Source organism: Eschscholzia californica, unplaced genomic scaffold, assembly GCF_041429995.1.
Source record: "Eschscholzia californica isolate CP2 unplaced genomic scaffold, dmEscCali1.0.p SCAF_5, whole genome shotgun sequence".
NCBI lineage: Eukaryota > Viridiplantae > Streptophyta > Magnoliopsida > Ranunculales > Papaveraceae > Eschscholzia > Eschscholzia californica.
Genome location: NW_028238472.1, coordinates 23,068,794 through 23,129,741, shown reverse-complemented (window position 1 = coordinate 23,129,741; position 60,948 = coordinate 23,068,794). Strand labels below are relative to the sequence as shown.

At 39.0% G+C, this 60,948-nt stretch overlaps 1 protein-coding gene and 1 pseudogene across 1 annotated transcript; one reads left to right on the top strand and one right to left on the bottom strand.

Annotated features, from left to right (window-relative positions):
* Window positions 1-3,266: 3,266 nt before the first annotated feature.
* On the bottom strand, window positions 3,267-25,050 carry LOC147537864 (phosphatidylserine decarboxylase proenzyme 3-like). The gene is made up of 22 exons (XM_086644469.1): window positions 25,021-25,050; window positions 23,221-23,615; window positions 23,047-23,126; window positions 22,116-22,140; window positions 21,071-21,130; window positions 20,304-20,372; window positions 18,601-18,693; window positions 18,444-18,494; window positions 18,204-18,287; window positions 17,995-18,086; window positions 14,073-14,228; window positions 13,884-13,968; window positions 13,105-13,216; window positions 10,176-10,276; window positions 9,060-9,107; window positions 6,682-6,828; window positions 5,779-5,874; window positions 5,617-5,691; window positions 5,430-5,522; window positions 4,830-4,916; window positions 4,687-4,737; window positions 3,267-3,739 (listed from the first exon to the last, which is right to left on the bottom strand). The coding sequence occupies exons 2-22, from the start codon at window positions 23,434-23,436 to the stop codon at window positions 3,632-3,634; spliced, it is 1,929 nt and encodes a 642-aa protein (XP_086500595.1). The 5' UTR covers window positions 23,437-23,615; window positions 25,021-25,050; the 3' UTR covers window positions 3,267-3,631.
* LOC147537865 (GDSL esterase/lipase At4g10955 pseudogene) lies at window positions 23,845-24,360 on the top strand (annotated as a pseudogene).
* Window positions 25,051-60,948: the final 35,898 nt, after the last annotated feature.

Sequence of the window (60,948 nt, the reverse complement as noted above, 5' to 3'; positions counted from 1 at the left end):
AGTACTGGCTCGCGAACTGCTAGAATGAGGTTTCCCTAGTGGATTCACCAGTCTTGCAGACTCCCTTCAGCTTACTTACGATCGAAACCACTATTTAGCTTTCTGAGCTATACGAAAGAACTAGATCACGATCTCGCGGAGCCGTCTTGCGTAAGGAGTCTATAGGTTGGTGTGGACTTGAGCATTACGAATATAGGCCAAAAGCAAGCCACCTATAGAGATTTCGTCTTTCCTTCATTCGAAACTAGAGAAGGCAGGAACTTCTTTAAAAAAAACTTATAGGACGGACATAATCAAAGAGCGCAAAAACTACTTCTTTTAGCACAAATCATAGTGCAAATTTCTGTTAGGTTTTCTTATTTTCCATTTCTTTGGCCTTCTCCGTCTCTCTATCTAAATTGTTCAACTTTGAGATTGCAAAATCTACAAACTGAGTTTGTAAGATCTAATATTCCAGTTTGCAACAAAAAAAAATCATTCTAGAATTTTTTCAGAAAAGAATATTGAAAGTAGATCGTGTTAAAATGATAATAAAAATATCTTCTCTAAATGCGTAAACGGCTTCTTCTTCTTTGGGCGAGCTTCTTTTTCTGCCCCTTTTTTTCTCTCTCTAACCTTTCTTAGTCTCGCTCTATTTGCAGAAGACTAGTAAAAAAATCCACTAGATGTCTCTCTATTTGTAGAAAATCCCATAGATGTGTCTCAGATCAGTGGCGAGGTCAGAAAATTTTATGAGTGGGGGCACTATTTTATTATAGTTAGTGAAAGAATTCCATAGTATCCGATCAGGCTAGAATCAAAAAACAAATTTTCTACAAAATTTTATTTATAGTTTAGATATTCCATGGTAATTTTAATGTACAACAAATAATCTCTAATTTTCTCATCAATATGGTTTGGGGATCTTTCCTCCAACTGCATTCCCAAAAAATACTAAAATAAAAACAAAGGAAAGGATGAAGAGATAGTGGTGAAGATTAAGAAAATGATGGTGGAGATGACGAGGAGCAAGTGATCGTAATAGAAAAAAAATAAAAATAAACTTTTCTTTCTAGTAATATGGTTACTATAACAATCGTGTAAAAAAAACAATTTTGAAGTCCAAAATACAAGTCACTGAAAAATCAGACATAATTAAAATTAAGAGAGTTATTTACAAAATTCATAATCTCTACGAAGTCGTTTTATTAAGTTGGTCACTTTGAGGTTGACAAAATTGAATTAGTTCAATTAATAAGAACCAATTTTAGACCAAACATGCACTTTATAAAGTTTTTTTAATAAGCAGTCATAAGGTGTTGTGTGTGGGTTGATCCCAAGACCTCCCCAATGTAATCCAAGCATTCCACACTTGAGCTAGAGAAGAGTTCTGTTTTTTTTTTTTTTTTTTGTTGAAGTGAGAAGAATTCTGTTTAAAAAGTGGAACTATAGATACATAATATAGTGACAAGTGCAATTTAACACGAGTCACATTAGGATCGTGGGGGCACGCGCCCCCACGACCCCTACGTGGGCTCGCCCCTGCCTAAGATCAAAAGAAAACAATACAATTTGTCACCCTCAATAGATCTGGGAGAAAGCCCAGATCTACAAATAAAGAGCGAAAGAAGTTAACCGTAAGGAGGAAGAGACGAGGAAGGTTGTCAGAGCGCGAACTATCATCCTCTATGATGGATACGAGAAAGCAAGAGAAAATGTTTTTTAAATAAAAGGTAATAAGGGAATAAAATGGTGAATTGCTAAAGTTGACTAGCCATTTAAAAAAGACATGCTATTTTTCAACTTACTTAGGTTAAGACGCCAAAAAATAAGAAACTAGCATCCGGAGAAAAAAATATAATCCATATATAAATTTGGTCCAAGTCTAACATCTACTCAAAATACTGTATAAACTTATAATTTAAAGAGGAAATAAAAGAATTAATTACATGAAATAATCCTATACTCTGACCAATAACTACGAAATATTTATTGTTTTTTCCCACTTGTCTCCTATTTGGAATCAAAGTATACTATAAATCAATCTATGATTCTTTGATATTTTAATTTTCTGAAATAATCTAAATATAATGTGGGTAAGGTGCTGTTTGTTTTTTTACTTTTTCAGATCTGAAATCTGAATTGGGATGTTTGTTTTAGAATTCAAGGAAATCTGAAAACCAATCTGAATTCGCCCAAGATCTGAATTTGACTGAAAAATACCCCACAAATTTCAGACTTCAAAACAAGTCTGAAATAAGGGTTCAACTTCTGAAAAGTGTCGAATGACGTTTATACCCCTTAAATTTAGAAAAGTCTTTCTCATTAAAATATTTCACCCACCACCACCACCATACCAAACAAGACCACCACCACCACTGCCACCACTGCCACCACTGCCACCACAAAACCACCGGCGAACCACCACCATCATTGCCTGCGAACCACCACCATCATTACCGGCGAACCACCACCATCATCACTGGCGAACCACCACCACCACAAATGATAAACAACAAGAATCTTTTTAACTTCTTTGCCAAAAAAATTTTCAAACTTTGATTCATAAATAAACCCTAGATTCAAGAGAAAAGATCCAGAAATTAATGAATAAAGAAAAACTAAACCCTAAACGAAATGATTAAAGGAGAAACCTTGACAGATCCGACTAGGATTTAAACAAAACTAAACCCTAAAAATCTTCAAGTAGATCTGCTTCGAATCTGTTTAGCTTTGACTTTGAACAAGTAAATCATTGTAATGTTTAGCTTCGAATCTGTTTAGCTTTTGATCTTCTTCAAGAGATAGTCCCCTTCTGATCTTCTAAAGAGAGAGAGAGATACAGAAATTCGTTGGGGATGGTGAGGGAAACGGCAGCCATTGAAAGAGAGAGAGAGAGAGAGCAGGAAAGAAAGAGAAAAAGTGAACCAAATAGTTATTAGGGTTGTTCAAAAAAAAATAATTAATTAGGGTTTTCTTTGGTTAAAAGATAATGGTAAGGGTTGTTTGGTTAGAAAGATTATTAAGGGTATAACAGTCAAAAATCAAATTCAGATTTAATGATTCAGATATACAAAACAAACATCTAACTGGTAAAATAATTCAGCCAATTCAGATTCAACTAATTCACTTCAGCCAATTCAGATTCAGCTAATTCAGATTCAGACCCTTTTAAAAAAACAAACAGCACCTAACTTTAGTAGTTCTGGATGCTTGTCCTTCAGGATTATCTTAAAACATGTCTATGTATCAAATGGATGTGTTTTCAACTAAAACAGAAATCAACATCCGAGAACACAACTTCATTTATGCTGGTTTTCTAGAGATGTGAGTGCAAACAATAACTTCCATAATTATTTGAAGCCACCAGTTCCTATTCTTCTACACCAATCACAAAGACATACATAAACAATACATAATTATTTTGAGAAGGACAGAAAACGTTTCTGTCAGAAGAAAAACAGTACATGATACCGCCCTAAAAACAAAGAAAGGTTTCTGAACTTGTACCATTGTCGAACAAGCATTTCATAATTCACATCTCCTTCACATGGGCGAATGAATATTCTTTTTTACATTGTCGTTGCTGCTGTTGATGATTTGTTGTATTGGATATTACCAACCTTCAGTCCTCAATCCTCATCTAGCGAGTTCATTCCATCTTCTTTGTGGAGACCCCCAATTTCATTCCGACAGAGACTAGAGTTTCAAGTGATCTCTCGCTGTTGGCAACGAGGTCATCATCTAGCTTTATTGCGTCCTGCATACCGTTTCGGGTGCACGCCACAATTTTAAGAGTATAGTTCATTAATAATAATCGTTCAAGCCCACTCGTTAAGGACTGCTACTAGTATAAGTTCTAATATAAAGGTATTCAATAATGAACTCAGTTTATATTTCGGTTGTTATGGAAATATATATATATATATATATATATATATATATATATATATATATATATATATATATATATATACTTCGTGTATATATTTTGGTCAGTGTGGAAATACAACAAATTCATAAAAATGATGAGAAGTTCATGCTAATGATGAGAATATGATGTAATTCGTTGAGACAGGAAGAAGAATTAGAACGCACAAAATGTACGTTACTTCTGACCATGACTGATGAAGGTAATAAGAAAATTTAGTAGCACTTCGCTAAAACACTGCTGTGAAATATTGGAAGCTGTTATAGTAACATTTTTTCCTTCGTATTTAAATGTTTACACACATATGTGTACTACAAAGGGTATTATCAGAAACACCAACTGAAATTAGTGAAATATTCTCATTCCCATCCTAACCGAACAAAATTTTTAGGTTTTTTGTGCATTATTTCAACCGAAATAACGAAGTATCTCTGATGTGTCAATATTTTCTTACACATTTTTCTCCAACTTTAGGGCGCAAAATATTGTCCATCTTCGGTCAGTTCGGTGGAAATAATGCGAAGAGAACATGCAAGTAAGATTTTGTTAGGTTGGCTCGGAAATGGAAATATTTCGGTTATTTGGGTGGAAATTTTGGGAAATTTAATATCACGAAAGAAATAAAATAGAAAGGGGTTGACTTAAATTTGTCAACAACTTGACTCATGAATAGCATCCGCATATCCGAACAGGTTAGAAATAGCAGTTTATCCAAAATATGAGGGTGCATTAGTTATATACAAGGAATTGAATTATTGCAAGTGGAGGATACCAACCTTTTCGAAAACGCAGATAACAGTACTCCCTCCGAACGAAAAGTATCCAAACTAAAAAATAAATTGGTGGTCAAATGTAATTGAAATTCCACAATTTCTTAAAACATGAAAAGGTATTAATTAAAAGAAATTAAGGTTAATACCTCGTCTCCTTTCTTTACATCGTCACCCTCCTCCTTGGAGAATGTTATACTACCTACCATTGTTGCTCCAATTGCAACAAATGCTACCTGCAAGGATTCCTCAATTGAGTTATTGGGCTAAATATAGTCTTACACGTACTCATCCATGTAAACTATAAACAATAAAGTATTTTTAAATTAAACATTTCAAGCTAAAGTTAACAAATTACAACCAAAATATTCTGTGTACCATGAATCTAGGGTTTATGAGATGTTTAATTTCGTTCATTGTTAGTTTGCCTTGATTAAGATTCTAAATGCATTTTGCTCAGCTATACAAGCTCTATTATAATGATTATTAATATAGAGTAGGTTGTCTGTTTTCTTTGCAGAAGGACTAGTAATCTAGTATGCATGACGAGATATAAAATGTGCCATCCGGTATTAGTGCACATTCATAAAGTAATTTCCTTAGTGTCAAAACGAAGATACAAGGATGAAGCCAGTACAGATTTTTAAGCCACCTGTAAATAACCACCATGCTTGAGTCTATCACAACTGTGGATAGCAAATGTAACAAAATGTGCTCTAAAACGTTTGGTGTATGGAGGAATCACAAACCTTTCCGAAGTCCTTAGTCGAAATAACGCTTACAACTCTCTTATTCTCGGTGAAGACATTACAGTACTTACTATTCACAGCTATTGGATTTACCTACAACATGTAAAACAAGGAATTGGAAGTCAAATGGAAACGAGAAAATGAAGAAAGGCCATTTAACATAATAAAAACATCCATTTTCACATACAGTATACAGGCATCCAGGAATATGAACGAATTTTTGAACTCTTCCAGAGACCGGAAAATGAAAGCGATGATAATCCTGAAAAAGTATTGGAGAGATAAAATTTCTCAATTATGAAATTGTCCTTCAAAGCATACTCCAAGAAGTAATTAATTCTAATAATACCTGTGGTGCTAGTCGAAAAATCACTAATGAACCGTTGATAAATTCACTAGAGGAAACCTCTGCTCCCAAGAGGCCTTGAATTGAAAATTTACGACCCTGAGAAAAAATAAAAAGGTAAAGAACTAACTCACGCTCACTAAACCACAACGTAGACTTGAAAGCTTTTCAACGTAACATATACATCAGAAAGTTTGTCTTGCTTTGAGCTCAAATGCTGTGTAGAACTCCTCAATAAACTATGTGATATATTAAACTTAGGCTCCAGAAAGAATTCCATGAATATCTTAAGATACTCAGAATCTCTAAGTTCTTTTTTTTTGAAAATTTGAATTAATATTGAAAGGGAAAAGAAATTTGAATTAATATCTTAAGATACTCAGAATCTCTAAGTTAGCTTTTTTTAAGCTCAAAAATGTGATCAATTGTAGTTAGTCCACATGAGCTTGGCGAGTGCTCATGCTTGTAAGCCTTGTTTAAAACTGCATAGTTTACCTCCCATTTCCTCGAATTCGTCGGCGAACTATAAATTGGATCATGGACTTGAATAAGCACCACTGAGAGATAAATGGGCTGTGATCAATATTATATGCAAAATCTTACAGCCAAGGGGGAGTAACAAAAGGTCTAGACAGGTTCATTTTTCAAAAGTCAAAACTACGTTCACATTAGTCTAACACTTTAACTCATAGAAAGTAACTTCACCTAGAAGATGCTTACGAATAACAAAAGTTTCATAGACATAAGGAATAGTAATATATAATGTTGAAGCACATACAGTACAATTTCTGGAAAAAACCATAGCTACATCTTAACAACCGGAGTACTGGTTTCTAAGAAATATTACTGGAAAGAGGACAACATCTTAGGCAAATCACTAGAAAACAGACTGACAAGTAGGATTACCTTAATCCAAAATCGCAAACTATCCTCAGCTGATTTAAATGCCATTAGACGGCAATCAGCAGCACAAACAGCAATGTCATCACATTCAGGGAAGGCAATTGGTCTTGCACCAGGTTTCAACTCCCTTACAAAGAACTCGTTGAATGTCTGCAAAAAATACAGTTTAAATTCTTTACTCTCGAGAAAGAATGAGCATATTCTAAGGAATATTTAAGAGAATGTCGTTCTCATGCAGTTACATCCTTGGATACACCAGCCACATAGCAACCGAATACCGCACAGGCAATAGCTAGCCAAGGCGCCTAGTCGAGATTAGGTGCTCGACCAATGTCTTACCTGGTACGCAGATTGCTCTGGTACGTGGTACGGGTACCGGTCGCTACCATGTGAGAATTGGGTACACTAAGGGTATACCTCTTCAGTATTTTATGAACTATTTTCCTAAATAATATAAACTTGTATGATGCATGCCTAATAGATACACCTAGACTCAAATATTCCATCTCCATAAAACTCAAAATCTTGACTAGTTGAATAAAAAATCTTGTAATTAACTACCATATTCATGGAGCTAATAGGTTTTTACAAAGAAATTGGCTTAATTAAGACTGAAGAATCCGGTACGCCCAATTTCGGGTACTAGATTTCAAATCCACCCAAAAAGGGTACTCAGTACGCGAAGGGGATTAGAGTATCTAGTAACGTTGCGTTCAACTAGTCCCGCCCGTTCGACGCCTGGGGAAATAATGGAAGATCGGCCTGATATAAGTCCCTAGATGAAACACTATGAATAAATATAAACCAACCAAAGTAATCTAAAATCATACTAGATGAAACACTATGAAATCATTCAACAATCACAGATATATTCAAACCCTAATAACTATATTCACATTGTAAACATGCTTCCAACGTTAAAAGATTAAGAAACCAGTCAAAAAAAGGACGGTATGGTTTCAAATCAACCAAAAAAGCAACAAAATCAGCTCATTATATGGAATATAAAACATCAATGATCAAAATAGACTTACTTATTTGTGTTAGTAGAGAAGAGTCACCAAAATTAGTATAAAAATGATAAAATCAGTTCATAATGAAGTATAATCAACTCTAACAAGCCAATCTAATCATCAACAAGTTCTACAACATTAATAAGGAGTATAAAACACTAAGATTTAACATTAATTTGTGTTTTTATAGAAAAAACAACATATGGTCGCCAAAGAGAGAACGAGTAGTTAAAAGGAAAGTGAAGAAGGTAGAGAGAGAAACTTGCTTGAAATCTAGTTTAAAGAGGAAGATAACTTCAAAATCTACTTCAAAATCTCGGGTCTCGTCTCGGTCTCGGCCCTCTCCCGAGACTCGGCGGAGATTCTGAGTTAGGGTTTGGCCGAGTTTCTCGGCTATCTCGGCCGAGACAAACCAAGACTGAGACCGAGACTCGAGACAAAAATTCTAATTTTTTTGGAAACTTTAAATCGTAATGTTATACTACTTATTTTATTGAACTACTCTTCATTATGGAAAGTGAAGACGATGACTATAGTACTACTAGTTATAACTATTAGTTATTGAATACTTATGAAGTATGAACTTCGTTACTTATTTTATTGAACTATTGAAGTGAACAATAATAGGATTTCGTTTATGATGAATGACTCGAGTAATTTTATGTTCATAGTCCGGAAAATTATGAAGTAATGAAGAGCCAGGGAGTTATACTTATTACTTAGTACATATTACTTATGATTAACTATACATGTTGTCTCGACCGAGAATCTCGGTCCGTCTCGGCCTCGGCCTTCAGCCGGACCGAGACCGAGATCAACTATATGGACTTTAATATCCTTAACACTAAACAAAATTACAATTGAAGAGAGAAATCAGAGGATTGAGGTTAGGCAAGATTTCGTGAAAAAAAATGGACATATTGTTGTGTAAATTTGAAGATAAGTTTGGGAAGTGTAATCTTAATCATTCTATAGTAGGATATATTCTAAAAAAGATACCATCCTCCCTTATTATATAGATATTATTAGGGAAAGGATATTAACTTATTAGTTAATATCCTTTCCCTATTTATTCTCCCTTATCTTCTTTATTTTCTTTTCAAAATCGATATCATCTTTACTACCAATTGATCTCTATTTTTACCAACTCCAGAGCGTTCTTCTTAGAGATTTTGATTTAAATGTCATCTCCGGCGTTAGCCAAGAGGGATCTGTCGCGTCCGGAGGCGGCAGAAACCTAGAAGATGTACATGTATATACAGTTTAAGGAAGCATAATCATATTTCATCGAAACTCTAGGAATAAGTTCCGCAAAATCTACTCAAACTGCACCCAATTCTTTATTTAAGCATGAAACTCAGAGAATACCTTAAAATGCTCCAGAGGATATTTAACGTCATCCATATTGAGTTGATCCTGCAAACCTCCGTTGAGTTCATTAACATTAATATAAAATAGAAAGAAATTTCATATAAATTTAGTTTTTATAATCAGAAGGGGCAGGCTCATGAAAAAAATAACTGCCGAAGTACATGAAAATACTAGTAATTTAAGTTTGTCTGAGGAGGGATATTTAAGAAAGCCATACGCCTTGTAACCAGGTATTAACCGTACAACTGAAAACCAAACCCCGCAGACTACATAGAAACTAAAATACCAAGTTTTTCTACGATAATCTACAGACAACTTCTTGTACAAGATTTTACATGTATAATAATTGTATTCATTTTCAACCTGTTATTGTCATGTTGCCTACAAATACCGATGGTAACTCCAACAGGTATATTGTGAGATTTTGAATTTATATGTTATTTGTATTTTAATCAATCGTTTTATCTCCCTAAAATACCAATCTGGGTTGAGATCATATCTGATCCCAAATACCAATCGGTACCTATAGCACTATTTGTGTTACATGGGCCTTACCTACAGTAACTTTAATGGCTTACACTAGCAATACATGAAAATTTTAGTCCGCAAAATTAAGGAACTAAATACTTAAACCTCAGACTCTGGGTAAACCCTAAATTAAAAAATACAAAATACAAAATGATATTTGATAACGCCTAACAACATACATTAATTAATCAATATCACTGTATGAAATAACAATCTATGTATGGACTCATTGCTCGTGATAAACCAAATGACTAAACTACCATTAAAAATTCCAATGACTTTTATTAGTATCTCTGCTAACTAGGACTACGATATATAGCAACCTGATTTCTCAAACGATCAAGGATACCAGGTTGTGTACAAAATCTGCAAAGTTTGCAGATCACCACATTTGAGTTTCATGCCTGATAGTGATCTCTCTCCAAGAGAAATTAATGGCATCTAAACAGATATATTACAAAAAGTAACTAAAGATCAAAATTTCCACCAAGTAAGCCCAAAAACCTTACTAAGCCAATATTATGAGTTGATTAAAAATAATTAGTCACAAAAGTACTTGTTTTTTGACTAAAATGGTGACAATACCTTAAAAAATTCAATGAATTTGGGTATGTCTTTTGCAGATTCAACATCATTCATACGCTTCCCTTGCTTCTCGGAGAGATTATTCAGTAATTCTTTTGCTCCTGCATCAAACAAGCAAGAGCAACGTCAAATTCATCTCAAAATGTCATTAATTAGTTATGAATTAGAATCCGCAGAAAGAAATCAATATTAAACTCAAATACTCGTGTATTGTTCAGTTACCAATCAATAAGATATGGAAAAGGAAAAGAGAGGAAGCGATAAAACCCGGTAAATCTTGATGAAACCTCGTTGTTTTTGTACACTTCCTCTTCTTTTTCTTCATAACATGTTCTTCTAGTTCTATATCACACTTAAAACTCCCAAAAATTGCACACCAAAATAACCCCAAAATATTACGAAATTGGTTCCCAAATATATGTAAAACGGCTACCGAAAAGTAATCCTTGATGCCCAGCCAGATGATATCTTTATTTGCGTACTTGGCCCCCTTTTATAGCACAATGGGCCGGTGCCTTCTTAATTTCAAATCCAATAACTTTCCAGAATTTAAAAGCCAGCTTTCTTTCCTTCCGATCTCATTTGATCTTCCATCGCCAATCCTCATGAAATTGAAGTTCAAAATATGATTTTGGGAAAATTTTATTTTTTTCAACGAATTCGGAGATATTAATTGAGGAGACCCACCAGATGCATTAGTTTACCCAAAATCCTCTCCATTCAAACCGACACAGTAACACGAATGTCACTCATAAAAGTCTTCAGTTCAGGTTATGTCCCTAGAAATCTAGTTATTTTACTAACGCCCACTATAATGTTGGTTGCAAAATACACCCCGAATCAACTGCTGAACTCAATCACTTGCTGCCGTTACTCTTCAATTTTCTGTTGAGGTCTATCCCGTAGAGGTACTCAAATTGGATCAGTGATCGATTTCTAGGTTTCGTCGTAAACCTAATTGGTTACTTCCAATTACGTATATCAATGGTTCAAACCGCACTCAAAGGTAAGGCATTTCCCATTGAGATAGGAACTTCTATACCAGAAACAATGGTATCTCCAATTATAGCCCCTCTGGGATGTAAAATATATCTCTTCTCACCATCCCCTTAGTGTATGAGACAAATGTATGCATTTCGATTAGGGTAGCATTCTATGGTTACGATTCTACCAGATATGTCTTTTTCATTACGCCGAAAATCGATTTTACGGTATAGACGCTCATGACCTCCTCCTCTATGCCTTGCGGTAATGATACCTCTGGCATTACGACCTTTACCACAACGGCGCTGTCCATAGATCAAATTTTTTCGTGAATTGAATTTCACTTGACTGTCTACGGCCCCATTGCGTGTGCTCGGGGTAGAAGTTTTGTATAAATGTATCGCCGTGTTATTAAGTATTTTTATTTAAGTTCTTTTCTTTCTAAGAGGTGGAATAGAATAACCCGGTTGAAGCGTAATTATCATACGTCTGTAATGCATTGTATGTCCCATAAGTCCCATTCTTCTTTCTACCCTTTCCCGGGAGTCGATGACTACTCATAGCTATTACCTTGACACGAAAGAAGAGTTCGACCCAATGTTTTATTTCTGTCCTAGTTGATTCTGATTCGACATTAGAAGTATATTGTACCTTATTCTATCTCAAGTGCCAGAACAGGACGCCATCGTCTATAAAGATATCTGGAACAACACTAGCCAACACAGAATCAGTTTTTTATTATGGGCAGCAAGTCTGGAGAAGATTCCCACCGATATGCTGAGAAGAAGAGGATCAACTACCCCGAACCGATGCCCTCTTTGTAAAAAAAGGAGTCAGTTTCCCAAAATTTTACTCACTGTGAAGTCATTTACATATGGAAATCCTTTCTAAGAAGCTGTAATGTGGTCTGGTATACCCCTTCCTCTCTCACCGATCTTCTAGAGGCTTGGTCTGGCATTAAAGGCAACAAAGATAAGAAGCAGCTCCTTAATCTGTTTCCAAAAGCTTCAATTTGAACGCCATGGAAGGGAAGAAATGATGACACATTCTCCGGAAATGGTCAACAAGTGATTCCATCCTTTTCAATTCGAAGTCACATTTATCGCTGTAGTAGAAAATATCATTGGGCGACACACAAAACCTTCACGGACATGATGGAGCATTGGGATAGTTTTGTCTATCTTTTGTAATTTTGTATTTTTGTATTCATATCTTAGGGGCCCTTCCACATCCTCCTTTTTTCAATTAAATCAAATTATTCAAAAAAAACATTGCCTTTGGCCCTTCCAGTATAATTTTGCTTTTTTCAGAAAAACAAAAAAAAGAACTTAGTCATAATCCTCGTTTGGAGAAATATTATAACCCATAGGGAACATCTTACAAAACCTCACACTACTTAGACAATTGACATATGTTCCAAAATTAGACAACAAATAATCAATACCTGCACAGTACCATGTAAATAATTCTATTACCAAACCTCTCGAACATGAATTGGTCCGAGGACGTCTTTGAGGGCCCAAAGGTGGCAGATGGATGCCCGCCGAGTGACCAATAGGTGTTATTAGGTTATAAGATTAGTTATTTCAATATTATAACAGGCTTAACAAATATTATCAGCGCTCAAAATTATGTTTTTGAGGGTTTAAGGGTATTAGGGCTCTCTTTACCCAGCCAAGCTATAAGGGCAGCTGTGGGCTATATTAGGCCCTTTTTGTACCTTCAATAATCAACCAGAAAAGCTTAGTTGTTGTTATGTTTTTCTCTTTATGGTTATTCATGTTTTCTTATGTTCTTTATCATGCTTTAGAGGTCAAAAAGTTAGTTTAGAATTACTTCCATACTGAAACATTAGGTGGTACTAGTCTTGAATAAGAGAAGAGAGATCACAAAGTAAAACAAATGAAGGAAACAACAATTCACTTCTCATGCATCAGGCACATACCTTTATCAATAAGACCAAGCCCTATCTTGGATTGATAAATGGCTCTCATAGACAAAACAATTTTTCCATCAATGGATTCTTCCACTAGTCGCATTGTCCTTCGATCGAAGACCTAACGCATTATTTTATCAAATGATATTAGTTTTTTAATATGAAAGACCCAATCCTAAATATTTTGATCAAGAAGAAGAAGCAAACATGCTACCAACAACTAACCAACTACAAGACAAAAATCAGAAGCAATACGGTGAACTAGACAGATATTGATAATGTTTTGTCACATGTTTGCGTATATGAGTGTTGCAGCCGGAACTACAATAGGTCCTAAGTTAGGCCAGTTGATATTTAGGCTTTTCCCACTTGTAAATGAACGTGATAGACTGACCGTTTCTCCTATTCTAAATGCTTTTAAGCTGACATAACTTAGTGTATGGGGGAGTAGAAAAAAATCTACACTGAGGGGAATTTGGTCATCAGAAAATCTCAAGAGAAATCCTGAATTTCTCCTTTGGTGGAGAGCATATTTGTTGAAGTTAAGCGCATTATCTGCAATGCAAAATCTGAAAAAAAATCGTGATCTCTTCTCCCATAAGGGTAATTTCGCATATTCTGACAACAGAACAGTCCACTGCCGAGTATGACTAGGTTAAAGAAAAGTTACCAACAAAATACAGATTAAGAAAAGAACCAAGAGAAGTAACACAATTAAAGGAATCAAGTTACTAAAAATGAAAACGACGCGAAGAATTAACATGACGCGAATTATGTGAACTCTTTACCAGAATATTTGAAGCACTAGAACCCAAATTCAAACCATAGTCGTATGACGAACAATGGGACCATTCACTTAGCTTGAAGAGCCACCTAAGGAAAGAGATGGTTAGAGTTTGATACAAATATCATGGAGAAGCTAGTAGCTATGAATTAGAAGTACAAGCTACGGAGATGTAGATTATTAATGAATTCACCCATATGAAGCTTGTTTTTCTGTGAGGAACCCTCCAGTCATAACCTGATTTCCTGTCCCCTCATCAAAACATAAAGTCATATGAATCATATCATTTAGTTGATTAGAATTCCCAAGGGTTTCACCACATACAGGGCAGCTACTGATAAGCGGTTCCCTGCAGAACATGAAATCATGGATTATTAACTGTAATATAATTTAACCAGAAAATAACATTTATGATGCGAGATTAATGGATTATTAAGTTGGCCAAAACACGATTAGAGATGGCCAAATCATACGGAATTATATATATATATATATATATATATATATATATATATATATATATATATATATATATATTGATGCATAATATATATTGATGTAGCATGTTTGCTACTAGGGAAAACTCAAGACTGGCTGAACTAGGGGTACAATGAGTAGTAACAAATAGTTTTAAAATTAAGATCAGCAGCTAATGCTTAGTTTATCCATCTTGTAGGTTCTGAGCTTGTTAAGTGACGAACAACTTGCTACACAGGGTAGTTGTAGTAGATTGTATTACAGGAGTTTAAGTTCTAGAGTGCCCGTTAAAAACCTGATTTGGTTCACCAGATCAGGGTACTTGTGATGTGCTAATTGCAACAATTAGCACCTTTCAGCGTTTCTTTATGCAGCGCCTGGTCAATGGCAAGCCATGTTGCTGAATACATTATCGGTACATACACCTAGTAAGTTACAGCACAATGGTTACGCCAAACCAAACTCTAGAAATCAATAACAAGATTTAGGACACTGCTGAAAGCCTGAAATTTTGATCCCTAATGACATTCACAGCAACGTTTTTTTTAGCTAGAAAAGAACTTATAATTTTATATTAACAGGTATAAAATGCACTAGTATTTGAACCAAAGCTGAATCGGGAACCAAACAAAGATGAAGCCCAAATTACATCGTTGTGCAGATAGCCTCCCACTTAGATGTAAAATGGTTAAAAGAGATTGTCCAACTCCAATGATATTCCTGGTATCTAATGGTTAAAACTTACACCTACAAAAGTTGGGCAAAGGAAGTGCTTAATCTGTTATTGAAGGCCAGGACAGCACTAGGACTTGTATGGTAAATCCAGCAAGGGTGACAAGTGAAACTTCACATCAGCAAAGACAACTTCAAGGGCATGCTCAGAATACATAAAAAGCTGCTAAAGCAACAAGGAAGTCCAACCCTGTGGAAGTCTGTGGAATGCAAAATGTTTGGTTCTTGACCTTACACTACTAACCACCGATAAAACAACATAGTACCTTGTACGGAGCATGAAAGCAACGGAACTAAAGATATCAATAAGCCACTCTACAGCCACAGAAATTACAAAGGGAGCTGCAGCGATGAACCAACAACAGCAATTATTCTTTTCTGGGCCAAACTGATGAGTGTAAAGAGGAACCAGGAGTTGCTACCATTTTGTTCAGTAAGTGTATGACATAACCTACGCCAAGAGTAGCAAGTTGAAAGGCATCGAGATGGGAGAGTGTAGGAGATGGCCCAGTGCCGAAGAGCCAAAGATAAACTACATATTTGATGCATGCACAACTCAGGAATGACACGTGCCTACATGTTGTAGACAACGGGAGATGGTAAATACATAGAAAATTACGAAAGACAGGGACACTCGTCACTAAGGCACACTTGGTTCGTCCAAAGAAATTACGTTTCCTTAAGGTAACAGCCTAAACAATTGCGCTCTTCAGATAGGGGTGAGGATGTTGTGGACCTTCGTTATGCACTCCTGCATCAATACTCATGAGCGCTACGCGTGCAGATTACTCTAGTGGGTATGGAGCAAGCATAGTCTTCTTGGTTGAGATTCACATTGTCATGAAAAATGTGCATGGTTTCCCTTGTTATAGGAAATGACTTGGGACTACAATAGAGTTAATGAACTACGACCCCTTGTGACGAAGCTTACTATCTTGTGCACTATCAACAGACATCACATAGCTTCTTTTATTTTGAAAATTTAGAATTAATTTTATTCAAAAAATTGAGGTACAATGTGGCTCAATGGGTCTAGACTATTACAACAGTATTCACGATATCCAAGCCTCCCAATTAATAACATTGTATACTGTTGTAAATTTCTAGTCCAACGAAACAGGATCCTTTAACATCCTCCGCTGCGACTCTGCTATATAGGTCTTCCTCTTTGAAAATCTCGTTATTTCTATCTTTCCGTATGCTCCATATGATTGCTTTCCGCACCATGTTCCAGAGTTCTCTGTTTTTCTTCTTATTTAACCCCATTGCTCAAGGTTCTGTCCAATCGGTCTTGCTCTACACCAGCTGGTCTTGAGTGATCCTATGTAGTAAAGCCATAACTTTTCTGCCACTGAGCAATATACGAAGATGTGATCAACTGATTCTGAATCCTTCCGGCACATAATACATCTGTTCACCATGCTATATCCTCTCTTATTCAGTTGATCTATAGTTGGTAGCTTTTGAAGGCAGGCTCCCATATGGTGAAGCTGACTTTTGGTGGGATTGGTTTCCTCCATATTGCTTAAAGCAATTCAGCACTAGATCTTGGCTCCTTTGGGAAACCCTGGTATATAGATTTTTCACACTTAGCTTTTCGTCCTCTCTATCTTTCCATACTCTTGTGTCTGGTGTATCTGTGAGCCTAATACCTTGCAATGATCCTAGCAAGTCCACTAGGATCGGGATCTCCCAATCATTGAGGTTTCTCCTAATTTGAATGTTCCCCAGCCCATGTTATTGATCATATATGATATACTTGATCTATTGTTTTCCTTTTGGAGTTTGCCAAATGATAAATTGCAGGGAATCTGTCCCTTAGACTAATGGGTGGAGCCCATATGACTTCCCAGAAGAGTATTTTCTGACCATTTCTCACTTCCCATTTCGTCAGCTCTGTGTATTTATCTACACTGTTTTGTACTCCCTTCCAAACTCCGCAGCCATATGGGTTCTAGTCCTTGTCTTGTTCCATTCCTTCACTACATCGCCATACTTTTCTGCTACTGTGCTGCGCCACAAAGCTGATTCCTCTTCCTCAAACCTCCAAAGCCATTTGGATAGCAAAGCCTGGTTCATGCATTTCAATTGCTTAATTCCTAGCCCTCCTTGCTGTATATCGTTACATATCACATGGCTTCTTCATTTGGCGGGCATTAAGCTAGACGAAGAAAAACCTCATTATGTCCTTCTGTGGAGCCTGAAGTGAATAGCATACTCAAGAGGCAAAGAGAATAGGGACGGAGAAAGAGTTGATTTGACCGAAGTCAACTTACCTTCTCTATTTCGACAATTCGACATGTCACGTGCCTCATTGTCATTGAACATGAAAATATGATGAATATAGAATAACTGAAGGTGGTTTATAAGTTGCTTCTTTTATAGGTTGCTTTGTTTGTAGTTTTGGAATTGAGACATACACAACTTAGAAGGAAGACCATGTTAACATCCATTCTATACTAAAAGGGAATATGTGCAGGTTAAGGGTAGGTTATGGAGATATCATCATAAGATGACTAAACAAACTCCAATGAGGACTCATTCAAGCGGCTAGCTAGACTAAAGAAGAGGGTCGACTCAGAGTCAGAACTAAATTCAAGCAGAGGATTAAAGAAGGCCGAACTCGACCTGTGATGTGAACTAAAATCTTGTTTATGTATATGTTACCTTCAATAGCACAATGAAGAAAACAATAACTAGTTCTCTTACCACTAACAATAGAGGGAATAAACTAAAATACCGAGATCTCTTTCTGGGCATAGAAGGAAAAAGCAATCAGTGATATAGATCCTAAACAAATCACTAAACAAATATAAGCATGTAAACAATTTGGAACAGATGATACAAGGAAAAGAAAAATAAGTAGATCAGGTTATCAGGATTATTATTTGAACTAAACATAATACTTCTCTTGTTGAACAGCAAGCAGGTCTGCCAATTCATCTATGCTGACGCACCCATCCCCATCAACATCAGCTGCTTTGAAAAGCTCCTCTTTCTAATAAAAAGATGTAAACAACTAATAGAGTTTTACCACAATTGTAATAATAAGAACATTCGTGCAGCAGGCAGTGGAAACAAATAACTGTACTACAGAAGTGAGTAAAACCTATACTTCTCTAGCTGCCACTTGGTTTCCAAACGCATCGATCAAGTCAGAAAACTCAGAAAGAGAGAGTCTCCCATCTTCATTATAGTCCTGTATCCAGAAGATATATAGAAAGTATAACATCTTTCAACAAGTTTCAAAAAAATATTTGAAGGTAATGCACTTGTCTGAATGCAAAAGTAAATAATACATGATTCTTGACGAATAAAGGGTCTATACTCTAGCTCATTGATTAGTTAGCCTTACCATTATAGATAAGATACGTTTTGCAAAACTTTTTTCAGTATCAACTGGATCCTGCAAATTTGAAACCATATGTGCAGCTATAGTCAGGAGGCTCAGAACACATCAGTACAATGATTAAAATCAACCAAACACTCAATGTTCAGATAGGATTACAGACCTCAACATAACATGAAAGACTGATGCTACCCACGACTACTTGCGCTGATGAAGGATCTAACAGGTTGAGTACCTCAAATTCAGAAGTCGAGTCCTAGTGGAACATAAAACTGTTATGCATAAAACATAAAAAAGACAACTGGAAAAATGTTGAGTACATAACAGCAAGAAAGATGTAAAGTCTTGCAAGCAATACTAGAGGAACTAACTGAAGTGGAGATAAAAGTTTTTACTACTCAGTCACGTCTCTTTTATAAACATCTATAAAGCAACAATTGCTACTCATGCATGTTTTTCTGTTTAAAGTCTAGTTTTTCTGATAAGTTTTAGACACGGGACACACAAATAAGCTTATCAGCAGGATAGTTAGGACAACTTTTAGAAAGGGCTCCAGATTGTGGCACAAGTCAATGGTTATTCACTCGAACACCTTCAGTATAATCCTGGTGGTGTACCCATGCCACCGCATATGTTGCAATATCCAACATTAGAACAACATACGAAACCAAAGAGAAAAATGTTTTGAAAAGATATATATTTTTTCAATAAAATGAAGGGGTAACTGAAAAGGGTGAAGGACCCAAAGACTATAAATTTCAGCCCCTCTTAGTTATTTTTCTTATTGTAGTAGTAATCAACATGTGGCTAGGAATTAGTACTTTATTGCTTCTCTAGTCCCTCATATACTACTCGAGTTTAATCTATCTGGAGCATTCTGATGATCACAGTTTAGTTTAGACTTGGTCACATACTACAACAAATGCTCTTTCATGTCTGAAACATGCTAATGTAGCACAAGTGGAAGCTTCAAGAACACCTAAACTAGAATATATTAGAAAATATGATTAATGAGTAGCCTTGGGACCAGTTCGCTAAAGGAAATAAAACTACTCAAACATTTATGAAACACTACAGATCCTAGAAACATTTACAGGCATAGCTACTGCTTTCTTTCCCAGGGATGAAACTGGGTGGAAGATCCAAATGCTCTATACACTTACGGTTGATTTGCAGGAATATTCATATATCAATGTAAAAGTGAAAAGTTTACACAATGTCTTTTCTCCTTCTAATTTGGATCTCGGTCCAAAAGAATTGTACAAGTTCAGTTATATTCTTGTGGGCATATAGATGGTAATAATTTGAGCTAATCGACGTAGTTTACAAAGGAGTCAAATAATCAAATTCCTTTGTCGCATAAAGTGATATAAATTTGGTCGACTGCATTTGCTGATCTTTTGTTAAAACAATAACCAGTGTGGTTTAACACCTATCCATGCAAACAGGGAAGTGCAATTTAGTGTTGAGGCTATCTTTTGGTGAGACAAAGAGTTGGTAATAGTTAGGGAACTCCTTAGAATAACTATCTGACATAACACAAATTACATTACTACATCGTAAATTTTTCCCTTCCTCCACGATTTTGTGATGCATAAAGTGCTTTACGGAATCGTTCGTGCCGCAAGCACGGGGCATGCCTAGTTAATTAACACAACATGTAAACAGAGCATAATCTACAAAAGAGGCATATAAAAAGCAAAGCACGACCTTAGCCAGAGAACGGTCAGTGTCATCAGCTGTACTTTTGGTTTAATCAGACGAAAAGCATGCAGGTAGAGGATGCGACATAGCCTATGCTACTTCTATGATCCTATGAAGAAATTGTTTTTTGGATGATAATCCTCAAAAATGACAAGAACATACCCGAGTAAGAAACTCAAACAGATCAAGCTCACAATAGCCAATTAGATTGTTCTTGGTCAGTCTATTCGTCTGCAAGTACAAGTAAAAGGTTTGTTAAGGTGTTAGAGCCTACAGAATTATTGATAAATCATAGCAAGTTTGAAAAGAAATGGCATTTAAGCAATTCTACAAGCTATTTAGCCAGAGTTTCCATTTTAAACCATGTATGCTATGGCAATGTAAAATGAGATTTTTCTTTGGTTAGTTTGAGGCGGGGTTGGAGGGTATGATAAAAGAACCCAAATCATTACTTTTAGGTTTTAGTAAACTATACATCTATACCTACTCCTTGAGCATTATTTTTTAATTTCTATTAGTTATTCTTGAATTGAAATGATTAAAAACGTATCTATATCTAGTTATGCACTATTATTGTCCACATGTTGTATGTCAAGTAGTAATGATTAATGTGTAGAGGGACATAGTTAGAACATCATCATAGAATTGTCCGGAATTCTTTATATATTCGTTTGCCATTTCAAAATTAAAAATAATAAGCTGGATATTAAGCTTAGGTGCTCCCACATTAAACAGCTTAACCTTTAATCCATATGATGTACGGATATATGTCTCTTTTGTACTGGATGTGATTCAGTCAGTGGAATTTAATGAAAGGGACCAATAAGAACAGTATATTGAAATAAAGTCCTATAACTAGATAATAGATAATAGATACTAGATAAAACAACGTAAAATGAGAACCTTGAAAAATGCTACGCAGTACATACCTCAAAGACAGATACCCTTGCAATATGAGGACCATTCCTTTCCAACAGAAGTTTTTTTTCCTAAAAAGAATATAACAAAACTTCTTAGTTACGGGCAAAATGCTAATATTCTCAGAGTATCTAAATAAAATTTGCAAGAGTCAGAATGAAGGGTTACAAGGTAAATCATCATGTTTTTATTTTAAGGCGCAAAATTATGTCTTGTGGTTTCTTCCATATGTGATGCTAATGTTGAAAGTGTCTTGAATATGGGTTGATATCTAACCCGGTTTAGTTGGTGATTTAGACCTGAAGCAGGAGGTGACAGAGGTCTACTGCGACAACCAGAGTGTGATACATTTGACCAGAAATCAAATGTATCACGAGCGAACTACACACGTTGATGTCAGGCATCACTTTATCAAGGACATGATTAAAGAAGGGAAGATCACGATGAAAAAGGTGTCCACGGAAGAGAATCCAGCGGATATGTTGACCAAGGCAGTGACAACTTTTGAGGTTAAGCATTGCTTAGACTTGATTGGGATTTCTAGATGTTGAGACCTTTGGAGAGCAATCCCTGAAAGGGTTAGAGCGACGATGGCTCAGAGGCGTTGATCTATGATGATGGAAGATTCAATTGAAGGAAGCATATTCAAGTCAAGGTAGAGAATTGTTGAAAGTGTCTTGAACATGGGTTGATATCTAACCGGATTTACGACCTGCTTACAAGGCAATGTTAATTGCCTACTGAGACCTTCGGTTTCGGCACAGAATTTTGAACCCGTTAGCAAGCCTGGTCACAGAGGCAGAGCTAATTGGCGGGTCGTAAACTGGATATCAACCCATATTCAAGACACTTTCAACAGTTTGGCCCAAAAACCAATTGGTCTGGATCGACTTGGTTTGGTTCGGTTTTTGTCACCACTATTTGTATTAATTCAAATTTTCAAAAAAGAAAAAGTTTAGGGAGAAATGGATGGATATACATATATATAACCTGGTTAAATTAAAGGAGAGGGTCTAAATATTCTATACCAATAACATATTTAATGGGTTTACTTACAGATTTCCAAACGGGCTTCTCTGTGCTGCATATCAATTGCATTGTCCCGCGGAAATAAAGATGTCAGTGATTTTTTGTCAAAAAGGAAACAGTTATTGACATTACAAGAACTAAGTAAACATGTTAAAATATAGATCCTAGTCATCTTCAAACAATCTCCAAAAGACCAAATGCATAGTACATGTGAACTTTTTGAGACATTTACATCAAAATTCAAATGCGAGACAAGAAATGAGAAATAGTAACATATGTATTTACTGTATGGTCAAAGGATCTAAAATAATCAATGAACAGTAAATCTAGAATGATATCTAGGCAACACACAGAATAGTATTTTAGTGGAAGAAGAAGCACAAAGATAGGATTGATTAAAGATCGGAAAAGTATAAAACCAAACAAAATTAGAAAATTTAAGATGTACTAAGGATGCAATACTGTAAACAATGCAGTCTCTCATAAAGAAAATGAATTTGAAAGTCAACGTAATAATCAGGAATCATAAGTTAAAATGCAAATAGATGTTTCAGCAAATCGAAGTGTATTCTACTTTAGTGCCTGAATATCAGCCTAACAGAGACAATGACTGCATAATATTTACAACTACACTGACTGATCCAATCACATTATTAAAGAGAAATTTGTGGGCCTAGCTCTGCTACCATGTTAAGTTTGTGGTCATCTAACTCAAAACCAAAGAGTGGAGAGGACCTAGACATTGTATTCTTGGTTGCTTGATCACCCTTCTCCCATGTGTGACTATTCTCTTGGGCAAAAATGATTGGGAAATAAAGAAGTGAATCTCCTCTAGGGCTTGTTAAAATAAATTATATGCAAACAAAGTGGAAAGTAGTGTGACTCAGACAAAAAAACTCACTATTCACAAGGAAAATTGAAGAAATATAAAACCTAAAGAGTTTGTGATAGACTTAACTGATCGGAAGTTGCAGTTCGAAAAGTTCTTTCCCCCAAAGAAACGCAAGCAAACCATTTATCCTTGAACTTCATCTCAGCCTAAAACAGATTATTCTTGACTTTTTAGAGAGAGAGAGAGAGAGAGGGAAAGAGAGATATGAACGAATTTATTTGGAGAGTAAGAATTACTAACGCTGATGAGTTCGAGGAGAGCAATTCCAGCAAAGTCATCGGAGGTAAGGAGCTTGAGATTTGAACTTGAATCTGAACTGGAGCTGCGTTTGCATCGTTGACGAATATGGTGCTCAAATTTACGACGTATTCGGGAACGCATAGAGGGCTTCGAACCTTCAAGGCCTTCTGAGGATTCTATTTCTGGGGGGTTTGATTTTGAGCTTCCATGACCCATCTCTCTCTCTCTCTACTTTCTCTCTCTCTACTTTCTCTCACTACTCTCTTCAATTCAGTTCCCAGCGTTGAAGCAGTTGGTAGAGGAAGAGGTAGGAGCCAAAGAACGAATCAAAACGCACTTACGAAATTAGGTGACTTCAAAAAAAAAAATTTAAAATATTGACATTGACCCATATTCTCACGGAGGGTGCTTCTAAAGGCACCTGACCAAACAGCTGTTAGCATCCATCTCTGTTAGCACCAGGCCCAACCGCTCTATTCTCTGTTGGCACCAATCAAGTATGTAGGCACCGGTCAACCCTAACCCCTCCATCCATCTCTCTTTCCTAAATTTATATTCTCTCTCTCTCTCCTCTGATCCTCTCCCTACGTAAGTAGCTATCTTTGTTTTAGTTGCACAATCTGAAAGAATGCTTTTCTCTTGAAGCTTGCGGGAAAAGACATGGCTAAAAAGGGTACTTTTCTTGAAGCTTTTCTCTTCAATCCACCATTTGTTTCGCCTCCAATCGAAAGAATCAGAGATAAGAAAGTAAAACATGGGATTCGTATCGCTAGTAGCTTGATCACAGCAGGACTGGCAGTAGCCACAAAGTGTCGTCAAGAGAGGTCACAAGTCGAAGATTCGTTTGTTGTTTTATCTTCTTATATTCCATCTCTATTTGTTAACCCAAGTGATCATATATGTTCAGAGTATATTGGATATTTTGAACACAGGGAAAAAATGGAAAACTTCGGTGCAGGGGCTATTGAGAGATTAGCAACACAAAACTCAATGGTAGGACTTCTAATGAATGCGATTGGGAGCGAATCAGCAGAGCCGTTTCACTTGCTTCCGTCTGCACATTTAACGATTAACCAGAGCCCATCACCGACTTTTAAATGGGCTCATGGGATTCATCAATGGTGGAGACTTGATTCGTAGTTGGACAACAATAATGCCCTATAATAGACGGACTGGACCAGTCCGTTTGTATTCATTACATCACGGATTAGCCAATCCGTTTCTCTTCACATGATCACGGATTGGCTAATCCGTGACTTAATGAATACAAACGGACTGGTCTAGTCCGCCTATTATAGGATGATGATGATCAGAAGCAAAGCTACTGAGGTGGAGCTGCCTGAGGCGATGGGTGGTGGGATCGAGTTGATCCTCCTCCTCTTTCTCCTTCCTGTAATAAGGATAATGATAATAGTTAGACTGTTCTTCTTCTTTTTCTTCCCTCATCTGCATCTTCTCTCTCTAGGTTTTGAAATGAAATTGGGGGAGAGATGGTTAGGAGTATTGGTACTCTGTTTTAATGCCAGGACAACATTCCGATGAGTTTGGGATGGTGCACTATATCTAGGTTTTTTTTTTGATAAACCATAATGTCAATCACATCATGGAAATGAGAAAATTAATCCAATACATTACATGGCTAAGTGTGTTTTGGAAGAAGATAGAAGAAGCAGGCGAAGGTGAACATCACCCACATTAAAAACCGGTGCTTATAGAGAATTTGGGTCAATGACCATTGACCGGAAGTCAATAAAATTTCCGGTTGCTAACAGCCTTTTGGCCAGGTGCCTTTAGAAGCACCCTCTCACGGAACAAGCTGAAATAGACCCCTGAAATACGGGTGGGAATGGGGCGGGAGAGTAAGCTATCCGATCGAGATATCGGGCGGGTTCTGGCGGGTAAACTTGAGCCTCTTGGAGCCCGCGGCCTAATTATGCCCGAGTGCCCGATCGGGCTCGGGCGGGTCGGGTTTCAAGTTTCTCCCATAAAAATATTATATTTTTTCGATAAAAAATAATATTTATACAAAAACATAATTAAACTTAAATGACGAAACAAAATATTCATCAATAATTTTCACCAAACCCTAATCTCACCAAACCAACACCTCCATCAATACTCTCACCTCCATGAAGAAATCAACCTTAATTGGTTCCATGAACAAATCCTTTGTATAACTAATGAACCATCACTAGTACGAGTGTATGACTCATTAACCTAACCATGTATGCATACAAAAGCAATTATAGTATGAAATCCAACATAAGATCTAAACAAGGGGAAGAAGTTTCTGTTGTAGTGGTTGGAATTTAGGTAGTTAGTCGGTTGAAATACCAACTGAAACAATTTAAATCTTTTCATTGCTTCCTAGAAACGACAAGTAACTTGAGCTACGTGGTGGTGAATCATTGGTTGAGTATTTCTTCTACCTACGTCATTAACCTTCTCTCTCTCACAAAGAGAAGGATTAGAAGAAGAAGAGGAAAAAAGAAACAGAACTTTAAACTCACTCAAACTCACTTTCTCTCTTTACTCGGTTTTTTACTTCAATGGCCGAGATACCCTTCTTCTCTCCGTTTCTTCTCTTTTTAATGGAGGATTGAGTCGGTCTCCCTCTCCTTCTTTCCTTTTTTCCTTCATCTTCGAGTCGGTTTTTCTTTTAATCAGTCGGTCTCGGTTTTAGTTTAGGTAATTTTCGTTTTTAGAAACAGAGAAGAGGAAGAAGAAGATGATGGCGGTTTAAAGCTCGGTGAACTCCTGACCGTGACCGAATGTGGCCCGCTTCATTTCTGGATCATCCGATTATTTCCTGAATGCGCGCCACGTGTCCCTCTTGACTCTTGGTCCATTGAAATTGACCCGAACTTTGACTCGCTCTATCTTACTCATCCGAACTCCGATTCGACTTCCGTTTTCGCCTACGGGTTTGTCTTGGACTCTACTTTCCATCCGAGCACAAATCTTGACCATGAAATCAGAATCAACAAATGACCAAAGTACCCCTAGTCTGCATTTTCTCTGACTTTTATCCGTTTTGCACACATAACTATGAAAAAGGTACCTGAGTAGAAAAAAGAGTAATTCATGAGAGTAACTGCCCTAGATAGACTAACTTGTCCAAATTAAGAGACTCAGATGGGACATTTTCATGTCTCATCAATAAAATATAAGGGAAACCCTAACCACGAATAGTGGGAAACTTCTCAAACGGAGGATCCCAACTGCCTCATCTACACAGTCTATCACAGTCGGTCTAATTCAGCCTATAAAAGGGCCCCCCATCGTCTTCCACAAGACATGTTCAATTCACTGGGTAACTCATACTCGCCCCCAAAAGGTTCAATCAATATGCAATCTTTTACTACAAAGAGAAATCTGGCTGTCTTGAGCGTCGGAGTGGTTTCCGAACCCTTTCCAAGTTTTCCCCTAGGTTTCAAGGAGCAAGGAACAAGAACCGGGAGCAGGAGCCGGAGCAGAAGAAAGGAATCTTGATCAACCTAACAGAATATTCAATCATAACAGATGTTGTCATGCAACAAGTCCCTATTTCTTGATTGATTAACGGGAAGCCATTTCTCACATCAGTAATTGGCGCTAGAAGGAGGGGATCTCTCCAGCAATATCATCAATTCGGTAACCCGAATCTTTACCCGTTCTACAGATTAATCACTTTCATCTTTTTAGAACAATCATGTCTTCAGAAGATCGTACTCCTCATGCTTCTCAGGGCAGACTTCCCCCCACGGAAGAACCTATGACTAAAGCTGAATAACCCAAAGCCAAAAAGGCATAGAAAGAAAAGGAGATAAAGAAAACAACAGATATTACAGTACCTGTACAGATCGGAGACATCCCCAGCAAAGTCACATACGTCGGCAATACCTTATCAGAGGCAGAAAAAGAAGAGCTAAGCATGTTCCTAAGGGAACACCTAGGGGTGGGAATCGGGCAGGGTCGGACAGGCTCGGGCAATATATAGTTGGACTCAGGCGGATCGGCCTCTAGTATATGGAGCCCGCTACCAATCCTCGGGTAGATCGGGCCGGGTAAATTTCAATTCTCTTGTGCCCGCGGCTCGTTATTGCCCGCCAGCCTGATCGGGTTTTGGCGGGTGCAGGCGGTCAGCTTACGGGCCCAGTAGTTGAATATTTTTATTAGTTTAATATATATTAAATTTAAAGGGGAGAAACTCTTATTGTAGCTTCAACTCTCAAGTATCTAATCCCATGGGTGGGACTTGGGAGGAGAATGAGAGATATACTTAAGCAACTTAGGAAGAAAGGATACAAATAGATCCTTCCCCTAGTTCTTTATCTTTTGCCCCAACAACGTGGGACTAAAGATGATACATGAAGCATTTGGTTAAGTAGGATATAAGTAATCTTCACTTGAACTACTTTCTTTTGTGTCTCAATGATGTGGACTAAGGAATGACAACATTACACAACAAACCAACTCCCACTATTTAGTCCCACATCTTTTGGGATAAAGGAAATGAATCAAGGGAAGAAGTTATTGCAAAAATACAGGTGTATGCTCGATGTCTACAACCACCATGAATGCATATATGGAACATAAATATCATCTCCAGCTGATATTCTTCCATGGCAGCTTTTGTTTTCTCATTACCTTCTTGGTTGGGCACATAAAAATACGAAATATGCACGGTAACCATGCCAACTAAACTGTATTAAGTATTTATAATGTCCTACAGAATTTTGTTAGAAAAATATATCAAAGTATTTTTTGTGTTGAAAATAAAATACATCAAAGTGAGGAGAAAAAACATGGTCATAGAGACATTTGATATGGTCAACTACTATTGACCATGTCCCATAGTTAGTCAAGGTCACAAGAAGGCCAACATCACACAACAAACAAGTGAATATCACTTCTTTTGCTTCACAATGTTAGTCCCACACCTTTGGGTTAGAGATAAAAGAAGCGAAGTGAGAGGTTATATATAACCTTTTCCTTTGCTTTTCAAGACATAGCTCTTTTTGTTTCACAAAATAAGGCTTGTCAAAAGTCAAAAATTTAGCTATCTCCAACTTTGATAATACCACATTGATGGTCTTAAAAATAAAGAAGCAAGGAAAGAGGTATAAGTTCTCCCTCAAGGGTTTCAAATCCAAAAGTTTTCAATCTTTAGTACCACATTAATGGTCTTAAAGATAGAGAAGCAAGAAAAGAGGTTAAAAATAACCCCTTCCTTTGCTTCTCAAAATAAGGCATTTAAAGGCCAAAATTATTTACTCATAACCGTTGGATCATATAAACCTAAGCGAGTGATCAGGCGGTTGAGAGTCAGGTAACATACGGTCGGGCATATCGGGCGGGCGGGTCTCGGTCATATTTCGGGCAGGTCCTACCTGAGTACCGCCCGCGCCCGCCCGAAATAACGGGTCAGGTACGCCTGAGTCGGGTGCTCTTCGGATTCCAGGTCGCCATGGATCGGGCGGTTAGGGTCGGGTTTCGGATGTTCGGACCGTTTTCCCACCCCTAAGCACACCGATACGGGTTTGCCTTTGGAACCTATGAGGTTCCCTGGATAGATCCTTCTGTTATTACCCATAGACTGAATATAGTAGAAGGAAGCAGGTCTGTCAAGCAAAAGAAGAGAAACTTCGCACTAGAAAAATAAGCGAAGATTGCAAAACATGTCGACAAACTACTAGCTTCAGGAGTAATACGGGAGACATGATACCCAGATTGGCTGGCCAATGTGGTACTTGTGCCAAAAAAGAATGACACTTGGAGGATGTGCGTGGACTACACCAACCTGAACAAAGTTTGTCCAAAAGACAGCTTCCCCCTGCCATCCATTTATCAGCTAGTAGATTCCACTCCAGGGCACGAGGTGCTCTGTTTCATTGACGCCTTCGCAGGTTATCACGAAATAGCCATGCACGGGGCTAATCAGGAGCACACGACATTCTTGACAGACCGAAGCTTATATTGTTCTTAGCAAATGTCGTTCGGTCTCAAGAACACCGGGGCAACCTACCAGCAACTAGTTAATAAGGTATTCGAAGACCAACTTGGAAAAGCGGTCGAGTGTTACGTGGACGATATGATTGTGAAGAGCAAAATTCGCAAAAATCTCATACCGAACCTCAAGATAGCCTTTGACAGGCTCCAGGCCTACAACATGAAGTTGAACCCTGAGAAGTGTGCGTTCGGGGTAACCTCGAGAAAATTCCTCGGATTTATGGTAAGTCACAGAGGGATAGAGGTTAATCCAGCTAAACTCATAGCTCTGATGGATATGCCCAGCCTGGAGAAACGGAAAGAGGTTCAAAGACTAACAGGAAGGTTAGCATCCCTCTCAAGGTTCTTAAGCAAAATGGGAGATAAAGCCCTCCTATTCTTCAAAATACTCAGAAGCATACCGGAGTTTGAGTGGACGCCTGAAGCCGAGCAAGCCTTTCAAAACCTAAAGGCACACTTGATGAGTCTGCCCCTATTAGTAAGTCTGAACCCAAGAGGCGAGTTAAACGTCTATTTAGCAGCATCAAAAGAAATGATGTCTGCGGTTGTAATAATAATAATCGATGGAATAATGCACCCGCCGTATTTTGTCATCAAAGTACTAAGCGGGGTAGAGATGAACTACCCAACGGTGGAAAAACTAACTTATGCACTTGTCCTGCCAGCTCGAAAAATATTTCCAAGCACACACTATGAGTGTGCAGACAGACCAACCTCTCAAGAACGTGTTGCAGAAGATGGATCTATCAGGACAATTAACAAAATGGGCAGTGGAGATCAGCGAGTTCGATATTACGTATATACCACGAAGCGCGATCAGAGGTCAAGCACTGTCAGACTTCATGACAGAATGCTCAGTCCCAATGACAGAAATCAGACTAGAGTTGATCTGGACCACTTTCGTTGACGGGGCTTTAAGTGAGGTTATGAGAGGAGCCGGAGTTGTCTTGGACAGCCCAAAAGGAGAGAAAACCTTCCAAACCACCATGGTCGGGTTCGTCGTCACAAATAACGAAGTTGAATACGAAGGCTTGATCGCTGGGTTGTGGATGGCTCAAAAAGCCAGGGCCACAAATATCCAGGTATACAGTGATTCTCAGGTCATCGTCAACCAGATCAATGCAGACTATGAGGTCAGAGGGGTCGACATCTCGAAGTACGTGGAAAAAGTGTGAGAACTCATACAACAAATTAAGAAATTTATAATTACAAGATGTTAGGTTATGATACATACTAGTGTTCTAAGCGGAATCTCAGACATCTCATGTCTAACACTAGCATTCCCAGGATCATCATGCATAAGCTAATATTTAACTAAGAGTGTAGGATTACCTTAATCGCTAGTTTTTCTCTCGAACCTTTCCAATCGAATGCGAAGACCAAGAGCTCCATGTGTTGCTCCTCTACTCAAGACACCCAAATGATCTATTGATCTCCCACCTTGTGGCTAGCTAGAACTCCAATAGTGGTTTGATACGAAGAACACCTTCTTCTATATTGACTAGTTAGATAGCTTGGGAATTAGCTCACTTTCTCTTCTCTACTTGATGTGGTAGAGTAGGAAAGCTTAATGAGAAATTCCACACCTTATTCAGAACCCTAAGGTCATGTTTGGCGCGCGGGAATGGAATGTGATTCCTGGGAATCACATTCCCGTAACGTGATCCCTGGGAATCATATTACTGTAGTTTGATGTTTGGTTTGACCAGAATTTGATTCCTGACATATTCCTAATTAGGTGTTTGGTTCGTATAGGAATAGGAATGTAAATATTTGTAAAAGTTCACTTTTACCCTAACTTAAACTACATAAAATACACATCAACTTTTTTTTGCATAAAATATACAGATCAACTTTGTTATATATTAAAATCAGTATTATTTTTTCAAATTCGTAGATATGAAATAATAACACGATACATCAAAGGGTTAGAATTTAAAGATAATAAATAAATGTCTCAATAAAAATTTATCTAAAATTAAATTTTGTTCGTAAACCTAAATAGAAATTTATCTAAAATTAAATTTTGTTCATAAACATAAATAGTACTTATTACTACCAAATCCTACAAAAAAAATCAAATTGGTAATTCAATATTTTGTTAAGGATATATTTGTCAATAAATATTAATATATGTGATTCCGGGGGAATGGGAATCACAAACCCACCTCCCCCCGGGTTTGCTATTACCTCTTTCATAGGGAATCACATTCCCAGGCCTACACCATTCCCGCAAGCCAAACAATGATCCGGAATGTGATTCCCGGGAATCACATTCCATTCCCACGCCATTCCCGCGCGCCAAACATGGCCTTAGAGACATTATATAGAACCCTTAATTAGAGTCCCACTCAAATTAGGTTCCCTAAAAGTCCCTTTTGAATAAGATTAAGGAAATACCTGAAAATAGAAACTAGTTTCTATTTTCTAATTCCTCTGAGTTGTGGCCGTCCCATACACATGAGAATGTCCAGATTTGGTCGGCCCTTTATGGGCAGCCCATTGATCATGGTCGACCATCTTTTGGGCCCAAAACACCCTTTTGGTGCCCCGACTGCCTAAACTTCTTTTAGGCCTCTGAGACATGTTTATGGGACTCTCCCATGATTATATGTCTCATTTCCACTAGTCATATCATCTAATCAAATAGACATTCTTATGTGTAACCTGATGTAGGATCCAATCGAAGTTAGCCGCGAATTACTTCGTAATTTGACGTTCGTAGTTGGTTTCTAGCTAAACACTACGACCCCAACATCAACTGGACTTGATGATCTTCTTCAAAAATTTTCCTATCCGGCAAATTGCTCGCATTGCATCTTTGGTCGAAAGACATCTTCTTTACAAAGGAATATCCTTCACAAGAATCCTGCTGGAAGAGAACTCGCTAGCAGACGCCTTATCCAAGATGATCAAAGGACAGGCAAACATACTAGGGGTGATCTTTCAAACCATGGGAAAGAAGAGCATAGACAAAGCAGCCGAGATGTTGGCCATTAGAACGACCCAGACACATGGATGAAGCCGTACATAGAATATCTACAGACGGACAAACTCCCTACGTACGCCAGCAAAGCAAGAAAGATCCGAAGAAATGCGGAAGATACACCATGCTCGGAGAGATCCTCTACCGAAAATCTCTGGCTCATCCCCTACAACGCTGTCTGGGGTAAGACGAGGAAAAGTACGTGATGATGGAGATGCATGAAGGCACAACTTGAAACCGCGCGGGCCCAAGAATGTTGCAGAGGCAACTGATCTTGACAAGATACTATTGGCCATGGATGTTAATAAGATTGTATAGGATTCACTAAATATAGTGAATCCTTTCAAAAGTACGCCAACGACCACAAGATGCATCTCAACAAGCTGACAACGATCTTGAGTCCTTGTCCCTTTGTACAGTGGGTGATCGACTTAGTAGGACTCTTCCCAAAAGGACCGGGACGAAAGAAGATGATATTGGTCATCATATATTACATCACCAAGTGGGTCGACGCAGCAGTGCTGTCAAAAACCCGAATGAAGGACATCATAAAGGTATTGTAGAACAAGGTGATTGCTGATGTCGAAAAATGGCCTTTCCGTTATCAACATGAAAATAAGGGACTTGAATGCCTGACACCGTCCGTTAAGGTTATTATTCTGTTAAGTGGGTTGTGCTTCCGGATTTCTGCTCTGCTTTCTCGCTCCTGTTCCTGCTTCGTGGGGGAAAACCTGCAAAGGGTTCGAAAATCGCTCCGACGCTAAAGACAGTCTGGCTGCTCTTTGCAGTAAAATAATAAATGAGGATTGATCTTTTTGGAGGTGAGTTATGGAACTCTGTATTGATAAGGGGATCCCCCTATTTTAGGGATCTTGAGTTGAGTTAAGTTTAGTCAGTTGAGTCAAAGCTCGTGTCCTGTAGAGGACGATGGGGGTCTTTTTATAGGCTTAGTTAGACCGACTGTTCATGGTTAGGGTTTCCCTTGTAGTTATCTCGTATTTCAGGATAAATAAAAGTTCTTTAAGGATCCTTCATAGATATCATGTCGAGGTGATAGATCTTCTGGGGATGTTTCCTCTTTGAAAGACTCTTGAAGCCCAAACTTGCTAAACACTTAAGATCCGTAACCGTCTGAGATCTCTTAGGGAGATTTCGGGATTAAGTCGGTATGAGCTAGACGCGCTTCTGCCTCCCCAGTTTAGGGCGTGAGGTATCGGCCTAACTCATGCGGACCCCCTCATTCTTTTTAGAGCCCCTAGGGTTGATCTGTTCGTGCCAAGGATGAAATGGTCAGGTTGAGGTGAAGGATTTATCCGTTCGGTCTGAAGGAGATGTCCTTCCGAAGGAGTGTCCTTCGACCAAGGTGGCAATGCGATCAATTTGTCAGTTAGGATAACGATGACCACACGTGAAGATCATCCAGTCCGGTCCAATTAGGGGTCGTAATGCTTTGCTAGAAGCCAACTACGATCGTCGGATCAAGGAGTTTATTCGCGGCTAACATAGACCGGATCCTACAACGGGTTATACATAAGAGTGGTAACTTGATCGGAGAGACTTGACTAGACGGGAACAGGCTAAAGATGGATGGGATCCAACTGGAAAGGCCGAAAGGGTTCGAATGGAGATTCAGAACAAGATAGAAAGAACAGGGACTTAAAAGGGGTACCCGGAGGAAGGCTCATTAGGCCGGCCATGTGATGGCCAACCAGAGTAAGTGGGTCGGCCATATAAAGCCCATGGTGGGCTGCCCTGGCCGGCCACACTTAAGGGATTGTTAGAATACCCCAAAAAGGGTATTTTGGTAATTATCTTTTTTGTGACCCGAAAATAGAAAGACCTAATCTGAATGGGATTCTAATTAGAGTTTGTCTATATATTGGGTCAGTTGAGAACAGAAAAGGTGTGGATTTTTCTCTAGAAGAAAAATATACAGCTCCCTCTCTCTCTCAATATACAGCTAGTGGAGAGAGAGGAATATAGAGAAAAAGCTCCCGTTCTATCAATCTAGTCAAGAAGAAGAGTTCTTCTCAACCTTCTAGTAAGTCCTAGCAGTCTGAAAGGAAGGGAGATCAAGTCTATTCACTCGGTGTTTCAAGTAGAGGAGCTACAATTGGAGCTCTCGATCCTCACATGCGATTGGAATGGTTCGAGGGAAAAATGCGTTAAGGTATTTATCCCTCTTCTAGTTCATTGATTAGTTTATGCATATGATCCTGGGAAATCTAGTGTTAACGTATGATGTTTGAGATTCCGCTTAGAACACTAGATAGTGTATAGGATACACACAAAACCCTACAGTGGCATCACGAGCCGGTTGCATGAAACTATCTCTGACTAGTCGAATTAGATTCGAGCTTGACTGATTAGATGATTTTATGTTTAAATAGGGATTTAGACATGAAATTGATTAGTTTACATTAGATTTAGACTTAATCGGATAGAAATTGAAAGTGTTTCAATGGGAGAACTTTAAAATTTCGAGTTTTTGAAAAGAGTTTTCAAAAAGAAGTTTTAAAGAAGATGGTTTTTTGAAAAGAGTTTTCAAAATCTGCTGGTTTTTGGATGAATTTAATAAAAAACAGCAGCAAAAGTTGGTTGGAATCGAAAAATTGGAAGGGAGAAGGTGCTGTCCAGGAGCCGGACTGACCAGGACGCGTCTGGCCAGCCGCGACGCCCAGGACGCGTCCCAGTCCTTCCCGAACTGGGAATCCGAGAGCGTCAGACGCGCTCGAGTATCTCTCGGACAGGAAGACGCGTCCGAGATCATCTCGGACTGGGAGTTCCAGAGCGTCTCGGACAGGGATCCCGAGAGATCCGCGTCCAGCACGTGAGGTCGCGTCTTCAGGACGCGACCAGAGAAGTCCGGACGCGTCTCGGATTAAGAATCCGGACGCGACCAGAACTGTCCCTTCCAGAGGACGCGTCTCGGATTAAGAATCCGGACGCGACCAGAACTGTCCCTTCCAGAGGACGCGTCTGGTGAAGCCAGAAGCCATCTCGGACTGGGAGTCCGAGATGCATATACTTGGACAGAGCGTCTAGGACGCGTCTGTGGGGTAGGGAAGCGTCTGGCCTAGGGCCAGGAGGCTTCCACCCGAAGGACTTGGCACGTCTTGGTACGTGCCAATCCGGGTCTGACCTTGGCTCGGACCTTGACCGTGACTTGACTTGGTCTAGTCAAAGGGGTCTTTGACCGAGTTTGACTTAAGTCTTTAGAGTTTGACTCGGGTCTTTTGGGCCTTGACTTAAGTGGGAGGTTTTTATTTTCTTCTTCCGACTTTGACCATAATTTTTTCTAAAAGCGAACCGGGCCAACCAAAAGCCTAAAACGGAGTTTTTCCAAAAACGATTTCAAAATCTTTTAGGATAAAACCAAAATGAGCCATTAGTCAGAATTTTGAGAGAATTAGACTTAAGGCACATTAGACATAGAGATTTCAGTAGTATCTCCCGAATAGCTATCTAGAACATAGCAAACCTAGATTCGACCTAAGGAAGCGAATCTCATACATACTTGGGTGTTTTATGAGTGTCATATTATTATGTATGTATGTATGTATGAATGTGAATGCGGGTTCTAGTATGGCCATAGAATTGTTCTATCTTGTTTTTAAGCACGGATGGGTGCCCGATGTAATTAATTTAATTTTAAGTTTTATACGATTTGCGAATCGTTGAGTCTTGTAATTAGAGTTAAGGGTCCAATAGAGTCCATTGAAGAGCCAAAGGATGAGATCGTGGTTCGAGTGGGAGAATTCAATGGATGTTCGAGGATGGAGATCCAGGCGAACAGAGGCAAAACAAGCAAGAACCTAAGAAGATTAGATCTTTTAGGTTAGGGGCCATACTGATGTGACATGAAAATGTCACATTTGGAGAGCCTAACTTAGACTAATTAGTCATTTTCGAGTGTTATCAATAACATTTTATGTGTTTTTCTTGTTTAGGTACCATATTTGGAATAAAGAACCTAATTCGGAATAAAGGGAGCGAATTCTCACTATCATTTCATGTGCCCAAAATGAGAGAAAAGGACTTCAAGCAAATCATAGGAGAAGAGGAGTCAAAGACGAGTCCAACGGTGAAAACGGAAGTCAATTCCGAGTTCGGACGGGGAAGTTGTGAAAGAAAGAAGTCGAGGTTCGGTCTTAAAACAAAGATTCTATGAAGGCACCCCCTTGATTTCCAAGTGAAGATTAAAGCCCAAGTCTTAAACCCAAGCCCAAAGAAGATGAAAGAAGGAAGAGATTTTGGAGGCACCCTCTTGATGGACTCAAGTTTGAGTCAAAGTCAAGTCTTGACTTGTCTAGGGTTTGAGTAAAAAGAGAGGGTCAAGACACTATTCATCTTCTTCCCCAAAAAGTAAGAGAGAGAGAGAGAAGGAGGCAAGAGGAACTTTAGGGTTTTTGGTTCAAGAGCTTGAAGGTTTGAGTGGGAAAGAGAGCAAGAGAGAGGGGGAGGTCCGGCCAAGCTTGGCCGGCCTAGCTAGGTCGGCCTTGGCCGGAACAGCAGCAGCTCGGGACTCTTGGGAGCAGCAGCTGCTGCTCGGGCTGTAGCTTCCTCCCGGCCGGAACGAGCAAGGATCAGCACGGACAGCAGCAAGCAGCGCACGGGATGGCCGTCAGGGGACGCGTCCTCAGCAGTTCCAAGCTCCAGCGGACGCGACCTGCAGCATGGCCGGAACAGCAGAGCTCGGGCGCGACCAGCAGCTTCCGTCTCAAGCTCGGACTGCAGCTGCAAGGCACGGGACGCGGCTGCAAGGCTCGGGACAGCAACCTTTGGCCGGAATCTAGGGTTTTGGCCGGATTTAGTCACCTTCTTTGGCCGGAGTTTTCTAGGGTTTCCGGCCACTTTCTTGGCCGGAAAACTTAGGGCTTTTACTTCCCATCATCTTGGCTTGCTTCCTATATGGTTTGATTTGATTTTGGGTGAAAAATCTCTAGAGAGAGAAAGCTTGATGAAGCTTTAATGGTGGATGTTCTTGAGATGGAGAAGATGATGATGAATGCTATGGGGAAATCTGATTTTTACTCGGGGACACCCAAATTGCATTTTTAAAGGGAAATCCAGAAAATCGCTACGGGGAGATCGACTATACTTAGAGACTCATTTTTCTCGACGAACCTAGCCTCGAGCCACATCGAAAAAGGGGGATTTCTCTTATCATTTCTTTTCATTTATTACTTATTCACCATGTTAGCTAAATCAAGTGTGTCGATTATATGAGATGAAATGTGATGAATTTGTGATTATGTTTAATATGATTTGATGTTTTGATTATGAATTGATGTTCATTTGATTCGATTATCGTTTTGATCGTATTTTCATGTGTCTTGTCAAGCACTTCACATAGTTAATAGACGAAACGAGGTATTCGATATAGATAGTAGTCTAAGTCATAATTTCATGTGTCTTGTCATGCACTTCACATAGTTAGGCGACTAGACGACACTTTCGTTGACTCGAGATTAACCGATTAGGAGTTTGTTTGACTAAGTATGATCTCCGGATATACGTAGTACTTAGAAACATCTACTTTAGGAGTCGAACATCGATTATACTTCGACACATTAAATCGGACTACACATAGTCATAGGTTATTCATTATGGATTCCCGGACTTCGACACCTCTCTCACTTATTTGTTGCCCGAATCGAGTATTACCGTCTCCCGACTCTTGTTCCTCCGACACTTCTCTCGAATCTCTCTCGCCCGTTTACTTTCTTGTTTAGTTTTACTTGCTTTAATCTCTTATTGTTTATTCATCATAACCCCCCATTTATCCTTGTTTTCTTCCTTTTAGTCTAAGTTAGCATTTAATATCTAGACCTACGGATAAGACCCTTCGTTATTCGAACCGCCTTCCTATCCTTGGATCGACTCCGGTTTTACCGGTTACTACTTGATACCTCCGCTTGGGTGTGCAACCTTTTCGGGTGCATCAAGTTTTTGGCGCCGCTGCCGGGGATAGGGTTAGTAGTTAGGATAGCGTTAGTTGTTTTGTTCATTAGTTTAGTGTTATTTGCTTCTTAGACGTCTTTATTTTATTTTGTACTTTCTTAATTTCACTTTTTTTTTTAGGTACCGGTTTATAGAAAAGAGCCAAAAGTGACATAAAGGCGAAGGAAAAGGAAGGAATCGAGAAGCTTAAGAAGAAAGACGAACGAAACGAGAGGAGCACTCGATAGTATCACATCCTATCTCTTCCTTTTTACTTGTGTGTGATTGTTAGTCTATAAGTGTTTGTTCCCATTTTGCGATTGTGTGTTAGTATCCTTGAATATTGTGAGATCATGGCAAGTTGGTCATTTGATGAGAATGACCTTATGCGAACCCTTTCCAACACTAGTCGACCATCTACAAGTCATCAGGACTACTCAAACTTATATAGGAATGGTTCGACTAGTGATAGGAATAGACGAGTTGAACCTGACCGACCTAGGATGACCATGGGTGAATATCGACAGATGTATGGAGTCGGTCAGACTCGTCATGAACATGGTTTTAGGGATTATGAGCATGAGGGTAATCAACCCCGTAAGAGTCTTCGAGACTATCGACAAGAATTTGAGATGACCACACCTTCATGTATGAATTTGTCATTTGATGAGGACCGTAGTTCTATTAGTATTGATCGACCACGTCGAAGTCTTCGTGACTATCGACAAGCATATATGAACGGTTCACTTAGTGATGACAATTCCCGACTCGATGATTCTACTCAAAGAGTCGAGTCTAGGTATCTACATGAAGGTAGTGAAGAAAGGACCATGGAGACCATTAGCCCGGTTTGTGTTATTTGTGCGAGCTTAGACCATTTGACCGACTATTGTCCCATGATCCGTGTTCCGCGAGAGTCTTCGTCTAGTTATACTCATGTGCCTTATTACGAGGAGATGTCTGAAGAGACTCTCCAATTAGTTTTAGAGTATCAAACTAGATTCAATCGAGAAATAAAAGAGATCACGGAATGGATTCTCAATATTGTTGATAGAATTGAGTCGGAGCCTATCATCGACGAGGAAGGGGTTTGCACACCCCAAACTCAAGAGGAGACTATGAATGATGGTGAGGGTAATACACCTAACTCTAGTCTTAAGTTAAATGTCGATGAAGCTCCTGATAGACCAGTTGAGATTGAATTGACCGATGACCCGTGTTGCTCACTCCCTCGACCATCGTCATCTCACCATGATTCGACTACACTAGACCTTGATGTTCAGGATGATAGCTCTATGAGCAAGTTTGGGGATCACACAATGTTGAACTTTCCAATCTTTAGCACTTGTGATTATTTGGATGGGTTATGTAGAATGCAAGGTGTTATGCCAAACTTTGAGGCTCCCGATGCCTTTAAGGATGTCGATGACATAGTAGTTAGAGACATAATGGATACCTTATCGGACCATTTACCTAAGGAAATTACGGACCTTGACTTGGTCCCCGAGCCTATTGCCTTACCCTTAGAGTCTAGTTCGACCTTCCACATGATCTCAGACTCGGTTGTTGACCCCTTTTGGGACACTTCAGACGTCTTTCCTAGCATGTCTAGGGACTTAGTGGATGTTCTATCCACTAAGCTTGGGTTTAACTTTTTACCTTCGACCGACTTCCTGACCCTTCAATTGTATGTCGATCCTTTTGACGACTTCTTAGTCGTCGCCCCTAGCATTCATGCTAACTTAGTGGACCGTGCATCCACTAAGTTTGGGGATGGCCTCTTTTCGGTTTTCGTCTCACTTGCACGTTATAGCTTGTATATATTTGTGAGACGATTACCATGTGTATATAGCTTTCTTTGGGTTGACCCCCAAATCTTCCGGCTTTTACTATATGATCGTTAGGCCGACTAAGGTGGCCTTTGATGTTTGTGGGTATCATCTCTGGAAACCCTCCACGAGACATAACTCGTGCTCTTGTGTGAAAACAAGAGAATCAAAGGCTAATTGCATAGCTCAATGCAATCGTGTATACCCACGTTAGTGGTAGACTTTTACATGGTCATGTCTTTTATGTGCTTCATTCTCATTATATTTGTTAATACTTTAGGAGTATTTCTTACTTGTTCTACTTCCAAGGCGTGGTTTGTTCCAAGTTTGGGGATGGCGCGAGCTTGGCATCAACTTGGAACCTCGTTATACATGAGTCTTGGTAGTATCATCTTTTATCTCCTTCGGTTATGGTAATATCTCTCCACTCTTCTCTTTAAATTGATGTGCCTCTTTATCTTTTGGTGAGTGTATGCTTAGAACATTGAGGACAATGTTAGTTTTAAGTTTGGGGATGCGGGATATGACCATAACCAATGCATGACCATGGGTTTCAAAGACAAAAGGGTTCAAATTAGCCAAAATTTGAAAAATTTTGAACATTTTGAGTAGATTTGCATGTGATTATAGTGATAGTTTTAAGAATGTTGATGCATATGTATCGAGTTGATGAGTTTTGTGATTGCTAATGGTCTTTGCATGAAAGTCGAGTCCTTGAGTGTTTGTGTTATGCTATGGGAGTAACATCTTAGTGAAGAAGAAACAACTCTAAGAGACCTAGAGTAGTCATTAGTGGAGACTTAACCCATGTGAGAGCTCAAAGCCTAAAATGTCCTTCGAGTGTACTCTTCCGCGCTAACTCCGAGTAGAATGAAGAGCTACTCAACCTCGTAACTTATAAAAGAGCTCATTTGATCTCGTGTGCTCAACTTCCTTGGCCATTAGGAGTGACATTAGGATAGCGAATTAACCTTGCCCTTGTAGTCTATGAAACCCAATGAGAATGCTAACTAGAGGAAGGCGGATACTCCATCACCATCTATCATCTTATATCCCGAGAATGAAGACATGAGAAGAAAAGAACGAAGAATTTCCAAAGCAAATATGAAAAGAAAGTTGATTGCAAGAATATAGTATTGTGTGAGTTGAAATTGTTTTGTTTTGTGTGATTTTATGTTATGAGAAAAAGAAAAGAAAAAAAGGAATGAAGAAAAAGAATAAAGAAAAAAAAAAAGTGAAAAAAAAAAAAGGAAAAGAGAAAGAAAGAAGAATGAATGAAATAAAGTCGTATATGAGTATGTTTGAGCATGTGTTAGCTCTTATGTGTTGTGATGTGAGTGTATATATGTGTTGGTGTTTGTTTTCATGAATAAGTATTCGAAGCAAGAAACAAATGTGAAGATGCTTGAGAGGTTCATCATGAAGAGGTCGACATTCTCGGGAATCCACCATCTCATCCATCTTTTGTATCCGTCAACCTTTGGAAGGCATCCTTAGAGGGTAGAATAGGTGAGAAGGGCGAGTGAGCTTCCCCACTCCATTTAGTGGCTAATTCCTTCTAGGAGATCATTCGTTCCAAAATGTTGTCCTCACCCCTTTTTATGTGTTGAGTCCATGTTTAGTGATCACACTCACACATACGAGCGAACCATTCTTGAGTGATTTCATATTTGGAGTGTATGTCTGTGAGGCCAAAGTCGAGGCGAAATGTACTAAACTAGGGATCAAGGCTTTGTGACTTCGGAACATAGATGTTGCTTATTATGGTTTAACACTTGCACTTTAGGGTAAGTTCATTAGTGAAGAGGTCTTTAGCTTTCACATGAACTTATTTACTTGATTCATTATATGTTGACATGCTTAAACCCTTTACTTTATCAATCATGCTTATCTATGATTTGGATTTTGAACCCTTATGCATTTGAACTCGATGTTTGTGGGTATCATCAATGGAAACCCTCACGAGACCACACTCGTCCACTAGGGGTAACCTAGGGGTTTAACGGCTTGTTGCATATGCTAAATGCAACCGGGATTCCTCCGAAAGTGAGTTAGGCTTTCATTTTATTTTGTTTGCTCGAGGACTAGCAAAGTTTAAGTTTGGGGATGTTGATGTGACATGAAAATGTCACATTTGGAGAGCCTAACTTAGACTAATTAGTCATTTTCGAGTGTTATCAATAACATTTTATGTGTTTTTCTTGTTTAGGTACCATATTTGGAATAAAGAACCTAATTCGGAATAAAGGGAGCGAATTCTCACTATCATTTCATGTGCCCAAAATGAGAGAAAAGGACTTCAAGCAAATCATAGGAGAAGAGGAGTCAAAGACGAGTCCAACGGTGAAAACGGAAGTCAATTCCGAGTTCGGACGGGGAAGTTGTGAAAGAAAGAAGTCGAGGTTCGGTCTTAAAACAAAGATTCTATGAAGGCACCCCCTTGATTTCCAAGTGAAGATTAAAGCCCAAGTCTTAAACCCAAGCCCAAAGAAGATGAAAGAAGGAAGAGATTTTGGAGGCACCCTCTTGATGGACTCAAGTTTGAGTCAAAGTCAAGTCTTGACTTGTCTAGGGTTTGAGTAAAAAGAGAGGGTCAAGACACTATTCATCTTCTTCCCCAAAAAGTAAGAGAGAGAGAGAGAAGGAGGCAAGAGGAACTTTAGGGTTTTTGGTTCAAGAGCTTGAAGGTTTGAGTGGGAAAGAGAGCAAGAGAGAGGGGGAGGTCCGGCCAAGCTTGGCCGGCCTAGCTAGGTCGGCCTTGGCCGGAACAGCAGCAGCTCGGGACTCTTGGGAGCAGCAGCTGCTGCTCGGGCTGTAGCTTCCTCCCGGCCGGAACGAGCAAGGATCAGCACGGACAGCAGCAAGCAGCGCACGGGATGGCCGTCAGGGGACGCGTCCTCAGCAGTTCCAAGCTCCAGCGGACGCGACCTGCAGCATGGCCGGAACAGCAGAGCTCGGGCGCGACCAGCAGCTTCCGTCTCAAGCTCGGACTGCAGCTGCAAGGCACGGGACGCGGCTGCAAGGCTCGGGACAGCAACCTTTGGCCGGAATCTAGGGTTTTGGCCGGATTTAGTCACCTTCTTTGGCCGGAGTTTTCTAGGGTTTCCGGCCACTTTCTTGGCCGGAAAACTTAGGGCTTTTACTTCCCATCATCTTGGCTTGCTTCCTATATGGTTTGATTTGATTTTGGGTGAAAAATCTCTAGAGAGAGAAAGCTTGATGAAGCTTTAATGGTGGATGTTCTTGAGATGGAGAAGATGATGATGAATGCTATGGGGAAATCTGATTTTTACTCGGGGACACCCAAATTGCATTTTTAAAGGGAAATCCAGAAAATCGCTACGGGGAGATCGACTATACTTAGAGACTCATTTTTCTCGACGAACCTAGCCTCGAGCCACATCGAAAAAGGGGGATTTCTCTTATCATTTCTTTTCATTTATTACTTATTCACCATGTTAGCTAAATCAAGTGTGTCGATTATATGAGATGAAATGTGATGAATTTGTGATTATGTTTAATATGATTTGATGTTTTGATTATGAATTGATGTTCATTTGATTCGATTATCGTTTTGATCGTATTTTCATGTGTCTTGTCAAGCACTTCACATAGTTAATAGACGAAACGAGGTATTCGATATAGATAGTAGTCTAAGTCATAATTTCATGTGTCTTGTCATGCACTTCACATAGTTAGGCGACTAGACGACACTTTCGTTGACTCGAGATTAACCGATTAGGAGTTTGTTTGACTAAGTATGATCTCCGGATATACGTAGTACTTAGAAACATCTACTTTAGGAGTCGAACATCGATTATACTTCGACACATTAAATCGGACTACACATAGTCATAGGTTATTCATTATGGATTCCCGGACTTCGACACCTCTCTCACTTATTTGTTGCCCGAATCGAGTATTACCGTCTCCCGACTCTTGTTCCTCCGACACTTCTCTCGAATCTCTCTCGCCCGTTTACTTTCTTGTTTAGTTTTACTTGCTTTAATCTCTTATTGTTTATTCATCATAACCCCCCATTTATCCTTGTTTTCTTCCTTTTAGTCTAAGTTAGCATTTAATATCTAGACCTACGGATAAGACCCTTCGTTATTCGAACCGCCTTCCTATCCTTGGATCGACTCCGGTTTTACCGGTTACTACTTGATACCTCCGCTTGGGTGTGCAACCTTTTCGGGTGCATCACATACTAGGATCATGTCTGCTTGATTTATTTTCTCGCGCACATTTACTTATTTACGTTTTATGTGGTGTATGATTATGTTAGAGTTCACAGTAATGCATGCAAACAAAAACGTAAGAGTCTCCAAAAAGAATTTTGAGTAATGCCTACCCAGATTAAGACACCTGTTGAGCCCTTGTTCATCGATGGTGGGTCATGCCAAAGCAGGGCGCCATCTTTTACCTTGGGACAATACGGGTAAACCTATGAAGAGGTTTACATGTCTAAATGGTTATTCTCAACGAGTCAACAAAAGGGTTTTGGATTTCGAGGCAAAAGGATGAATTAAACACATAAGTGTTATTCATCAACCAAGAGTCATAGGAGTATGATCAATATGGAGTTACTCACCCAGGAGGGTGAAGTTAAGGGCAGTGCCAAAGTACGCTTAACTTCACAGGAATGGGATCTTGGAAACGTATTATTCAAAGGGGGACGGTTTTCATTGAATAATATGGCAAAAACTGTTTTTGCGTAAACATTGAATGTAGTACTTAGCAAAATCCTTATTCTGTTTATGTAGAGTAAAGATGGCATATAGTATTAGGTCACATTTAGATAGAGATTTATACGACTTTCTAGATTGAGAGGAAGATCAGAGAAGAGTTCTCGATGCTTCGAATAAAGAAAGCGAAATAGAGATACCAGAAAGGGAAGTGGAAGTCAGTGCCTATGTGATAGAGGTCAATTTGGCAGATATAACTCTCCTTCATGGATATTTGATACCGGATGTGGAGCACATATAATTTCAGAATTAGATGAGCTCAAGGAGGTCAGGTATCTGACAAAGAGCGAGATGGTTCTACGAGTCGCAAATAAGGCAAGAGTTGCTGCTGTGGTTGTAGGAACCTATGAGCTTAGTTTAGAGACTGGATTGATATTAGTGCTGCATAATTGCTATTATGTACCCACTATTTCAAGGAACATCATCTCTGTGTCGGTGCTAGACAAAGAGGGATATCATGCTGTAATAAAGGACAAGTGTTGTTCTTTATACAAAGGTGAGATGTTTTATACCAGTGTTAAACTACGTAATGGTCTTTATGTTGTGAACATAGAAGACGAAATCCTGAACATAGACACGAAACAGCTTCGTACTCACGATTCTAACCAAAGTTATCTCTGGCATTGTCGTTTGGGTCACATTAACATGAAACGCATGCAGAAGCTTCATTCAGATGGACTTCTGGGATCGTATGATTTAGAATCGTACGATACATGTGAGCCATGCTTAGTGGGCAAAATGACACGATCGTCCTTCAAGGGGAAAGGAGATCGGGTGAGTGAACCATTAGGACTGATACATATAGATGTATGCGGACCTATGAGTACACTTGCGAAAGGTAACTATGGCTACTTCATAACGTTCACAGATGACTTCACTAGATATGGTTACGTATATCTTATGAAGCATAAGTCAGAATCGTTTGAAGTGTTCAAACAATTCCAGAATGAAGCAGAGAATCAACTTGGCAAGAAAATAAAAGCCATTCGATCGGATCGAGGTGGTGAATATTTGAGTCAAGAGTTTGAGGATCATCTTCGAAGTTGCTGAATAGTGTCCCAACTCACTCCTCCAGGAACACCTCAGATGAACGGTGTGTCCGAAAGGAGAAATCGAACCTTGATGGACATGGTTCGGTCGATGATGAACTTAGCCGATCTTCCTAACACTTTCTGGGGGTATGCTCTAGAAACGGCTGCTTTCACACTAAACCGAGCTCCGTCAAAAGCTGTAGAAAAGACGCCATATGAGATATGGACTGGAAAGGTTCCAAAGTTGTCTTTTCTCAAAGTCTGGGGTTGCGATGTTTATGTAAAACGTTTACAAGGAGATAAACTAGCACCAAGATCAGACAAGTGTCTCTTTGTTGGTTATCCGAAAGAGACAAAGGAGTATTACTTCTACAACCCATCAGAGAACAAAGTGTTTGTTGCTCGTGATGGTGTCTTCCTTGAAAAGGAGTTTCTTTCCAAGAAGACAAGTGGGAGAAATATAGATTTCGAAGAAGTTCGATCCGAGCAACAAACTGACACCGTTGTACCGATGTCAGAAGTCGCGATTCCTAACTATTCTGAGCCGATAGAAAAGGAAAGAGAGGAAGAGATGGTAGATCTCGGAGATCCTCCCGCGCAAAGCGAATGTGATTCGTAGGAGAACCCACAAGGAGTTGAGACGCTTAAGTCCAAGGGATAGACTACGAAGAAACCTTTTCCCCTGTCGCGATGCTTAAGTCCATTAGGATTGTTCTAGCAATTGCGGCTCATTACGATTATGAGATTTGGCAAATGGATGTCAAAACCGCCTTCCTGAACGGTAAACTGGAAGAGGATATGTACATGACACAACCTGAGGGTTTTGAGGACTCCAAGAATGCTGGAAAAGTTTGCAAGCTTCAAAGGTCCATCTACGGGTTGAAGTAAGCAAGTCGGAGCTGGAATCTTCGATTCGACGAGAAAATAAAAGAGTTTGGTTTTCTGAAGAATGAAGAGGAATCTTGTGTATACAAGAAGATTAGTGGGAGCAACCTAGTTTTCTTGGTCCTGTATGTGGATGACATACTGATCGTTGGAAATGACATTCCTATGCTTAACTCCGTAAAAGAGTGGCTTAGGAAGTGTTTTTCAATGAAAGACCTAAGAGATGCAGAATATATATTGGGCATCAAGATCTATGATCTATAGAGGTAGATCGAGGAAGATGATTGGACTCAGTCAAGAGACTTATATCGATAAGGTTCTTGGGAGATTCAAGATGGAAGACTCTAAGAGAGGATTCCTACCCATGACACATGGCACGACGCTAAGCAAGACTCAGTGTCCCCGAGATCCTGATGAGCTAGCATACATGAAGAAGGTGCCTTATGTTTCGGCAATAGGATCAATCATGTACGCCATGGTCTGCACTCGCCCAGACGTCTCATATGCTCTGAGCATGTGTAGCCGTTACCAATCTAATCCAGGTGAGAAACACTGGACCGCAGCCAAAAATATCCTGAAGTACTTGAGAAGGACAAAGGATCACTTCTTGGTTTATGGCGGGAAAGATGAACTAATCGTGGAAGGCCATGTGGATGCGAGCTTCCAAACGGACATAGATGATATCCGATCGCAGTCGGGTTATGTCTTTTGTCTAAACGGAGGAGCAGTAAGCTGGAAAAGCTCAAAGCAGACTACTGTAGCAGACTCTACCACAGAAGCAAAATACCTTGCCGCTTCGGAAGCAACCAAGGAAGGAGTTTGGATAAAGAAGTTTATCTCCGTACTTGGTGTAGTTCCTAGCATAGAAAATGGGGTTACTCTGTATTGTGACAACAATGGAGCTATCACCCAGGCTAAGGAACCAAGAGCACACCAGAAATCCAAACATATCCTAAGGAAGTACCACGTGATTAGGGAAATCACTGAGCGAAAAGATGTGGTCATTTGCAAAGTCGATACGGACGACAATGTTGCCGATCCGTTAACTAAACCACTGCCTCAGCCCAAGTATGAGAGTCATAGAAGGGGCATAAAGCGCATCGATGAATGGCTTTAAGTTGTAATTGGATTAATGAAAGGAGTTTCATGTAATGAATTAGCTACATTCAATAAAAGAAATAAATAAGTTATTTCTGTCATTAAATAATGGTTTAGTGTTTAATTGACAGTCCAAAAATAATGAGGCATTCCAGGTAGGTTTATCAGATACGTGATCTGGTAAATGGAACCCTACTAAGTGAACATGGAATAGATTCATTATTTAGTCCCTAGTCCAGGTCATTGCATGGACAACAATGACTCAAGAAGACTAGCATGGGAATTGACTGATAGCGCAGTTCCATGGGCTATAGGAATATGGTATTTAAGTCAATTACATGGGTGTATGATATGGGAATATACAATGGATAACCCAATGATGAGAGTTCTTCAAGGAGTTGAAAAACGTCACGAACTCTCATAGGCAAGATTGGAGAGATTCCTTAAACATGAGTACTCCACTCATCTTATGTAAGGAATGTCGAACTTTGGTACCGTCAAACGCTGCGCCGTAAAAGGAGGTTATAAAGGCGGAGTACTAGGGGAGACATGATAGACATGAAGTTAAGTGGGAGTACAAGGTTGGATGATGTCCTCCTATTAAGTTAGGATAAAGTATCTCCGAGCCACTTGAGGAGAAGCAACTGGAAAATGTGTGGCCACACTCAAATTGATTAATGGTTAATCATTTGTATTGACAGTTGTTCTCCAGATCAAGAAAGTCTGAAGGGTATGACGTATCAGATGAGATACTAAGTGACATGGGAATCGAGCATTGCACTTGTTCTAAGTACAAGTGGGAGACTGAAAGATTTATCCGTTCGGTCTGAAGGAGATGTCCTTCCGAAGGAGTGTCCTTCGACCAAGGTGGCAATGCGATCAATTTGTCAGTTAGGATAACGATGACCACACGTGAAGATCATCCAGTCCGGTCCAATTAGGGTCGTAATGCTTTGCTAGAAGCCAACTACGATATTCGCGGCTAACATAGACCAGATCCTACAACGGGTTACACATAAGAGTGGTAACTTGATCGGAGAGACTTGACTAGACGGGAACAGGCTAAAGATGGATGGGTTCCAACTGGAAAGGCCGAAAGGGTTCGAATGGAGATTCGGAACAAGATAGAAAGAACCGAGACTTAAAAGGGGTACCCGGAGGAAGGCTCATTAGGCCGGCCATGTGATGGCCGACCAGAGTAAGTGGGTCGGCCATATATAGCCCATGGTGGGCTGCCATGGCCGGCCACACTTAAGGGATTGTCAGAATACCCCAAAAAGGGTATTTTGGTAATTATCTTTTCTGTGACCCGAAAATAGAAAAACCTAATCTGAATGGGATTCTAATTAGGGTTTGTCTATATATTGGGTCAGTTGAGAACAGAAAAGGTGTGGATATTTCTCTAGAAGAAAAATATACAGCTCTCTCTCTCTCAATATACAGCTAGTGGAGAGAGAGGAATATAGAGAAAAAGCTCTCGTTCTATCAATCTAGTCAAGAAGAAGAGTTCTTCTCAACCTTCTAGTAAGTCCTAGCAGTCTGAAAGGAAGGGAGATCAAGTCTATTCACTCGGTGTCTCAAGTAGAGGAGCTACACTTGGAGTTCTCGATCTTCACATGCGATTGGAATGGTTCGAGGGAAAAACGCGTTAAGGTATTTATCCCTCTTCTAGTTCATTGATTAGTTTATGCATATGATCCTGGGAAATCTAGTGTTAACATATGATGTTTGAGATTCTGCTTAGAACACTAGATAGTGTATAGGATACACACAAAACCCTACATGAGGTAACTAACAAAACTCTTGTACAGGACATTAAAACTAAATGCGACGGTAACAAGAACTGGGTAGATGAGCTCCTAACATATTGTGGACCTACAGTATCACACCATGAAGGGCTACAGGGGAAACACCATTCCAAATGGTGTATGGCATGGAAGTCGTGTTGCCAGTCGAGATAGGAAAGTTGAGCCTCAGGGTCAAACATTTTGACCCCGTAGCAAACGAAGAACTCGCACGGGAGTACTTGGACCTAATTTACGAGGTCCAAGACCAGGCAGAAGTAAGGAATCTAGCCTTTAAGGACACTATGATCAAGCAATACAAGTCCCACATGAAGGTAAGAAAATCTGACCTGGGAGATATGGTATGGACAAACTCCAAGTTCGTCAAGAAGCCTTCGGAAGATAAACTCTTCCTAACCTGGGGATGGACCCTACAGGATAGTCAAAGTAGTAGGGCCTGGGACGTTCATATTAGAAAACACGTCACACACAGAGCACCTTATTGTAGGGTTTTATATGTATCTAATACACTAACTAATGTTGAAAGCGGAATCTCAAACATCTAATGTTTAACACTAGTTATCCAGGATCATATGCAAGAACTATTAAGAACTAGAATTGGAAAAACTAACCTTTATCGCAATTTTTCCCTCGAACCTTTCCAATCGCGTGTGAAGATCCAGAGCTCCAATTGTCGCCTTGAGACACCGAGTAGGTTAACTTGATCTCCCTTCCTTAATGTCTACTAGAACTTTAATGGAAGGTTGAGAAGAACCTTTCTTCTTGACTAGAAAGACAAAATGGGAGTTTTTTCTCTTTTATCTTTTCTTTCTTTTATGTGTGACAGAATTGATTATCTCAGAGAAAATTCCACACCTATTCTGAACTCATAATGGTTCTTTATATAGGCATTTCCTTAGTAGAGTCCCACTCAAATAAGGAATCCTAAAAGTCCCTCAGAAAAGTTAAGCACAAATGGAGTTTATTTCTCTTTTAAACTCTTTATTAGGGAAAACCCTAATTAGGGTTCCCTTTAGCTATGGCTGGCCATAACAGCCCCTAATGGGCTTGTTTTGGCCGACCCACTTAGCTTTCATGGCCGGCGAGGGGAAACCCTTAAAAGGGATTCCCTTCCCGGCCCAAAAGTGTGCTTTTTGATCTTTTCAAACTTCTCTTTCAAGCCTGATTCTTTCTATCTCTTTTGAGCACCATTAGACTGGATCATATCCATTTATAACTCAGCTCCCACTAGTCAAATCTCTCCGATCAAGTTACCTCTCTTATGTGTAACCCATTGTAGGATCTGGTCTATTTTAGCTGCGAATTACCGAAGTCAATCGACGATCGTAAGCGGCTTCTAGCAAAGCATTACGACCCCTAATTGGACCGGACTGGGTAATCTTCATGATTAGTTCATCGTTATCCTAGTTAACAAATTGATCGCATTGTTACCTTGGTCGAAGGACACTCCTTCGAAGGACATCTCTTTCATACCGAACGGATATATCCTTCAGTCTCCCACTTGTCCTTAGAACAAGTGCAATGCTTGATTCCCATGGCTCTTCGCATCTCATCTGATACATCATACCATTCAGACTTTCTTGATCTGGAAAACAAGTGACTCAGCAAATGATTAGCTTTTAATCTATTCGAGTGTGGCCACACATTTTCAGCTGCTTTTCCTCAAGTCGCCCGGAGATACCAATCCAAACCTTGTTAGGAGGACATAATCCAGTCTTGTACTCCCACTTAACTTCATGTCTATCATGTCCTTCCCGGTAATTCCGCTTTTATAACCTCCTGTTACGGCGCAGCGTTTGGCGGTACCAAAGTTTGACATTCCTTATATTTATAAGGGCAATGCAGTTGGAACAAACAGGCGCAGTCGCTGAAGGGCTTTTATGAAAGCAAAGGAAGAGAAAAATAAACTGACGAGTTCTGTTGATGTCAAAAAATGACCTTGTTTTATATCAACATGAAATCGGGACTTGATGCATGACAACGTCCGTTATGATCGAATATTCTGTTAATTAATTGAGATTCCTTTCGTCTGCTCCTAGCTCCAGCTCTGGTTCCTTGCTCCTGCTCCAGCTCCTTGATTCTTGGGGGAAAAACCTGCTGATGTCAAAAAATGGCCTTCCGTTATATCAGCATGAAACAGGGAGTTGATGCATGATAGCCTCCGTTAAGTTGAATGTTTTGTTTGTCAGGTTGAACCTTATCGGTTGAATCTTCTTCTAACTCTGGTTCTCTACTTCTCCTGCTCCTCGCTCCTGGCTCCTGCTCATTGCTCCTGCTCCTGGCTCCTACTCCTGCTTATTGTTCTTGTGCGTCTGCTCCCAAAGGGGGGAACCTGCAAAGGGTTCGAAAACCGCTCCGACGCTCAAGCCAGTCGGGGTGGTCTTTGTAGTAAAAGAATGAATAGTGATCGATCCTTTTGGGGGCGAGTTATGAGAGGTCAGAGTTAACTGTGATCTTTTAGGGTTCAGAGATAGTGTCCTTTGAAGGACGATTTGGGGGCCTTTTATATGTTGAAGAGGCAGCGATGATTGCCGTGGAGGGAAGTTTCCCCTTTGTTTTTATCTCGTATCCAAGATAGATGAAAGTTCCTTAGTTTATGGATCTTTCGTAGATATTCTGCCGATGTGATAGATCTTTGGGGGGAAGTTTCCTCCCTTGGACGCGTGAAGTCCAAACTTCCTTAAATACTTAGAGATCTGTAACCAACTGAGATCTCTGTGGAGATTCTGGGATTAAGTCGGTAGGTTGCTTGGTGCGCTCTGCCTTCCCAGTTCTGGGCGTAAGGCATCGACCGAACCTACGTGGACCCTCTTATTCCTTTAGAGACCCAGGGTTGATCCGTTCATACCAGGGGCGTTACAGGGCTGGTTTCCCCTAGCCGACCTCCCAATTAGGGGAGTATGTGACGGATCGTCAAGGGTTCAGCTGACCTGCTACCTTAAGTCGGGTTGACCCAGTGGACATCAGAGAAGTGGGTGCGTCTCCCCATGTTCCATTACTTCTTCCGTTGGTTTTAGCCGTTACTTTAGTCGTCAATGGTTTGATTGGAAAAGTAAAGGGGCCTTCTTAATACGCGATGACTATTACTAAGTGTCCCTGTTTCATTGGTCATTCTGCCTATACACGGATCCTGCGTTTCCTTCTCCGACTTGGGAAGTTCCCCGTTCTTTAAATACCTCGACTATTGAGTTTGCTTTTCCTTCTTGATGGTCCTAAAAAGTTACCTAAATAGGTTTCCACCCGCAAGTATACGGGCGTCAAGTAATAGTTCCGGTAAGACCGGTTCGTTCCTCAGAGACTAAGTTAAACTAATTCTAACCTTAAAACTATTGAGATTTAAAATTGGTTTTGATGGTGATAAAATAGAATTATAATATAAAACTCAAGAAAAATAAATAAATAAATAAATATTTCGATGTTCAGAAAAAGGGAACCTAGGGTTTAGCTACTCATGCTAGAAACGATAAATATTTGAAGTAATAGAAGAAAAAGAAGAAAGAAACTTACTTTTCTGCGCTTCTTTCACCAAACAGACCCTTAAGGAATTGATTTCCTTCTGTTTTTCCCGGAAATCTGCCAAACGCACCCTCTGGGAAAACGATTTTCTCGTCTTCCCGGAAATATTTTCCTCTCTGGAAATTTATTTTCTCACCTTCTTCAACCTCCTGTTTCTCTCTCTAAACTTTCTGTTTCTTTCTCTTTTCTTAATCTTTCTGTTAATTCTCTCTCTCTATCTCTCTCACAAAGACAAAGTAATTAAAATCAAAGAGATATAAAATTGAAATAAAAAATTACCTCCATTAAAGCTCTCGGGTTTCTCTCTCTCTCTACAATATCTCCCTATTTCTCTCTCTAACTTTCTCTCTTCCTCTATAATCTCTCTCTCTCTCTCACTAAGAAATTAAGATTACAAATCAAAGAAACAAAAATCAGAAATTAAAACAAATTGAATTTAAGCTCTCGGTTTCCCTCTCTCTCTCTCTCTACTTTCTTCTTTAAACCGTGGTCTCTTTCTTTCCCAATCTTTTCCTCTTTTATAACCCAAACATATAGAATCCCAACTCCCGAATTCTTCTCTATCCCTTTCTGTTTTGATTTCCAGAATATCTCCTTCTCTCTCTCGGGTTTAACCAACAGAATCCTCCTCCATCTCTCTCTCTCTATCTCCCGGGTCTATCTCTCTTTCTGTTTTCTATTTGAATTTGAAAAGAGATTTGAGAAATAAGAGGAGAGGATAGAGGGAAAGCATTTCACGTACTGATGAGGAGGAACACAAAAAGGATCCAGTGGTTCGCGGCTGGATGGATAAATGTGCAACGGTACTCGTCAGATTAGGCCACATGTACAGAAATTAAAGTGACCGTCGGATCGTGCATCACGCGTAGAGGAGCATCCAAGTATCTTGCTTCGCGTTGCACAACATCAGCACTTAAAAGCAGTCCCGAATATTACCCATTGCGCCCACCGAAGTCCCGGGAATTGGTCCCTCACCATCAGGTTGCATGCCACGTGTATTTAAGTGATTTGGTCAACCAAATTTGACTCCAACTTTGACTTTGGCTAATTTGCTCGTCCGGACTCCGATTTGACTCCCGTTTTCGCCCACGAACTCGTCACGGACCCCTCTTCTCATCTGAGCATCAATTTTGACCAAGAAGTCAGAATCAACAAATGACCAAAATGCCCCTAGTCTGCATTCTTTCCGACTTTATCCGTTTTGCACGCGTAACTCTGTAAAAAGGTACCTGAACATAAAAGAGAGTAATTCGTGAGAGTAACAGCTCTAGAGAGACTAACTCGTCTAAATTAAGAGACTCAGATGGGACATTTCCATGTCTCATCAAACATCCCCAAACTTAGATTTTGCTAGTCCTCGAGCAAAACAGAAAAATAAAACTAAACCCATTTCACCACTTTCGTAGGGACCCACGATTGCACTTAGCACGTGCAACAAGCCGTTAAACCTCTAGGTTACCCAAGAGGACGAGTTTTGTCTCGTGAGGGTTTGCAGTGAATATACCCACAAAATTCAAATATCAAAAAATGCAAAAGGGTCTAAATATGATGTGGACTAAAAAATGTTCATCCGGTAGGTTTTCAAAAGTTAATAGACATAAAATCTAAGTCGACCAAACCATACAAATGCTAAAAATCCCTTCACTAGTAATCAAGACTCGAAGTGCACGTGACCAGCCAATATGAGTATCATTTCGGTTCTGAAAAGACAAGACCTCGATTACCGTCTCGATACATTTCGCCTCGACTACTGCCTCACGGTCATACACTCAAAAATCAAAGTCACTCAAGAATGGTTCACTCTATGTGTTGGTATGAATATGAAGGAAAACTCAACACATGAAAAAGACGGACTAAAATTCTGTGGACGACTGATCTCAAAGAAGGAAACAACCACTAATATGGAATGGGGAAACTAACCAACTCTTCTCACCTGATCTACTATCTAACAATGCTTCCTAGAGGTCGATAGACACTAATGAGGATCTGACTAGAACTCCTGAGAACTCGACGTCTTCAAATCTTCAAGAACTACTTCAAGGGATAAACAAAACTACATAAACACTCTTTTTTCTTTCATTTTCATTTTTTCATTTTTTTTTTTTTTTTTTTAATGCTACTGACTTTGGTAATAAAACTCAAGATACATAACATACTTTCTTCACATTATTCGTTCCTTGGGTAAAATTCTATTCACTTTGCTTCATGCCTTATTCTCAGGGTTCTAAATGATGAAGGTCCTATCTTCCTATAGTTGACACTGTTTTCAAGTTTCTCAGACTACAAGAGAAGGTTTTCATTCCTGATGACATCCCTAGTGGTTGTAAAATTTGAACTCAAGAGATCAACTGAGTTCTAATGAATACTGCGAGGTTGAGTAGCTCTTCATTCTACTCAGAATTAGCTCAGAAGAGATCACTCAAAACAAAAAGAAAGGCTCAGAATCTCACATGGGTTAAGTCTCCACTAATGATCGATTAAGTTCTCTTAGAAAAGTCTACTCTTCACCTATCTAATACTCACATGGCTAGTGCACAGACAACTTCAAGACTCAAAATTCGTGGAAAAACCCTTAGCAAAAGCATAGTATAACCGACTAGACTCTATAACTATTAACAAGCAAAAACAACTAGACTCGCGTTTCTAATCCAAATAAAAAATTTTGAACCCTTTTGAATTTTTGAAATAAGGACTAAAAATTCAATCCCCATCCCCAAACTTAAACCGAACATTGTCCTCAATGTTCTGAAGACTATGCAAAATAACAGGATTAGGGAAAGATGTTACCAGATTCAGAAGTCCTATGCATGGGTTGCCTCCCAGAAAGCGCTAAGTTTAACGTCTTCAGCCAGACGAAACTGATCATAGCAGATCAGTTTTGATAGACAGGATCTTCGATAAGAACATCCTCTGTATCGGTCAACATCTCTAAAAATGGTTTCAGCCGTTGTCCATTCACTTTGGACACACTACCATTTCTGTCTTCAATGTCAACCGCACCATAAGGATACACAAACTTGACCGTGAAAGGCCTTGTCCATCTAGAACGGAGTTTACCAGGAAATAAATGCAAACGTGTGTTATATAATAAAACTTTCTGACCCGGTGAAAATGTTTTTCTTAAAATAATTTTATCATGCAACATTTTCATCTTATGTTTATACAACCTAGCACTCTCATATGCATCATTTCTCAACTCCTCCAACTCACTGAGTTGCAACTTTCTCTCTCTACCCGCCTTGTCAAGCGAAAAATTCAATTGCTTGATAGCCCAATATGCTCTGTGCTCTAACTCAACGGGTAAGTGGCATGCTCTGCCATACACTAGTCTATATGGAGACATTCCAATAGGGGTCTTAAACGCTGTACGGTAAGCCCATAGTGCATCGGTTAGTCGTAAAGACCAATCCTTCCTATTGGTGTTAACCGTTTTCTCTAGAATGCGTTTAATCTCCCTATTCGACACCTCGACTTGACCACTAGTCTGTGGATGATATGGAGTAGACACTTTATGGGTAATACCATATTTATTCATCAAAAGCTCAAACTGCCTATTACAAAAGTGTGTGCCCCCATCACTAATAATTACCCGCGGTGTACCAAAACGTGAAAGTATGTTTTCCTTCAAGAAAGTGATCACAACTTTGTGATCATTCGTTTTGCAAGCAACCGCCTCTATCCACTTAGACACATAGTCAACTGCCACTAGGATGTACAGATTTCCAAATGAATTTGGGAAGGGACCCATGAAATCGATGCCCCACACATCGAAGACCTCAACTACCAAAATAGGATTAAGGGGCATCATGTTCCTACGTGAAATGCTTCCCAACTTTTGGCATCGTTCACATGCCAAACAATATGCATGGGTATCCTTAAATATAGACGGCCAGTAAAAACCACATTGCAGAATTTTTGCAGCCGTCTTTTTACTACTAAAATGCCCTCCACATGCATGATCATGACAAAAGGAGATGATTTTCAATTGTTCCTCATCAGGAACACATCTCCTAATGATCTGGTCGGGACAATACTTGAATAAGTATGGGTCGTCCCAGAAGAACCGTTTCACCTCAGCTAAAAATTTATCACGATCTTGTTTGGTCCAGTGTTTGGGTATTTGACCAGTAGCAAGATAGTTCACTATATCAGTAAACCAAGGTAATCGGGAGACACTAAGGGGGGGTAGTGGTTCAGGACATTGGAGGACACTCAGAGACAAAATGTTCCAGAGACATTTCAAGACATTTCGGGACATTTGTCCGTAGACAAAATGTCTTTATGGACATTTCAGGACATTTGATTCATAGACAAAATGTCTCAGAGACATTTCAAGACATTTGGTTCATGGACAAAATGTCCTGGGGACATTTCAACATATTGAATCCATGGACAAAATGTGTAGTGGATATTATTATTATTATTATTATTATTATTATTTATTATTATTATATATTATTATTATTATCTCATCATTGAAGGATAATTGGTAGACATTTATTATTTTAATATTATCATTATTGTCAAACCATATGAAATAATATATTTGTACTCATGTTTCAATAATATATTTTTCGACTTTTGTGGACATATGTGGATATCTGAGGACATTGATGGCAGTTGGTAGACATTTATTATTTTAATGTAATCATTATTGTCTAATCATACGAAATAAATTTGGCCTACTACTTTGAAGATATATTTTTCGACTTTCGTAGACATCCGTGAATATCTGTGGACATTGATAGATATATAGTTGATATTTATTATTTGTAATATTATTACTGTCTTACCATATGAAATAAAAAAAATTAATTAATATTTCCAAATATATATTTTTCGACTTTCGTAGACATCTGTAGATATCTGTGGACATTGATGGACAATTGGTAAATATTTATTATTTAATATAGTTAAATATTAATATAATAATAATAATATAATAATAATATAATATAATATAATATAATATAATATAATATAATATAATATAATATAATATAATATAATATAATATAATATAATGTAATGTAATATAATATAATATAATATAATATAATATAATATAATATAATGGAATATAATATAATATAATATAATATAATATAATATAATATAATACAATAATATAGTAATATAATATAATATAATATTATAATAATATGATTTGATAATAGTAATTATTTTTATTACCTTCCTTACTCAAATATATAATAATAATAATAATAATAATAATAATAATAATAATAATAATAATAATAATAATAATAATACAATAATGTAGTAATATAATAATAAGATAATATTATTATAATATGATTTGGTAATAATAATTATTTTTATTATCTTCCTTACTCAAATGTCCCCAAGTGTCTTCCATATTTTGAGAGACATTTTCTCTCCAAAAGCTCTCCAAATTTACACTAAAATGTCTCCAAATGTCCCCAAAAACAATTTGTCCTGAAATGTCCCTAATTTCGTGTCCCGAACGAATAACACAGACATTTGGGGACATTTGAAATGTCTCCAACCAATAACACGGACATTTGGAGACATTTGAAATGTCCCCAACCAATAACACGGACATTTAGGGACATTTCAAATGTCCCCAACCAATAACACGGACATTGGGGGACATGAAAATGTCCCCCAATGTCCCCAACCACTACCCCCCCCTAAAGAGTTGCTCATCAGGAAAGCTCTCTCTCATGGGTAACTTGTCTTTGACAGACTCGACTACAAGTCTAGACAAGTGGTCTGCTACTAAATTTTCGGAACCCTTTTTGTCCCGAATTTCTATGTCAAATTCCTGTAGCAGCAGTATCCATCTAATCAGCCTAGGTTTTGCATCCTTTTTAGAAAGGAGATATTTTAATGCAGCATGATCAGAGAATATAATGACCTTAGACCCAACGAGATATGATCTGAACTTCTCTAAGGCATACACTACAGCTAACAACTCTTTTTCAGTGGTAGAGTAGTTTAGCTATGCATCATTCAACGTCTTACTGGCATAGTATATAACGTGAAGAAGTTTATTCTCACGTTGACCTAACACGACTCCAATGGCATAATCAGATGCATCACACATGATCTCAAATGGAGTACTCCAGTTGGAAGGTTGAACAATAGGGGCGGATGTAAGCATAAGTTTCAGTTTTTCAAAGGCTTCTAAGCAAGGACCGTCAAAGACAAATTTGTTCTCTTTTGCCAAAAGATTACAAAGAGGTCTAGATATCTTGCTGAAATCTTTGATAAACCGCCGATAAAATCCAGCATGTCCTAAGAACGATCGAATATCTTTGACCGTTTTAGGGACTGGGAGGCTTTTTATCAACTCAACTTTTGCTTTATCTACTTCAATGCCCTTTTCAGAAATGACATGCCCTAAGACTATTCCTGATCGAACCATAAAGTGACATTTCTCCCAATTAAGAACTAAGTTCTTCTCTTTGCATCGAACCAACACGAGTGTGAGGTGATGCAGACATTTATCAAATGATGAGCCAAAGACTGAAAAATCATCCATAAAGACCTCGAGAAACCTCTCTACCATATCTGAAAATATGCTCATCATACATCTTTGAAAAGTGGCGGGTGCATTACACAACCCAAAAGGCATCCGACGATAAGCATAAGTTCCAAATGGACAGGTAAAAGTGGTTTTCTCTTGGTCTTCAGGGGCTATAGGAATCTGATTATAGCCAGAATAGCCATCTAAGAAACAGTAGTAGTTATGCCCAGCTAGTCTCTCTAACATCTGATCAATGAAAGGAAGAAAATGGTCTTTCCTCGTGACCGTGTTCAATTTCCTGTAGTCAACACAAACACGCCACCCAGTGGTCATCCTGGTGGGTATTAACTCATTTGCTTCGTTCTTGACTACAGTAATGCCTGATTTCTTGGGTACAGTTTGAACAGGACTGACCCAAGTACTATCTGAAATAGGGTATATGATACCCGCACCTAATAATTTCAGGACTTCAGCTCTAACTACCTCCTTCATGTGAGGGTTAAGTCTACGTTGCATTTCCCTTGAAGGTTTAGCATCCTCCTCTAGGTAGATATGGTGCATGCAAACAGAAGGACTTATACCCTTTAAATCTGATATTGACCACCCTAAGGCCTCTTTGTGGTTTCGAAGGACATCTAACAGTCTACTCTCCTGTTCTTTTTCTAACTCAGAAGCAATAATGACAGGTAGAGTTTCAGATGGGCCTAGAAACGAATACTTTAAATTGTCGGGCAAGGGTTTCAATTCTAAGGAAGGTGGTTTTTCTGTGGATGTAGACAACTCTGGGATAGATGGACCACAGGACTCATTGGTAGATGATAGTTGATTTGTCTCTAAAGTTGGCGAGTCAATTGGCTTAGACAAAATAAGGGGTTCAACTTTCGCTTTCCACTTATCAGTATCCAGTAATGGGGTAGAATCCAGCAAAGCATTTACCTCATTGATACTTCCCTCCTCATCAAAATCTAAGCCAAAATGAGCCAACAGTGTTTCTAAGGGATCCTCGGATAAAGTTTCAGGTAAAGAATCCTGAACAAACATATCTATCAGATTCAACTCGGTAAAATCCTCAACATCATCTGGAAAAAGTCCAGCTTTATAGATGTTCATCTCTACAGTCATGTTTCCAAAAGACAATTATAAGAGTCCACTCCTACAATATATGACAGCATCAGATGTAGCTAAGAATGGTCGTCCTAAAATGACGAGAATCTGACTTTGGGTATCACGAACAGGGTCGGTATCCAAGATGATGAAATCTACTGGAAAGATGAATTCACCAACCTTTATTAAAACATCTTCCACTATTCCACGTGGTCGTCTAATAGACCGGTCCGCCAACTGGAGAACTACAGGAGTGGGTTTTATTTCTCCTAAACCTA

Coding starts and splice junctions, on each gene's coding strand:
- LOC147537864 (XM_086644469.1), bottom strand. CDS start 23,436: ATGGGTCATGGAAGCTCAAAATCAAACCCCCCAGAAATAGAATCCTCA. Junction 14,229..17,994: donor CTTGCTGTTCAACAAGAGAA/GTATTATGTTTA, acceptor CATGTTCTGCAG/GGAACCGCTTATCAGTAGCT. Junction 6,829..9,059: donor ATCCTCTGGAGCATTTTAAG/GTATTCTCTGAG, acceptor TATTTTTTGCAG/ACATTCAACGAGTTCTTTGT.